The sequence below is a fragment of the Thalia democratica genome, chromosome 4 (assembly GCF_965202585.1).
Source record: "Thalia democratica chromosome 4, ktThaDemo2.hap1.1, whole genome shotgun sequence".
NCBI lineage: Eukaryota > Metazoa > Chordata > Thaliacea > Salpida > Salpidae > Thalia > Thalia democratica.
Window position 1 is genome coordinate 47617397 of NC_139168.1, and position 72089 is coordinate 47689485.

Consider the following 72089-nt stretch of genomic DNA (forward strand, 5'->3'; position numbering starts at 1 on the left):
GCAAAACAGAAGTGAACCAAAGAGCGACCTTTCAAATGTGAGACTTGCAGCAAGTTGTTCACAGAGATTCAAATAATACACAACAAAATAGTTGAAAATTAAATTTAATCGTGATAGATAAATTGTTATATATTACAAAACTTAATCAACAATATACAGAAAAACTTCTAAAGAATGCACAACATAATTTAATTATCAAATAAAAATATTTAAACTACGACATAAACAATTAGTACAAAAACTTACTTGTTGTAGAACAGTTAATACTTTCATTCATCGTCAATAATTCCGACCCTGACCGCTTGGGAACAATAACTTTGTTTGTATGTAAAAAGTTATTACCAAGTAACTAAATACTAAAACTAAACTGTTTTATCAACTCCTCTTAGAATAAAGTTAAAGGGATGTAAAATTATTAAAAGTTTACTATAATTATTTTGATTACCTTTTTTAATGCATTTCTGCAATTAAATGTAAAACAATCCCAAGAAGTAAATTAAATGCAAAATTAAAAGAAACATGAAAGTAAAACTAAATAAAAACAATGAAAATTAAGATACTAAAAAATCATAAACGATTTACTTTACACCAAATAGGATCATGTTTACACTTAATTTTGTTTTATTAAGCGTTAATTAGTAAAAAAGTGTATACTTTAAATTTTTTGCCATAACCTTACCTTTACTACTTTAAGCTTACTTTTTTCAAATCAATTTTAAAGTAAAATGGAATAAACTAACACTGTTAAATATAATTTAAACCTAAAAAAAAGTTACCTTATTTATCTATTTTTGATTTAAAACAAGTTTTCACTACTTTTACAATCAGGTAACTTCAAAAAGCTGATATAAAAATACAAACTTTACTTAATTAAAGTATTTTTAAGTTATAAACTAACTTTAAAAAAGAACTAAAATAAAAAAGACTTATTTGATGTAATAGCTAATTAAACCTCGAAAAAGAAATAATTAACTAATGTACTCACAAAAATAATTATATTAAACAATAGTAAATAGTAAAAGGTTTTTTTAAGTATTTTAACAATTAAGTTATATAAGCTTTATTATTAATTTACTAATTTGAGCTATTTTTAAACAATTATTTATATTGTAAATAGATTGTAAAATTTTGTTTTTACAATTACTACTTTATAAAAGATAAAAACTCACTTGCAAACATGTCGTCTTTAACTGAAGATTGGTCAAAAATATACCTTTCAAATAATTTAAATTTTTTTAATTACATTTAACTTATAACTCATTGATATTTCATAAATTTTTTAAGTAGACAGTCAGTTTTTGCGTTGAATAATATTATATTTAATAGAGAAAGTTATAAATTTATTCTCCTCCAGTAGTTGAGATCTCTCTATTTGTTTTCTTAAAACCAAAACATATAATAAGATAAAATTATAACTTAAAAATGTATAAAAACTTTTAAAATATAGTTTAATCAAAATATTTTCAAACTATATTTAATTATTAGATTCAAATAAGGATTTTTTGTCAATTGTTTTTATGATCTATTAGTTTTAATAGCTAAAATAGTTCATGACAACAAATATGACAACACTTTATTCATACTAAAAGCATTGCAAGTAATAATAGTATTATTTACTCGTGCTTTACTAGTAGAGTACATTTAAAATCTATATCTAAATTTTCACAAAATCTTTATAACCAAACTTAACTTTTACACTATGTGATACAAACATATTCTTGAAATTAATTAAAGTAAAATTCTATTATAACTAGCTTTAAAAAATAATTTTGACAGAATAAAATTAACTTTACTTGAATATCTTATGAATGTAAATTTAGTATTAGAATCTCTAGTAAAACTCAATAGTTACTTTTTTAAAATTTTATTACTAATACCTACATATTAAAGAAATATTCATCTTTAATTTTGAGTTCAACAGTAACAAAACTTACAATTCTGATGGGTTTGCTGGGTTTAGCATAATATCACTTGTTGCGACACTAAAATTTCGACCTGTTGTCGCATTTGTTTAATTTAACACCAACTTTTTAAAACTTGAATGAAATATTAAATAAAAGTAGAACATAAGCAACTTTTCTGCATGTAACCAGGAAAAAATATTACTAACAGTTAGAATTTGTCTAAACAGGCATATCATAGTAACTGATAAGTATTCATTATTTTTTGCAAACAAAGTGAACTAACTAAAAAAGCTACAAAACTTAAAAATATATAGTGAATTCTTAGAAGAATTTTAAATACCATATTGAAGGTCCTTTCAGAATTTTCTAAATTTGTTATACAAAAATCAGCTAAAAAAACTGAATGGTATTGGTAAAGATTTCATTTTTGGAACGAAATTCAATAATTTATCAACAAGCTTTATACTATTTTATAATTTTTTAAGGGACATATTAATGTGACCTAGTAGTATTTACTCAATAAAATGGTTCAATTAAACTTTTTACACTAAAAAAGTTAAGACTATTTCCATTCGGACTTCTAATTAAATTCTTGAAAAAAGTTTAAAGGAATACAACGAGAGCAATAAATTATTTTTTTTTAATAAAATAAAAAAGCGGTTGAAGGTCTAATTAATAACACACCTAGTTTTTTGCATAAAATGTTTATTGAGATATGGCTAAAATATGTTTTATAATATAGCGATGTAATTTTTAGTACTTAAAAAAAATCGTTTTATGAATATTTTTTTACAATTTATTTTTTACTAACATAATTTTATTAATTAGTCCTATAATAGCTTCTTTTTTTTTAATGTATTATTTTTTGAATTATGGCCCTATAACAATTTTTTATGCATTTTAATTGTCCTAGTTTGAAAAGTCGTGTAAGTAAAGCTAAATATTACCCATAATAAATAGTAAGAACTTTTTTTAATGTTTTTTTCGTACTTATACATAAACTAAAACAATTCTCTGATATAACAGCTAGATCTGATGCCAATCTATATAATACAAAGTAAAATAACTTAGAACAATTTACAGCTTAGATAAACATCAAATTTATTACATTAGTCATAAATAAATCAGTTTGAAAGATATATGTAGCTTACCTTGATCTTTAAGCCAACTTGAATCCGAGCTATAAACAAAATTACAGTGTTTTACTTTTACAGTATAATTTTAGTGACAAAAACAAGCGAAAAGTTAAAAACAACAAAAACTTATTTTTCAAAGCTCGTATTTTACAAACATAATTATTTTTATTAAAAAAACTGGACCAAACTGTAAACGGTTAATCGCAGAATTATGATCATGTGGTTTGACAACACATGGTATTTGCATAACCAACTTTTTGAATTAAGTAAACTTTAAGGTTGAGTTGGGTCCCCTACGTTTTTTTAAGTTAGTTTATTGTGAAAAACTTTATCTTTATTATCATATACTTTATATTATACAACTTTGAACCTACCAAAAATCAAAGTATTTTTAGAGATAATGATCAAACAAAATGCTAGTTTAAAAGCTTTTTAAACTATTATATTTAAAAAATCTAATCAAACACTTTCTACTTTTCTTCTCAAACCTTTTAGTTTAATTTCAACTAACTTTCAAATAGTTTAAAAATAACAAGTTTTTTATATAAAACAGCCAAATCTTTAGAACATGGCCATAAAGATATATTGTTGTTATATTTAAAAGTTTTATAGTTCTACTAGTATTTAGTAAAATGTTTGTGTTTTTAGCTTTAATAACTAAAGTAAAGTAAGTTCAAAAAAAAATTTAATCAAATTAAAAAGTTATCTAGTCATAAAAAATTTTACCAGAAGACTTATTTAATTAAAGCTGACTTTTTCTACATAATTCTTAAAACTTTTATATTCTTAAAAAATTATTTACAACCATGCTTTAAGTTTTTATATAAAAGCTAATATTTGTTGAGACAAAATTGCTTGAAAACCTAACCGGCTTCGTAAAACTTGAAAAAAAAATTATAAAAAATTACCTTATACTGGAATTACTGATCCTTCGATTATGTAACTTCCTAAATGTTGTCTGTTATAATCATGTAGTTTACTGTTATTCTACAAATTAGTGAGTTTCAACACTTTTTTTCAAATTTTAATGCTATTTGTAATGAAAATAAATATATAAAAATTATTAAAATATAAACCAGTAATACTCTATTTTAAAATTTCAACTGATAAACTTTTAATATTAAATATATTTATAACAACAACAACAACAATGATAATAATAATAATAATAATAATAATAATAATAACAAAAATGAATATTATAATAACTACTTACATCTTTTTTAGTAATTTCTTCTTTGTCGGTTCCATTTTCTCCTAGGTAAACATAAAACAAAATAAAAAGGAAAATATAAACTATGTACATTTTTAAAGTAAAATAAATCTTTAAAAGTTAATTGTCAATAAAACAAAATGTGTGGATAAGATATTTTCCACACGGAAACTTATTACTTTAAATACCACTTATGTTGTAGTTTTTGATATATATTGTATAAAGCTATAATTTTACTATTTTGATCAACAACTTGAGAATTCAAAAAATAAAACTTCGAAAACTGAAGAATATGAAATTTCCAAAGCTACGTGGAAGCATTATAAGTAAAATCATTATAAAAAATAAATCAGGCATTATCTATAACAACAACTCACTATCTAAACTACATCTTCTGGCTACTTCTTTTCTTTTTTTGTGATCCATAGTATGCATATGCAAATCAATTTTTTCAGCATCTTCGTCTAATAGAGTATAGCAGTATCTACAATGAATCTTTCTTCCAACTATACAGAGAAACTCATACTTTTCACAAAGCTCTGTTAGGATTTTCATATAAAAACACAACAATAAGTACTTAAAAGAAAGTAGTTTGAGAACTATATAAAACTTAAAAAAAATTGACTATGAAACTTGTATAATAGGTTTCTGTAAAAAAAATAAGTTAAGTTCATTTATTACAAATAATGTTATTTTATTGTTTTACGTTTCGTTAAAACTTTTTACCATTGGTTAACAAATTTGTAAGTGTGATAAGTTTTAGCTTAAAGATGTCAACATAAAAGTCTGAAAAACAAAACACAGTTTTTAGAACCGAACAAACACTTGATATCTCATTACTTTTTTTCTTTAAAAAGGAGTTATGAGATTAATAGAATTTACTTTTACAAACCTAACTGTGTAGTAGTTTGAATAGTTTTATGTTGTTTCGTAATCCATTTAGAAGGCTCAATATTATCCATTAATTGTTCAAAGCTGTATTGCTGTGGTTGAAATTTTTTCAATACCTTTCGAGGTATTACCTGTTAAGCATAAAACTTGTATTAACTTACCAAACACAATACCATTGATTCATATAATGATTTAGAGTTATTTAACACGCAGCTCATTATAGCGTTTTTTCTATATTCGTTTTTTTTCAAAATGTTCAACTTTAATAAATAATTAAATAACAAGGAGTAATTCTTAAAGAACAATCTTCAGTAAGAATATAATCTAACAGATATGATGAAGGATGTTCCATTTAATGTGGTACTTGATGATAAAACTAATTATTCATTTTTATAATAATTATTTAAATTTAGTCTAATTCAGGAGATTAAGAACTTGCATAACATCTGCAGTACATAAAACCTTGAGAAAATGGAGATAGCCATAGCTGGCAAAAAGGTATAACTTGAATAAGGTATGAACTATTTGCTACCTGTCCACTTTTCAAAAAGATTGAATTTAAAAATTATATTACTTTTAGCTGATATATTTTTAACTATATAGCTATAATTGTACTTCGAAATATATTATTTTATTTTAATTGTTAAAATATAAAAGTAGATTATGATATGTAAACAGTACCTCAAAACCTTATAATAAATACGACGCTGTAATTATATCTTTAACATTTTAATTGTCTTCTAGCTTATGCTGCAAAATAGTTACGTCACCATGAAAAAGCTAGTTTATTTTTTTTTGTATCATTTTATTAACACTTTATTCATTGAAAACAGCAGTCATTCTTCTACTTAACATTATTTTAATAATCCTTAAAATATTTTTACATTTTAGTTAGTTACAATAAATTTAAATGCATCAAAATTTTAATAGCTCAAATAAATATAGTCTGAATAGCCAAAGTTCAAGGTGCATTATTACTATTTCTGCCTTTAAAATATTTTAGTTTTTATAGTTCAAATATTTTTTGTAAAATCAAGGTTTAAGTTTCTGTGCTTTATTATTTTATAGTAACTAGCACTATCATAATAAAACTTACACTTAAAGTTAAAGATATTCAAATTTTAAATATCAGAAAAAAGGTTAGTATATTTTGTTTGATTTTTTTTACTTATTAAGATAACAACTTTATAGTTTCTTGTTTTTGTTTTCTTTTTTCATATGACATCTTCCATGTATTTGTTTGTATATTTTTTTCTGATTTATTAAAAAACTGAAGAACCCTACTACACAAAACATTGTATTTTGAATCAAAATCTGACAAATTAAAGTCTAAAGAATTCATTTTCTGCGTAGTTAAGAGCTGTTGTTGTTGTTGACTAAAAGTATAAATTTATACTGTTATATATATCAATACGTACAATTCTAATTTATTATACAAAGACAACAAAAAAATGTTCAAGAAATATCGGATACTTTTTTTTAACATCAAACATGTGTTAGATTTAAATAAGGGAACTTATACAAATAAAATCATTTCTAGTTTATAAGATTTTAACTAATTAAATATAATAATTAACTGCATACAAAAAATATTAATATTAAAGGTTAACTTATTTTAAATAATTTTAAACTATAAACAAATAACAAGCAACCTCTTCTTCTTCTTCAGACACAATATCCATTTTAGGTTGTATATTTGTTGGTTCACTCATAAACGTTTGCGTTTTAGTTGGCTGAAAAAATTTCAAAAATATTGTATAATAAAAAATATAACAGTATAAGTTATTACATAAAACTAAAAATAAAAAAATCTATTTTTTCCTTAACGGACAACTTACAATGTTTATAAAGTTCCACTTCACTATTCTTGCATTTTTTTTTTGAAATAAATAACTTACAACAATTACTGTCATAAAGAATATGTTAAGTTTTTTTAATCTGAATATTTTAGATTGTAAAAACTTTCAGTTAAATACTTCTTGTATTATTTATTATTTTTTGATCTATGAATATTTTGTTATTTAGTGCTTAATTTGGATATGTAACTAATAATTTATTAACGAAACTAAATAGAATTTATTTTCAAATTTAAGTACAGAGTTATCTCCTGTAGTTACATGTCCTGTCATTATTTCTTAAGTTTGTTTAATCCTTTTTTTTTTTAGTTTTTTATCAGTATGTACTACTAAACATATAAACGTTACAACTATTATAACTTTCCATAACATTATAGTACTGCTACATGACTAAGCCACTCTTTGTGTATAGATAAGATTTTAAAACAGAGTAAACTTAAAAGACTTAATATAACATTTTATAATTTCAATAACTGATGTGATAATTTAAATACTGCTTCAAGTTCAGCTCATAAAGAAGTGATCAGCAGCTTTTTATAAATAACAGACAAGTTTTCTTAGAAAAAAATGTTTGCAAGCTGCACTTTTTTGAAATAAAATCTTCCTCTGGCCAGAGTTAACTAAAATATTTGAAAGTAATAATTAAAAAATACTGCTATAAAACAAAAAATGATTGAGTGTGCAATAATAAAGTTTTAGTAGCTACTAATTATTAAATGAATAGTCTGATTGTAAGTTTCAAACAGAAAAAAATTTAGTTATTGATTAAAAAAATACGTTTTACCTCACATTGCTGGCATATTTTTTCTCAAAGGGTTGCAGTTTGTGGCTTATGACACAAAGTACATAGGGTGTACCCTTTTTAAAGGTTCATTTTATTTTTGTATAAACTAGAAACCATTTTTACAGCTTAAAAAATTCAAGTAATTACTAGTTATTTTATAGTAATTTAAGTTAGAGAAGTAGACAAAGTTTTACTAAAAGTGCTTCCTAAAAACATGAAAAAAATTAGAAAACAAAAATAAACTACTAACTAAAGATTTACTGGATCAACAAATTTGGTTCCAGCCAGAACTTTTGTATCCATAACTTAACAAAAAATTAGTATCCGCTGGATAAAATACATCGTTATTTAGTACCTAGTATTATGTTTTTGGCAGGGGTTGGCAAACTGCCACCAGTCCAGCTAATATTTAACTATTACAGTAGAATAAAGTTCTGATGTTTTATTATTAAAGTTACAGATAAGATTTTTGTGTATGCAAGTGAGCTGATGCCTAACTTATGTATATTTCATTAAATACTTGCTCTTTTTTATTTAATGCTTTTTTTAATACTGTTGTCTGCACAATATTTTCCTTTTGATGTTGCAGGGAAGAATTTCAAAGAATAAAAGGTAAAGCATAGAAAATTATGTGTTCACTACAAATTAAATACAAACATACAATGGTATGTGTTTGGAAATTAGTAGATAGTGATCTAGACAAAAAAAACCTAAAACACAACAGCAATTGTTCAATGAAAAAACATGAGATAGCAAATCTAATGTAACTACGTTAAAACTAGTGATGTACCGGACTCACTATCCGGGTCCGGCCGGATATTGCCATTTTTGTCTGATATCCGGATCCGGCCGGATTCTGATTTGAAAAAAAAGTCCGGGTTCGGTTCCGGCCGGATTCTAATTTGAAAAAAAAGTCCGGTTCCGGCCGGATCCTAACAGAGATCCGGCCGGACCCGGATCTAGTTAGTAAAAAAGAGCATACTGAATTTTTTTTTTCAAAAACAAACCCTGTGTAAATTAATAAGAGTCATTTTCGTCAGTTACAATAAAACACCTACCGTGATTGGCTCATTTTGTACACGTGACTAATTTACTTTTGTTTACATTTAAACTATGAAATAAACATTTCCGAAATGCAACTCTTTACATATGTTGTAAAATTGAAAACTTTGGAATGAATACTTGCATTATTTATTGTTTAAAGTTGATCTCAGAGAATATTTAGAGTTAATACGGTTGAATGTACGAGCCAATGAGAATCATATGACGAATTGTTTCAAACTAAATACTGATGCAACAAAACATCAGAACATGACAGGCAGTTTATATGTAAGCAGTTAGTTAGTTTGGTGTGCAGCTTGAAGCAACAAAATATCTTGAACTTTTTTATGAATGCTTATTGTAAGTAGTGTTTTGTTTTAAAAGTGAATATTTCAACTGGTTTTTAATTATTTAAATATTTAAGCCAGTTTTATAGTTTAATAGTTTATTAAAAATTTTACAGTTTCTTCTTTACTAAAAGTTCTATTTAATCTTTAGTTTATTGTTTCAAGTCTTTTGATATAGATTTAAATAGCTTCTAGTTTTTAAAGTGTTACCAAAGTAATTAATAATTTTGTATATGCTAATATTTCTTGTTGTGTTTTATATAAAAATTTCATCACTCAAAACTGTCGTGTCTGATTATAGAAAGTAGTCTCAGTTAGAATTTAGTATTTGTTAGATATTAATTAAATAAGGTAGGATTTAATTATGATGGGTAGTACTAATAAGTTAAGTGTACCACAATCAGTCCACAACTTTACTACCAAATTGTCAACCTTTGCTAGCTGTTCTACTGATTATTAGATTAAAGTAATTTTTTCAGTTTTTAAAAACCTCATTCTGACTCAGGCTTTTTTTTACTTACTCTAGCTAGTTTTATTGACTTAAACAGTGGCAACCCTGCTAGTTTGAAAATTTTTGGGAATTTTAGAAAATCTTGTACTGCCTCAGGTTGTTTAGTTGTTTATAAAAACTCAGGCTAGTTTTCTTTTAAATTTTGAATGAGTTTGAACTGATCCAGTTTTCAATATTTGGTAATTTTCTAGTGTATTTTGTTCAAGAACTTGATTTTAGACTTTTAATTGTAAATAACACTTAAGTTTGTAAACCTTGTGGCTAGCTGTTCTACTTATTATTAGATTAAAGTTCTTTTTTTTTAGTTTTTAAAAACCTCATTCTGACTCAGGCTAGTTTATACTAGTGATGTAGCGGACTCAGTATCTGGGTCGGGCCGGATATTGCCGTTTTTGTCTGATATCCGGATCCGGCCGGATTCTGATTTGAAAAAAAAGTCCGGGTCCGGTTCCGGCCGGATTCTAATTTGAAAAAAAAGTCCGGGTCCGGTTCCGGCCGGATTCTAACTTGAAAAAAAAGTCCGGGTCCGGTTCCGGCCGGATTCTAACTTGAAAAAAAAGTCTGGATCCGGGTCCGGCCGGACCCGAAATTGTGGGTCCGGTACATCACTAGTTAAAACCAACTTTTTAATGACGGAATAATGCTTAAAAATTTTAGTGCAGCATGTATATGTTTTGACCTATGTTTATGTTTTTATTTAGTAAAATTTACTTATGTGCTATCCTATAGAAAATATAGATAGAATGTCAGACGTATCAAAAAAATAACCATAGTGATTTATTTATAATATAATATATTAATTAGTTCTAATATTAAGAAAAAGTTAAAATAGAGAGGCTCTCTACAAGGAATTTTTTATGCCTGTATTTATTATTAAGGGCATAGGGGGAGGAGGTCCGACATTTTTTTTACTAAAAATAACATTGAATTTTATATGAAGACTTGAAGTACAAACTACAAGCCAGTTTTCATAGAAATAAAAAATCTTATTTGACTTTTGAGATATTGTAACTTTTGTAAAACGTTTCCGATAGAAACATATGAACTGCAAGTTTTTCGGGGTCAATTTTCTGGGAAATTAAAAAAATCACTAAGATATATCTTCTCCTTATTTTTTGAGCTAGAGACCTCAAACTTTCAGGAAACGTTCCTATTATACTTTAAAAGACTTTGAATGTTGGAATTTTAAATATTCAAAATTGAAAGTTTAAGTTTAAAAAACAATAAAAAATGGTGAGTTTTTTTTTTATAAAAATTTTATTTTTTAAAATTAAAAATATTTCTGCATTCAATCTTTTTTTTAATTTATAATACACTTTCAGTATAACTTGAACAAGACTGCTTAAAAAATGAATGAGGAGATAGCTTATTAAGAAAATGATCTTTTTTTGCGTTTTTAGTTTAAGCCTTCAATTAGGAACCTATTGAGGTCACTGACTTTGATTGCTCATATCTCAAAAATTACTTTGATTTTTTCAAGTGGTTAAAAATGTTTGAGAACTCAGATAAAACTCTATAAAATAAGATCAACTTGTAAAAATCAAGGGTACCCCCTATACCCTTAATAAAACAATGCGGCTCCTTTATTGGTTCCTTATTCAGTTATAAAGTCTAATTGGTAGTTATTTTGAAAAAAAACGTAGAAAAGATATTTAAAAAATTTAACAGATAATTTAATTAGAATCTAGTAAAAAACCTATAAAATTTAATAGAATACCTGATAAAAAATTGTTATTACTGTATGGTATTGTGTTAAACTTTATGGCTGGCTTTGTATTTCTTTTTAGAATTATTGCAAAAAATAATTAAACTAATCATTTATCAAGTAATCACAAATCATTTAACCTTATAAAAAATCATTATTAATCAGCACTCAAATCCGCCAAATACAAATTCAATCTAACATACCAAAAAGCAAATTATACAACAAAAAAACAAAGAAAAAGAAAAATTATCTATTTCAACCCACCTTTTTCCCTAACTATAGCCACTAAAATAGGCAAAGAATTTTAAAACTTGGTAAAAGAACACTTTGACACATACCACAAAATTTTCAACAGGAACACACTTAAAAGTTTTTATAGCTGCATGAAAAATTCCAAAACAAAAAGTTCTTAAACACAATAACAAAATATTAAACAACCTAAACCTCAAACAACAAGAAAAAACCTGCAACTGCAGGAAAGAAAAACGCCCTTTAAACAAAACTGCGTAGCAAAAAATATAACCCATCGAGCTACTATATACAAACAATATAACATAATTTTACGTGGGTTCAACAAGCAAAACATTTAAAAACAGATATAGCAACCATATGGCAAGCTATAACAACAAATTAAATAGACACAATACCGAATTATAGAACTGTATATGGGAGTTAAAAGACACAAACAAAGACTATAATTTAAAATAGGAAACATTCTGCATAACTAAAACAAAACCGAAAAACAACAAAACATGCCATTTATGTAGCGTAGAAAAGTACAAAATCGATAAAATTAAAAAGAGTTATCATTATAATTAAATACAAGCAAAGAAAGGCAGCAACCCTGTCTTCACAATCAAAATATGTATTTTTAAAGAACAAAAAACACTAATCAATAACTAAAAATAGGAACAAAATAAAATAAAAAACAAGAACAAACAAAGCAAAAAATAAATTAACTTGTACATAAGTTGTTTTTAAAGATAAGCTAACAAAAATTATTCAAATTCATATGAAACGTCATAATGTGTTTTTTTGTGATTCTTTAAAAAATTTGCTATGTGCTTTATATTATTTTGATGAAACGTGTTAAACATTGAAACTTAATAAACAATACAAAAACTAGTTGTTTTTTTGTATTATAAATATATCTATTTCTATATAGCTTGCCAGGAATCAGCAAAATGCAGCCCTCAAAACAAAAATTTGTGGCCCAAGAGGTACCTTTTAGCAAAAATCATGCATCTTTAAAACCATAAAACAAAAAAAAAAATTACTTACATTTAAGCTCATTTAATAATAACTCATTACTGGTGTTCTTTTACTGTTTATTTTATTACACTTTTACTATTTTTATACTTACTACTATAATTATTTTAAAATATCTGTCATACAAAGTGGCAGGTGAGCAACATTTCCTAAGAAAACTAGCCTGCAGCTAATAAAAGGCTGCCGACCCCTGAGCTAGACTGATACTTATTTTTTTAATACTTGGATTTTTGATTTAACGTTTTCTTTACTTTTAATAGCAACAAAAAAGTCTACAAATATTTATCAACGATTACAGTGTAGTTTACTGTTTGTTTAAATGTACAAAATGTTTGGAATTTTTCTGTTTAATTATTTGCTTAGCACCTTATGTCTATGCGTGGGGCTTCTTCTTATAAATAAATTTGATTATTGTTTAACTTATAGACTTTTTGTTTCGACAAATAAAAATTGACTCATGATTTTCCCAATTAATTGTATCCGTACCTAGTAGATCACTACTCTTTTTACAATTTTTAAGCAATCTTTTTCAAATATTTAAAGAATTTTTGAAAATGATGTCTACATCATTTAAGTTTAGCAAGTTTTTAAATACATTTTTTGACATTTTTTTGGTAGAAATAAATTAACTTCATAAGTAACAATTTATTAAAGTTGAAGTATTTAAGGTACTAAAATTGCAAAATTTTATGGAAACAAGGAAAATCCAGGAAACTGAGAACCCTGTATATATTTGTAAATTGGGTCCCATTACTAAAATCATAAACAAAAACAAAAATTTATTATCATTTTTAAGTACCAAAGGTATAATTTTCTTCAAAACGTTCAGATAACAAATTTTGAAGAACATTTACTTTACATACTAATTTAATTTTTTAGCTATTTCACAAATAATAAAATTTTGTTTTTTTCTATTAATATTTTTTTTTTTGCCTTTTATATTTGTATGCTTAAAATATCAAATTTCTATCAATAACTGTGTTATTATCTTAAGTAAACTCTAATATTTACCTGCAAGGCAGAAGTCACTAGTATTTTACAAGTAACGGATAACATTAACTGTAAAAAGCCTTTTGCAGGTCAAACTTTTTAAAAATCTTTAAGGCCACTGTAGTTTGAAAAATTATACACAATAAAAATAAAAAAAATTAACTCAAATTTGTAGTGAAATTTTTGGTAAGTTGTACTATCCACTCATAGTTCAATTAAAAACTCATTTTTAAATATATACTATAAAACTTTTAAATTTAATAGTTTTGCACATGATATTTTCAAGCTGTAAATAAGTATTTTGCAATAGTTTGCTTACTCCTGTTGTAAAGCTTAAGTTTTTCATCAGTCTTTACAATTAATTTTTTTAATTAATTTTGAGTGAATAAATAAGTAATGCTTAAATCACATATTCGAACTCTTTTTTACCCGCTGAAAACGGCAAGAGATTTAAAACTCTTACACCATATAACAATAACAAAAAAATAAGAAAAAAACATTAAAAAACAAACAAACCAGTTTAATAATAAGTTTTGGAACTTGATGTTGTTCTTTACTATTATTAAGTATTCTTTTATGTTTACTAGGCATTTTTACCTTCCCATTTATTTTTCTTGTTTCAAGAATATGTTTCTAAAATTTGAAGTATGTTAGTTTTCTGAACAGCACTTGAGTAAAAAATGTCTTAAATAGTTATAAATTTACAAAAAACTATGGTTAAAAATTTATCTTGAAAAATTCTATAACTGTTTCTAATTAATTAACCGATGCTTTAAATATGATTGTAAGAATAAAAACTGTAAAAATGTTTGATGCACAGTAAAAAAGGATTGAGGTTATAGAGAACAAGTACTTAATAAACATTGAATAAGCAATGACAGCAGTTTGTTAGGAGAATACATTCCAATTATTAGTCATAACTTTGTTTACAGAAACACCAGTTATGTTGTAGAAAGTGGAAAACAAAGAACTTTACAGTTTGCTGTGTGTTAGATATTTGTTTTTAAATACAGAGATATCATATGTTGTTAGATTCACATGAAAATGAGCTTAATAAAAATTAGGTTTGTAAAAGAAAAGAACTAGTTAGCAACAATAATGACAGAAAGTACTTTTTCTGCCTTCCTGCAGGACGTAAGCAGGATAACAAACCCAAATTTAAACATATTAGAAATTCTAAAGATGTCATAGGTAAAATGTATCAGAAGATGATTCATGCCAAAAAATAACAGGTTCAATTTAATGCTGGTGACAGAAAAACTCCACACAAATAAGAAAATATGAAATGTAGCGTAATTTAGTTGTAAAGGCTTTACACCTTGTTCGGCAAACTGCGGCAAACTGCGGCCCGCGGCCTTTGTAGACAATATCTGTGGCCCGGGAGGTACATTTCAGCCTAAAACATACTTTTTTAAAACAATAGAAGAAAAAGTTTTGGTGGTAAAAACTTGTAATTAGGGTTTAATTTAAGTAATTACGAATTACTAGTGCTTTTTTATAGTTTGATTTGTCACATTTTTTGGTTTAAAATAGTATCTTGTATTAATTATTACAATAGTTTTCTAAAAACTGCGGCCTGCCAATACTTTTTTTTGTATAGTGCGGCCTGCAAGCAAATTTTTGTAAAATAAATTAGCCCCCTACTTATATAAGGCTACCCACCCGTGCTATTGACAATTGCGCTCTCCACACTACAGACATTAAATACATCCCTGCAGAAACAACTACTCATCCTCATCCAGGAACATAACCCCAGTCAAAGACATTAAAGCAGAAGCAGATGATATTATGACCAACCTAGCAGAAAAAAATTAATACAGTAGAATCCCAAGTCTAAATAATACTGATTCACATGAACTCCATAGTAGTTATGGAGATCTTTCGAGCTATGAACTTTATAACTCCCTGAGAGATGTTGGCATCCAAACCAACGGTGCCACTACAAGTCTGGTAGAAGAAGAGCTTGTTTATGATTTAGTGGTTTTATAAAAATTTATGTACCACTAGCATAAGAGCAAATGCGCGATGGAACTTGTGAATAAAAGAGTGTAAAAAAGACATTGAGTATTCCCAATTGACCAGGAAGGAGTTAGCATAGACTTGTAGTAAATTTAACTATTTTGTGTGCATTTTCTTTGCTTTTTAATTAAGATTCTTAATTTCAATTTTTTGGGTTTAGCTATCATAAAAATATTTTTACGTTTCTGAGTCTAATTCTGTGTTAAAAACTGTCTCATTTTTTTAATTCCTTCCAGTTATAATTAATTTTTGTGGTATCATTTTAGGAGGTGCAGAGTTATGTAGCTTATTGTATTATATTTCATTAACTATTATTATATTTACAGATTGTTCACTATCTAAAACTAAATAACTTAATTAATTAAATAAAGAGTTGTTCTTCAATACCACAAAAAAAAAATTAATAACTATAGACAGATGTATATTTAAAAAATTAAGGAAGGTCAAAATGTCTAGATCTGTTTAGTCTAGATCTAACCTTTCTAATTATGATGGCTTGCTTTATAGGAGCAGAAAAAAAATCAATCCAAGTTTGAACCAAGCATTATTTTTGTTAAAAACATATTCAAGGTTAAATTATTCAAAATATTTAAAACAATTTAATTTAATGATTGTTTAACCTAATACACCTTAAAAAGAGGACTGATCAAAAATGCACAAATACACTTTTGCACGAAGAGCATTTTTGCACAAGAGTATTAAAAAATAATAAAACTATAAATAATAATTATTAAATTACTGACAAAGGGTTAAGGGTTAGGAATAACAATCACAGTAGAAAAAAAGACATTAATATAACAAAAAAATAAGTAAAAATAAATAAATAAAAATAACTGACCAAGGGTATGGTATGGGATAACAGTGATAGTAAAAATAAAAATGATAACAAGAACAACAACTACAATAATAATAAAAATAATTTTCAAAGAATCAATAACCGGATACCAAAATGCATTAATAACTCAAATTTCTTAAACTTAAATACTCAAATCACCAAAGCAATCAAACCAAAATGAAACCAGCACAAACAAGAAAAACAATCTTCTTCAACCCACCCTACTGCCAGTCAGTAAGAACCAATATAACCATCTTTTCTGCAAATAATAGACAAACATTTCAAAGAAGATTACAAGCTAAACAAAATAATAAATAGAAATAATTGTAAAACTTTATATAGCTGCATGATATAAAGAAACTAATACAAAAACATAACCGAAAATACTTTTAAAACAAAAAACATGAAGTAAACAAAACACTTTGTAACTGTCAAACAAAAAATAAATGTCTCCTCGATTACAAATGCATAGTTAAAAATGTCATACATAAAGCAACTATTAGATCAGAAAACAAAACTAAAAATCAATTGGGCTCAACGGGTGACACTTTCAAAAAAAGATGGTACAACAATACCAGTGATTTTAAGAACTACAAAGAAAACAATACAGAACTATCGAAATTTATTTGGAAACTTAAAAATAACAACATTAATTATAAAATAGACTGGGAAATAGTCCACCAAACTTGCAAAGGCAAAAACCAAAAAGGTATTTGCAGTACTTGCAAAATAGAAAAAGTAAAGATACGAGCTCTTCTACTCCTATCCTAATTTTTAAAAACTACACTTCAAAACTTAAGTTTTAAGTTGTCTGTAATATTGGTTTATGTATTGTTTAAAAAATGTTATGTAGCTACTATTTTCAGCAAACTACAAGTTTATATAAAATTCAAGCAAAATTTAAAACTTTCATAGCCCTTACAAGCATATGATTTTTTAATTATTCGATAGCTACGTCACAATTCAAATTAGCCACGTTTTAATGTATTTTAGCTTAAAGCTCTTTTACCACTAAAAACTACATTTTCATTTTAACAATGTTTATTTTTAAAACTCACAAAAATAAAAAAGAAGCCTATATCTAGGTTCTTTTTTTTTTCTTTTTTGATTTTGAAACTTAAGCAAAGTTTAAACTTTATCATACATTCAACCTTAAGATTAAAATTTAATTTGTTTTGTTTTTTAAGTAAAGATTTGTTTTTATTTATTTGTTAAGTACTATTTTACATGACTGTTTTATATAAATTTCTGACTATGCAAATTTTGTTTGTGTATTTTAGTAGATCTGTTTTCAAGAAACCAATAATACCTCAACCCTTTCCTTTTTTAAGAGGTCAATTTTTGCTCTTATTGTTCAATTTTACATTGAACTGAACAAAATAAACTTGCACACAAGAAGATCACAACTCTTTACTTTTCAAAAGGTGTATGCCATATATCTCCTAGAAGATAAACTTTAAATTACTTATTTTTTTGCTATTTTAGTTTTCTTCTTCCATAAGAAAATTACAAACTTTGATTGCTCATTTTGAAATAACTGTTAAAAGAAACTTGTAGCTTGTTTAATATTCTACAAAAAAACTTAAGTAAAAGAAAAATGACCTCTACCCCTGTTGAACTTATATAGAACCAATAAAAGGCAAAAATTTCTCAAATGATTAGCTCTAGTTAGCAAACATTAGGAAGCAATTTTTTGTGCTGTCTTTTTATATAACTTGCCACAAACAAAAATTTAATTAAGCTTAACTTTAATGTGGGGGCATTGAATGCACACTTATATACAAGTTTGTTGAATATGTGTGGCTTTTAGCCCATTTAGCACCTATGTTATAGAATAGATTTAAACTTCCTATTACAAATGTTTCATTTTGATAACTATTAGTTACTCTTCTTGGTAAGCTAAGAGTGTATAGTCTGTTTAGAAACAAAATCTAAAACATTGTGTAGTTATGTTTGAGCTTTGCAAAAAAGTTTAGCGATACCACTCTTAGAATCAAAAAAATATCCTGAGTAACTTTAAACTAGCCTGAGTCATCATAAGTTTTTTTTTTTTGGGCCTCCAGTAAAAATACTTATAGCTCATAATCCTTTTTCTTCTAAATAGTAAAAAAAAAAGTAATATGTTTCTCATCAGATGTTTACTTATGAGAAACACAGCTTTTAAAATTTTAACATTTAAAGTTTAAATCAGTTAACTTTTTTTTTTATGTATGTGAACAATCTAATGTAATCATGTGAGAATAAATGTTGCATATATAATATAAAATAGTTTGAACTTTTATTTTACAGCTGAATTGAATAATTTTAATTTTACCAAATAAGTACTCCAGGGTTGCTAAAGATTATTTGAAAAATTTTTCCAGGTTTTCTGAATTTCTTCCAGATTACTGATAACAAGTTGTTACTCCATTTTTAGTTTAAAACTAAATTTAAGGTAAAAAACTGACTTTAATGGTATGACGACATTGAAAATATACTGTAAATTGTAAATCTACTTTAAATATGCTTGTTTTTTAAATAACATTTTTAATGATATAAAAAATATTATATAACAACGTTGTAATATATCCAATACATCACATAATGATAGATTAATTAAAATTGGTTTCTAATCTCTAGAATATAGAAGTTGGGAATTTGATTTATTTACTCTTTATAAAATTATTAATTAAAAATGTCGGAACATAATTTTTTAAATATTGCAAGGAACATTTCCTGAAAATTTGAGGTAGTTATCTCAAAAAACGTAGGAGACAGATTTTTAGTTATTTCTAGTTATTTGCCGTTTTAGTTTACACCTCCCATAAGGATCCTATTGTTGCCTCCGACTTTGACCGGCTATATCTCAAAAAATATTTTGAATTTTTAAAATCTGTAAAAAGCAACTTGTAGCTTAGTAAAAACTATATAAAATAAGATCAAAAACCCAAAATGGGTGCTTACCCCCCCTATGTCGTTAATAATTGTTTTTGCTTTGATTATTTTTCTACTTTAGTTAATCTCATTATTGACTAATTACCATTAAGATACTATTTTGTTGCTTTTAGTGAAAAGCTATGAGTTAAACTTTGCTATTATGCAGTAAAGTTTTTGATGATATGCATTGAAAATATATTAAAACGTTAGACAAAAGCATCTGAGTTTTTTTTTTTTTTTTACGATTAAATTACAGTAGACTGATGTTTGTGTTCTTAAAAAATAAAAATGTTTTATATAATTTATCTCATCTACAGGGTTGTCAAATGATTTCGGCAAACTTTCTCCAGGTTTTAAAAGTACACATTGTTGGGTCTATTTTTAGTTTTAAGTTTAGTTAAGGTTTTAAATAGTATAAAAACATTGGAAAGATATTGTAAAGCTACTTCAATGTGTTTTTAATAAAAAAAAATTTTTGATGATGACAAAAATTTTATCTATACAGTAACCTCTCCCTTATTTACGCACATTGTGTCCACAGAAAAAGTGCGTAAAGATATGAGAGATCTAAAGATACGAGAGGTACCAAATATACTTACTATAATAGCTGTTTTTTGATATTGCTTCTAGTTAAAAGCAGACTAAAAACTTTCCCACTTTTAACAATTTGTTTACTTAATTTAAAATAAGAAAAGAAAAGATAAAACTATACATATAAAAAAAGGATTTAATTTTATATAAAATAATAATAGTTGTAGAAAAATTTCACTAATTTTAATAATAAGTAGATTTTATCTTTATCTTTACTATATCTGACTTATTTGATACTTAACATTTATATTCTAATATAGTTAGCAAATTTCTGTGCAAAGCAAGTGTTACAGAAGAAAAACTAAAACTAAAAAAACGTCAAATGAAAAGTAGTGATATGTTTAGTAAAAAAAACAATTGAGAGCTGTTTAAAGTGTGAGCTCTATATTAATTAAGTATCACTGCTACTTTTTTCTAGGAAGTTTCATTTAATTTCTTTTTTAGATGTTTATTCATATGTAGGGCAAGAGTACTGTATTATTTATTTGTGTTACAAACTCTAATTATTTCATTACACTTTTATTAGTTACACAGTCTTATTTCTTTCAGAATTTTAACTTAATCTCTAATTGCTAAAAAAATTTCTGATATACTGAGGTATAACTAAATGTTTATCAATTAGTTAAAGAACATTTTTTACAAGGTATAAAAATATAGAGAGGTGAGTTAGTATCTTAAAACATATTTTACATTAAAAATAAACAATAAACCTAATTTGTACAATATTAAAGAAAACAAAAACTTACAGTGTTTGAATTTTTTAGAATTCTAAAATGCTTAACTAAACAAGAGTGCGTAACGTCACGAGTGCATAAAGATGCAAGAGGTTACTGTATGGTATATATTTTTTATGTCAGATCAAAATATTTCTACTTAACATGTAAAAATGTCTAAAATTCCAGGTTAAAACCCTGTATCTAAATTTACTGATTCTTTCATTGTTAAGTGTATAATATTAACTATACTTATTTCCCAATGCTTCCCCTAAAAAATTTTTATTAATTTTGTAAAAATGTGTTATGTCTGATATACAATGCCTCTGGAAAATCATCTATTTGGTTGTACTTTTTAATGGATATGCATTAAGGTGATTATTTTTACAGCTACTTTTAAGTTTCTGGTTGGAAAAAAATTTATGTCTCAAAAATATCATAAAAACATCCTGTGCAGAATTTTAGATGATTTGAAGAAACTTTCACCTTGGCAATAACCAATTTTTTTTAAACTTTTGCTGATGAAAAAAATTTTTATCTATATGATAGATTTTTTTAAGTCAAATTGAATTTACTACCTGACATGTAAAACTTGTTTTAAATTTAAGATTATTCTAGTTTAATTCCTCAAATTCCAGGTGTTTTAGCTTAAATTGAAAAATTCCAGGTTATTCCACGTTTTTCCAGGTTTCAAGGTTTTTTGGCAACCATGATATGATTATAAATGTCTTATTATACACTAGGTCCATCCACCTTAGTCATAAAGTATGCCTTTTTGTTTTTATTTCATCCTTAAATAGTAATAAGGATGAATGGTATGTAGGTAATCTGCCTGACAGCTTTTAATAATTCTGTAAATAATAATAAAATAGAAATTTTATTTAAGTTTATTTTCAATGGCTTCAAATATAACTTTTATTTATCCTGGAATAGTAATGTTTAAAGTTTGAACAAAAAAATACCCTAAGATGTACTTAACTAACATAGAAGTGTTTTAAAGAAATTTTTAACAATTTTTTAACATGTTGTGATTTCAGAAACTTTATCAGAATGGAACTATTAAAAAAAATTATAATTTGTTAGATAAATCAATTTGTTATAGTTAAACTAAGTAAGAAAATTTATTTCATTTACATTTTTAAGTATTAACATTGCGGTGTACGAACAAATGACCGACGAGAGGTCTTTTCGTACACCAAGTGCTAAGACAAACTTTATTGAGCACTTTCCTTTTTGCTTTCGTTTATAATCAAAAAACTTATTATTAATACAATAATATGTCTTGTCCTGGAGAAGACATTAAACTGTATCCATGGTGTTTGACTCAAAAACCGAAAGGTTTTTTTGTACACAAGGTTATTGTACCAAACTTTTTGAGCGTTTTCTTTTTTTTGTTGTTCAATAAATAGTTGTGTAAAGTATTTTTGATCAAATACGTATAAAACTTGTTTCTTAATACTTTTTATCACTTTGCTGAATAACCCAGAGTTTGGCGATCTGTGGCTTGCAAAGTATTGGTCCTTGTTCAATGATGTTGTTTTAGCTTTTTTTTTTATCAATAAATTTTAAAGAAAAAACTTAGGACCAGGTTCTCATATTAATCATCCCAGTTAAAAGTGCTTTATTACTACGTACTTTTTAACATGATTAGCTCGAGTAATATCTTTTTTTGATCACTAGAATTGTTTTTAATAACTGTATTTTGTGGAATCAGGGGCGTGTTTTGACTGGTTTCCTGTTTGCTATGCGCACCCTCAAAAAAAGGAACTATTGTTTTAAAAATCTGTTGAGTTATTTTAGTTTTTATTTTTTTTAAATTGTTTCACTTAAAATTCATATTTACTTGTTAAATTTTTGAATTCAAGTTAAGTTTAGTTGATGTTTTTCAAATAACTACGCCAAAAATGACATAGTTTTATATTTTTTGTTGTAGAAAAAAAGTATAAACTATATAAAAATTTTATAATTATACTAAAGTTCCACAATTTAAAAAAGGAAACTTTTCATTCAAAATTAGCCAACCAAAGTGTTTTTAAAAACTATTTATGAATGATTTTACAACTCTAAGGTTTCATTTTTAACTAGAAAACTTTTTACCAAATCGTATATAGTTTTATTTTTACAACATAAGAAATACCGTAGTTTTTTAATTTTTTTTTTCCTTAAGTTATAAAATAATTGTTCACGTGTGCTATTAGTTTGTTTTTTAATTAATACCAGCTTGTTTTTGATTTAAATGTTATAATGAGGTAGATTAACTTAACTGTAACTGTTTAACTAAAAAAGTTTGTTTAATTATCATTGAAAATTTTTCTATTATAAAGACAAGTTAATTACTAACTTTGATTAGTACCTCGTTTTTAGTTTCTTATGTATAAAATGGTTTTTTATTCATGTTAGCTTCACAATTTAACGCAAAATTTTTATTTTGCCAATTAAAATAGGACTTAGGTTTATATTCAAAAAGTTTTAACTAGATTACATAAAAAGATTTATATTTTGTTTTACTGGTAACTCCAAATTGTTCAAAGTTTTTAAAATTTTATGTACCTGAGAAACTTTAGACAGTCATTATTTCTAAAATGTATTATTATAAGCTACTACACAAAATACTCTATTATTGAACAAAAAATTGTACAACTGAAAAAATTCTAGACACGCCCCTGCAACGAAGACTTCTCTCTATGTTGTGCAGCCCGCAAGTAACTTTTTTAGAAAACTTTCCCGCTACTTGGTATGGGTTGCCTAATTAACAATTTGATAAAATTAATAATTTAAATCTCACTGCAGAGAATTTTAAACGCTAATAAACACATTGGTTTTTACCAAGTCTGATGCCAAGTGCTGAGGAGTGACGACACCTTTAATCGGCTAGGAATAAGAATAATTTCTAAGATTAAAAAAAAAAAAATTTATTACAATAAAAATATTAATAAAGAAAGATCTCAGTTAAAACAAACATAAATGTAAAATATAATTTATAATGATAAATATAATTTTAGTCTTTTTACTTATATAGTAAACACTAATGACTAAAACTAAACCTCTCACTAAGAGTTAGAATTTGTCCCCAGATAGAATATTGATAGAAAATATAAGAATATAATATATTAGTAAATCAACTTATTTAATTACTCGAGCGTTAAGTTTTGATTTATTAAAACAAAAGCTTATTACGCTTCAGTGCTTAAATGGTATAATAAGATAAGCATTTTGACAACTCTGGCATGTTACATATCTCTCTAAAAAAATTATGATAATTATTATATAGTTTTATAAGTTTATTCAACAACAAAAAAGACGCTCAAATTGTTTGGTCCTGGGACCTGGTGCACGAAGAAATTTTTAGTTATGAAGTCGCACACCTTTTGGATACATATAAACGTCTTGTCCAAGACAGATTACATCTTGTTTCGTTTTTGATTTTATTTTTGCTTTTATTCGGTTATTTTAAATTGAAATTTTTGGAATGTAAATATTTTGTTTAGCTAACGGACGTTTCGTCGCCCATAACAAACAGCTTACAATACCAAGTCTGTGAAGAACAACGTACACTATAAAAAGAGAACATATTGAAATAGTGAATAGTATGTATTAAATTTTTTTTTATAAACATACAATTATAAGCAAGACATATTCTTAATGGTTTAACCAAATGTTTTAAACATTGTTAACTTAAAATTGAGTTTAGGAACAACAGTACAGTTTTATATTGTAAAGTTTACATTGATTAGTTTCTAAAATCTAGTAACTTCAAAACTAAAGTCCATTTAGTTAGAAAAAAGTAATTATCAGCAGTTATTTGACGTGAAAATTTTAAAACTTTCTCAAAACTGTAAGGTACGCGCCTTTGCATTGGTTCAAGGTGCGTACCTAATCGTTGTTCCTATTGTGCTGGATAATAAATAAACTATAAAACATAACAAAAAATTTACTTTCTTCATCAAGTTAATTTCTTAAACAAATTAAGTAGTTTGGGATATATGATAAATGCTACAGTACAATGCTAGGTGTATTTTCAATTTTTAATTAAGTTATAGTTTTTAAACTTCAATATAAACTCGTTTTCACTTCTAAATATATTAACAAATTTAATAAAAAAATTCGAATAGTTTCTAAACTTGAATTAAATTGACAATATGAAATAAGTAAGAAATCTAAAATAAAATCCTATTATACAATTGATACAACTTCATCATAACTAAACTCATTTGGTATAATTCTCTATAGGTTGATTAAAAATGTCATTTGTTTATTAAGTACAAGCTTAATTTAAAGTACAAGCTCATTTAAATACAAGCTTTTAAAACAAATTTGAAAGATAGTACATTGAAAAATAGGAAGGATATAAAATAACTATTACTTAGTATTCAATCAGATTTTTGTGTGTTACTGTAATTTATTTTGTTAAAACGTTAAACTTTGATAAATGTTACAATAACTTAAACCGATTTCAAGAATGTTTTTTTATTCTGATTATATTTCAGCTGGTGTGATGTTAGAGTATACCATGTAATATAAAATTAGTTAGTCTTCAGCTCTTCGCTATAATCAACTCTGCATGACAAATGTTTTTTTTATTTTACAAATGCTAAACAACGAGAAACTTGTATAAAATTTTACTTGAAAGAAATGTTATTCGTTGGCAGGTAGTAGCTTTCTACAAGTTATAATTGTAGCATTATATATTTTGAATTTTGAATTAATGATGAAAATATTAGTAGTATCTCAACTTAGTAATATCGGAAAAGATCAATTTTTCAGTTATTTTCAAATTTTTCGTCTCATCTTTTAATTAAGTAAAAGTAAACTTTGTTATAAAAGGATCCAAACTTCATTAAAAATATATTTTTATTTTAAGTTCGTTTTCTTTTAGACTACTTATGCTTTTTATTTCTAAATTTTTTTCTTAACTCATTTTGAATTTTATTATATATAGTATTATAATGTAACATGGCAATTTACAAGTTATCTATTAATAACTGAAGAACTTTTATATTTGTCATTTCAGATCAATTCCGTTGCAAACCGAATCATAAACAAACCAATATTTTAACAAAATGTATAACTATAAATTAGTTAGTCTAGTATTATAATAAGATCAATAAATTAATTAGACTCTGAAAATCTATATTAACTTCAAAACCGAAAGTAGAATATTAACAAAATATTGTTACAAACATAAACACAAAAATTTGTTAATATGCGGTTTAGAAAAAAATAGAGCAAAAGCTACGAACATAATGTACAGTTTACTTCATCTTCTAAGATGGTGGGCTATTCATTTGGTAAAGAGGTCCTGCTACTCTTACAAACATATCGTCAGTCCAAATATCGTAAAAGAACTCCCTCCGAGCTAACAATTCTTTATTGCTTCTTTCTGCTGTTTTACCCCAAATAAATAAAAACGTATCGTCGTTTGAAGGAGCATTTTCGCAAATATAGTGCAGTAGTTCAAAGTTCATCCGGTAATTTTTGGCAGAAGTCTCAAACCCAAAAGTTTTCAATATCATTTTGTAAATTCTTCTTGGCGTTGCATCATATCGGTCAACTTTTGACTGTTTTGTTATACTTGGACCTTCTAAGTTTTTTTGAGTTGTTAAACTATGATCAGAAATCAGATTACACTCGTTTTCATTAGAATCAGCAGCAACACGTTTTTTACCCATAAAAACTTGAACTTTTTGATTGTTTAAGTTTTCGGAAAACTCATAAGCTTCCACAGAATAATTATTTTCTTCTTTAATCAAACTACTTTTTGTTGTAATTTTTTCGCCGTGATCATGAGATTTACCATAAGTAATTTTTGAATCTATTGAATTATCTGTGCTTCTGTAGACATGTTGGAAACATTTTTGCTGAAACTGGAAACTCGTACTCACTTTTGTTTCATTAAGAAATCTATCAATTGAAGTATCATTTTTAGTCTGGTAATCTAAAATATGTTTTTCTTGGTCAAACAAATAGGTATTTTCGTTGATCTGCGATAAGCTGTAAAAGCTATTGTTTTTTGCCATAGCTGCCGTGCAAAACTGCTTTGATTCAAATTTTGGTAGCCATTTGTCTCGATTCATGTACTGAGTATTAACATACTTTGGATCAACTTTGCCAGTTTTTGGGTTAAAATGCGTGAAATCAACGTGTTGGCATCTAAAAATTAGCTCTCGCTGAGATTTAAGCTTTTGACCCCCATCAGGTGGAGTGAAATAGTATTCTATTCTTCCTTTGTGTTTTCCATAAGTTCTCTCTTTCAGCTCCAATTGCCAACCTGGTAAGATTTCAATGTCATATCTTCCAATAAGCTCTGGCTTTGTTTTCTGTTATCAAATTTTTATTATGATAATGTTTAGCATTTACATTTCACATTAGACATGTTTTAAATATGTTCAAGTATGGTTTTTTATTTCTATACAAAATATTTGGAATATTTACCTCAACTAAACTCATCTTTGAACTTTCAATAAGGTCTGAAGTTAAACAATTTTTAACAAGTCCTGTAGGAACAATTTAAAAGATATTAGTTTATATTTTTTTAGAATTTATTTAATTTAGTGAAGTTAAGTTTTTGTTCTTAAATTACAAGTCTTACTTTAATGTCTTTTGTAAATTCCCTAACAATATATATGAATTTTCATTAAAAAATAAAGTAATTTGATTTTGAATAATCAATTTTTATACTACAAACTGTGTTACTTAAAAAAAAGTATCAACTAAAAAAATTTATAGCTAAATGTGTTAATGTTTTAAAAACTACCTATGTTATAAATACTACCTATGAGCTAGTTTGCTGTAAACAACGCTTTGCATTGTCTCTATTCACAGCACTTACTAGTTAAAAATATTAATCATGCAGGCCAATTGATAGCTAGATCTGTAAAGCTGATTATCAAAACTATTTATAAGCTAGTTTTCTATAAACAAAACTTTGCATTGCCGTAGTTACATTATTTATGAGTTAAAAATATTAATCATTCAGGATAATTAAGCATTTTAACTGTCTTGGACAAGATGTTAAAATGTATCCGTGGTGTGCGACTCAATAGTCTAAAAGTTTTTTCGTGCACCAGGTCCTAAGATCAAAAATTTGGAGAGTATTTTTTGTCTTTCAATAACCTATATTAAAATAAAAAATTTCTGCTACATATAAAATAGAATTTAATAAAACAGGACTAATAACCGTTTTTCATTTTTTATTTAGCATTTTAATCATACAACTTAGGTTAGTTATATGTATAGTTATAACTGTCAACAGACTTTATATTAGACGTTTTTATAAAAAAGATTAGAGTCATGCATTGTAATTGTAAAAATAAAACTCTTTTACAGTAACACTGTAGTTAGTAAGTTATAGTTAGTTTTTATTAATTTTTAAATTTCAGTATGAAAACTAGTTAAGAAAGTTTTACTACAAAACTAAGTTCTATATGTTCAGTTATATCAAAAGACTTAACTAGTACTAATTTCTTTAAACTTCGAGGTTTTAAGTTATTTTAGTTAAACGCTTGTTTTTTTAGTTTTATTCTTTTATGAATTAATATTAATTAATTAAACTTACTTTGAGCTTTAAAAGTGTTTTTTAAAGTTTTGTTGAACACTAAAACGTCTAGAGTACTTCGTGTCGCTTACATGAAAATTAAAATTCTGATATTTCAAATTCTTAAAAAATGTATTGTATGTCTATATAATAAGATTATGATGGTAAAAAAGGCTGTAAAAGTTGTTTATAAAAATATAAAATAAACAATTACTATGTTTTAGTAAGCATTAAAACTTACCTTACGCATATCTAAAAAAATAGTTTAAATTTTTTGAAAATAGAAAATGCTCATGTAGGTCCAATTAGTAAAATTATGATGATAAAATATTATTGTTTTTTAACATTTGTTAAAAGAGATTTGAACATAAACGCATAAGTATCAGAATTTGAATTTTCCGAGTTTAAATATTCGTGCACCTCTTCGTGTCACTAGCAAAACAACCTTTTATGTTCAGGTATTTTTCATATTTATTTTATGATTATATTAAAAGAATACTTACTTCAACTAAACTCGTTTAGTATACTTGATAGTAAAAAAGTTCAATAAATAAAAACACTTGATTTTTACTTTATAGTTCAGCAGAAACTAAATACATTGTAAAGTATATAAAACATATTTTAAGTGCTTATAAGTACAATTCTATGTATTGGTTTATACATGGAAACTATAAAGACTTTTATTGATACAAAGTGAGTACCTTTTTTTTAATAACAATGTTTTTTATTTTTTTACAGTAATTACAAAAAAATTGCAATAAACTACCAGTTTTTATTTTCAAAATGTTTTTAATAACACATACTTTTAAGGTTAAAAATAATTGTTTGATGGTATTAAACAATCAATGGTAGTTTGAAACTCTAATGCAAGTCTACAGAATGTAAACTGAATTATGGTATTTAGTTTTTAAACGAGTAGCTATAAAACTATAACAATATTCTTCTTTGTTCGCAGATGGCCAAAAGATATATATTTATTTATCTAGAGTCTAACAAAACCAGTTATCATTAAGTACTAAAATAAATAAGTTTATCTAGTGTTTTTGTGTCTCTTGTAGATAACGGCCGTTTTTCAACAACTTTACACAAATAGATAGTTGATAAATACTTTTTTTACAAAGTTTAGGAGGAAAAATTTATAATCGCGGATAGCTTAAAATAAATTTGCAAACGGCTACATCAGACAATATCTTGCACATTTTATACAATTATAAGTTTTAAGTATTAAAAGTTATAAGTAGTTGTTTTTTATCAATATAACTTTTTTAACTGTTAAAAGATAAATCTAAATCAAAGCTAGTTTTTCAGTTTAGGAATTATTCTTTATTAAGTTATTTTATTAAAGTATAACGTTTGTATTAACTTTGTACACAACGTGTAAGAAACTACTTATTTAACTCTATACAGTTACTTAAAACAATAAAGTGCAATTGTTTTTGAGTATAGTTAATTAATATTATTTTTGGTTAAATAAGGTTAATGATAAAAGTAAATTTTTAAATACGAACTAATTAAAAAGTTATACAACCTAGCTAACCTTATTACAAAGTCCTTATAAAATAAAGAATATCTAAATAAGTCTATTAAGTTAAAAAAGAGGTATGCTTGCAGCTTGTTATATATCAAAATGTTAAACAACATTTCAGAATTTAAGCTTTGAATACTTTTTAAAACAATTGTACTACACTAAAAAGTTGTATTGATTTTTGTATCAAACTTATATTTAACAATGATTTTTCTCTTTTTTTATATTGATCTTACTGATTCCTAGCCATAAAAATTAGTAAAAAGGCTAAAGTTAGCTCACTTTTAGGTAGAACTTAGATAGCAAGAATTCTTTAAATCCCAAAGTAACGTTATATTTCGATGAAATTTTTTTTCTGAAATTACAAGCACAGCAGTTTATAGTCTTTAACGTCTACTAAAGTAATTTTTTAAACTTTAAACTAGTACAAAAATTTTCAAAAAAGTTCAGCAAGTACTTGGCTTTAAAACTAAAAAAATATGTTATAAATTATAATTTGGATTTATTTGAACTACTTTGGCTTTTTATAACATTTAAGATTTTTTTTCGTACAAATTATCCACTTAAATTTTTAAATTGTTGAAATTAAACTAAATTTTACTTTAAATTAGTATAATTTAACTTAAATAACAGTTTTTTTGTTTTTATTTTGCAAAAAATATTTTAAGCAGTGTTTAAAATTATTTAATCAGATTTGTTAAAAAGTCTGTTACATATACCAGTTTTTCAAGTATTACAATATAAAATAAACTTTAGCAATAGCTTACAAAAAATAAAGTTTTTTTTGTTTAAGTAAACGGAAAAAAGTCAAATCGAATAAAGTTTACTGTAATTTTTAGTTTATTTAAACTCCCTTGTATGTTTAGTCGTATTTCAATGTTAATTCATTCCTTTCCGTATAAAATTAAAAACAAATTACAATTTTTGTATTATTTGTACTTGAAATGTTTTTTCAAGTTAAGGCTTTATGTTACGTTATTTACTTTATCATTTAAAAGGGTGTACTTTTAAGTGTATTTATTTACTTTTAATTTTAAGTGTATAGTTTATGTAATAGTTTTTAAGCTTCTTTTTTTTATTTTTTTCTATTACTCAACAAAAGCTAAAATTAATGCAAAACATTAACAAACTTCTTAAACATCTTAATCTTCTTAACTTAATTGTATCACAATTTTTCGTTCAGTTAAGAGTGATATGCACTTTTTTCAAAAAAAAACTTAATGGTATTTTTTGTTTCATACAAAAGTAAAATAGACAAAGTTTAACGAATCTAACAACATTTTAGCATTAAAGAGTAAAACACACAAAAGTAGTTTCCTTTAGAATAATGTTTTAAAATGCTTTATTGAGTTATACATAGGAAAAAAAGCGTTTTTTGCTCGTTATGGAACGCGTGTATAGAAAACCTACGAGATACAATTGATATTTTTATGTATAACGCTTGAGTTTAGACAAAAGCGAATCCTTGACAACATGCTACGCACACAAGAAAAGGCTATACGTCTCCCATATGCACTAAAGGAGGAAGCTGCTTGATAGACCAAGACACTAAACACAATTGTTCTGTCTAGACGTGATCTGACAATTATCTTCCTCAACAACAACTGAAATTTCTAGGACATATATATTGTATGAAACAGGAAAGGACATTTCGTATGGAGAGTTCATTGCTAGTGAGCTCATCTCTAACACCACAAACCAAGCTATAAGGATTCAAATTACAGTTATAAAAGAACAAAACGATTAGCACTGTAGTATTTAATAGTTCTAAGTACCGGCTCAAGTTTTTAAAATATACTAGAAAAGTTTATTGATACAACCATTATTACCCTAAACTAAATTGTTAGCGAAAAAACCACACATTATGTAAAATAAAAACATTGTTGCTGTACTTTACATGATACATTTTGTGTAATAAAAAGTTCTGTATGTATTGAAATATGTCCTGGACGAGATGTTAAAAGGTATCCAAGTGGCGTACGACTCGATAACCGAAAGGTTCTTCGTGCAACAGGTCCTATGACTAATTATTTTGAGCTCTATTTTGTCGTCAATAAACAATAATAAAAACAGTAGTTTTACAGAAAGCATGTAATTTGAATCAGTGTACTTAATATAAATTTTGCTTGTTTTTTACAAACTGGTTCTAACTACGTTTTTCGCAGATAGATCTTCAGAGCAGTTTTTGAAATGTAAGTGTTCGAACTTTTAGTTAAGAAGGTTTCACATAGTAGTTTCAAATTAAAATCGGTTAAGTAAAAATTTTGGTATTATAACCATACTTATACTCCAAATCTTAGCCTACCGTCAAATTTTTACTTTACTAACTGGCTTTTGATTTACATCCAAAGTTATAACGCAGGGGTCGGCCAACTGCGACCCGCGAGGTGTAAATCTGCGGCCCGCGAGCATGTTTTTTATTTAAATGGAATGCGGCCCGCGAGCATGTTTTTTATTTAAATGGAATACGGCCCGCGAAAAAAAAAGCTGCAGCCCGCGTGCATGTACATTTGGCCCGCTAAACAAAAATTGATTTTTTTTAATGACTTTTCTTAAAAAAAAAATAGTATTTTAATTAGCTTAGTTTATATTTTCCTGGATATCATTTAAAAACCATTTATTATCTTCACCGCTTAAGCTTAAATATGTGAAAAAGGCAGATAATAGTTCTAGCAGTTTTTCTTTAAAGTTTAGATTTTGCTTTTCCTTTCAAAAAACTTTTAAATAGCCAATTTAACAGTTTTTGTATTTATTTATATATTTATATATTATTGTTTATTTACAATTTCAATGCATATTTATACACCTATTATACTTAATTAGTAAATATTTAATAACATAATAAAAAACATTTCTACTTAACTTATTTCACAAAAAATTTATATATCTAAAAATTTTATTTATTAGTACCATGTAATTGTAATTCTGTTTTGGATGTTTATAATATTAAGCATGAATCAAAAATTAAGGATTTAACACAAATTAAACTAGACTATATAATTAATAAATACAACTGGATAAAGACTATGAGTACTTACATTTATTTATCTACAACACAAGCAAAACATTTTCTAGGCAGTTGACTATCTGACTAAACGCCTAACAGCAAAAAAATATCCTGGTTCACTTTAAATTTAGTTTAATAATTCTCAGATTCGGGCAAGTACAAAATATTATTATTTAGGAGTATTATTAATTTATAAAAGACATCATGACCTTAATAAACAAATAAAGTTTTCTAAACCGAAAATATAAAAGTTCCAATAAAATAACAAGCGTATTGAGATAATCACTGAAGTAGCCATCGCATGTGCTTGGCTCTTAAAACAAGGATTATATCTATTTCAAATATTACAAAAAAAAGTCGACACAAGTTTCGAGAAAAAATCAAGGCCAGATGAGCAAACTTCTGTGTTCAAGTAAATAAATCAAAATCACAAAAACTTTTTAATCAATAATTTTATTAAAAAGCTCTATTTAATTGAATGACTTTACTTCTTCACAGTTTATTTAATAAAAGTATTCTTTTGTTGGTCATGGCCGTTTAAAGATTTCTTTAATAAATTTCAGAATACAACTGAAGAAAATTTAAACGAACAAAAAATGGAACGAATAAAAGAAAAACTAAATCATCAAGAATTATTCTTCATATAAATAAACAGCAAATTTTGTTCTTGTTGTTTTTTTTTCAGTACTTTAATTTGTAGGGAATAGTTTTAGTTAAACACAACAACTTTGTTACACATATGAAAACAACTAATTAATAAATCAAAAGAGCGATATAGATTAAACGGTTCAGTCTACTTTGTTGTGAACATAAAGTTCTTTGAGAGTTTTCAGCTCGTCTATAAGCTGCTTGTTTTGATTTTCTAGTACAGCAACCCGAGTTTCCAGGCATTTTACATATTCTTTTTTTCTCCTTCTACATTCTTTTGCTGCTTCACTATAATATTTTTAAACAAAGTTTACAAAATTTCCTTCAAACATTAATTACCAAAGAACTGACATACCAAGTTTTCTGTCAAAACAACTTAATAAATTTACATTACTTTACAATTTTTTGTACCATTAATCTTTTTTAAAATATCATCTAATATCCTAAAAATATATATTTGTTAAATCAATATTAGGACATTAACTTTGGTAGGAATGCTTAGTCAAAGTGCGATATTGGCTTGTTTAAAGACAGTTCTTAAAATTTAGACTTAATTATTTTTCTTTTAAATTAGTTGGTATTTAAAGATAAACAAGTATTCAAATGACCTTGTAGATTTTTTGTAACATTTTTTAGATAAGAATTTCAAATATGCATGCATACACAACATAGCAAATCTTATATTATTCTTAAAAGTACATGTTTCTAAATCATTATTGGATTTTTCAATTATTAAGAATTATCTTTAAAAGAGCAAATGTTGAGAATGGTGAATACTCGTTTATTTTTTTATGGTGTATTAATTTTTTTAATAACACTGAACAAACAACAGTAACAGTTCCAATCACTTAGGCAACTGTGCTAGCTTGATATCTAATAGAAACTTATGATATTTTGAGTATAATACTCAAAATATCTTATACCTTCACTAAAATCTCAAACTATGTTGAAAAATACTTTTATAAAAAACAAACAGTTTTCTTAAGTTTTATGACATAGTCAGTTTCATAAAATTTACAAATATAAATGTATAGAGAAGAAATCAATGTTGATTTTATTGGAATTAAAATATAACCAAAAAAATTTTCTCCATTTTTTATCAATTGGATTTAAACCGTGAGGAAATGTTTTTTTGAATAGTAAGAAAAATCCTTCAACAGAAAAAACTGTACAACATTATAAAAGAGTAACAAATTAATGTTATCTTTTTAAGGAATTTACATTTAAAAACTTGATTGGTTTTGTCTACTACAAGCCGAATCCGACTAGGATTTTTTTTACTCTTCCTGCATTCTCAAATTTTATGACATTTTTTACCTAACTTGATGTATTGCTTAAATATATGGACACTATACAAGTTTTTAACACAGTTTTAAGTTGTATAGGAGTTGAGAAATATAAATAGCCTGATTAATAAACAGAGTTGCTCAAGGTTTTTAGAATACTTATTTTTTTATTTTATGAACTTCTTCCGGTTTTTAAAAGTACAAGTTTATTGTCCATTTTTAGTACAAAAAGAAATTTAAGCTACAAAATTGTCTAAAATAGTATAATAATACTGAAAAGAAACTTTAATGCTACTTATAAAGTGTTTTATAGTAGATAAAATTCAAATTAACACAAAAAACTGTATATGATAGATATTTTGTATTTAACCAAAATTACATTATTTTTCATGTAAAAACTGGTTAAAATTCCAATTTTTTTAATGATTTCTGTTCGAAATTCTAGATTTTTTGGCAAACCTGAATAAACTAAAGTGTTTTTGATGAATGATAGCACCTCTTTTTTCATTGTATAAGTTAATGACTTTTCAAAAAAATTATGAGCTCGAGTAAATTAAAATCAACTAGAATATACCCAGAGTTTTCTTATACAAATTTAATTAAGCAGAGAAGAAAAAACTTAAAACTGGCAGTTATTTTTATCAAGATCGAGTGCATTTAGATTAAAACATAAGAAACATTAGACTTTATCAAATTTAACGGAAAAATTAAAAACCTACCGGTTTTTCATTAAACGGAGTTCTCTTTTCCTAGATGCTTCTTCAGCCATTTGTTGAGGAGATTGCATAGCAGCACCGCTCATAACTACACTCGATGTGTTCGGATTTCTTATTTGGTACATTTGATTTGAACCAGAATCTTTAAAAAATATTTTTTAAATAGTTTAATATTTAAGTACCAAGTAGTAAGAAAATATTATTTCTTAAACTGAAGAAAAACTTCCATCGTAAGTTTTACTGATTTATTTACTGTACTATGTTAATTTTAGAATTTTAAATTTCTAAATAACAAATATTTTACTTAAAACGTAGCTTTGCTGTTTGACATGTGATTTACTAAACTTCAGAATTTTGTTATTTAGTTAATATAACACCTAGAACTAATTTTTTTTAAAGTCTCAATTGCAGAAGAAGGAGAAGAACTGGATATTTTAGATATCTTATATAAAATAAATAGCTCTGAAACAAACGGATTTAAAACAGTAAATCACACTTAACCCACAGCAAAATCAGCAACATTTTTACATAGCAATTTTTACCACCCAACACATGTTTTTAGAGGGATAACTTTATCAGAAGCTAATAGACTAAAAAACTAAATGAAAAAACAGAAGATTATTAAAATGCACTAATAAACTTAAAAATCAAATGTGGTAGATCAAGTTTTGGTAAAAAATTAATAAATAATACATTTAATAAATTAGATGAAGTATGTAATAAAGATCCTAAAACAAACAATAAAAAACAATAAGAACAAAGTGAAAAAGTGACTTTGGCAACCAGCTTTAAACAATTTATAAACTTTAGCAAAAATGAACAATGTAATAATAGAGAATTATACTGATTAACTTATAAGAAACCAAAAACCCAGAGAAATATATTAATAAACAAAAATAATTTTACAAAAAAAGAAAACAACAAAACAGCTGAATGTGGAAAGTGTGTTTTATGAGGAAATTTTTGAAACTATAATAAAAGTATGATAAGTAATAATAAAACAATACAAATATGAAAATTAAATAACATTTAAATTGCAAAAATTATGGAATACATGCAGCTACATGCAAAACATAAGCAAAAACAACATATGCAGAAATTTATACATTAGACAAACTATGAACAGTTTTACTAAGAGGTGGAATGCCCACAGAAACATTTTCTTTTCACAAGATCTTTTCGAAGAGTTTGTAAAAGACTGAGACAGTGTTTTTTTTGATGGTTCTAAGCATTCTTTATTTTTGTTTAGAACTAATTTTTGTGTCACTTTTTTTAAATTTTTTTACAACAAAAACACCATTAAAAAATATTTATTCCACATTTAAAGGATAAAGATGAATAGTTAATTTACATGCATAACAATTGAAAACCACTCGTGATTAAACTGATAAATTTTGAAAAACACAGCAAAACATAAAAGGCTTACTTATAACAAAATAAACAAACAGGCTCTGTACGCAATATTATGCATTTTTAGCCTAAAATGCTCTAATTTAGACTAAGATCTTCGCTAAACATTGTATGCTCCTGGTTAGGCAGTGGTCTTCACGGCAATTGAATATTGTGAACACTAAACTAGAATAAAACAATTATGTGTAACCTAAGCTCAAAACTTTCCAAAAGTGTAGTATCTATTTACAAAATGTAATATCTAGTGTAAGTTTCGAAACATCCCTCAAATATACCTGAGACCTTTTTTGCTCTTGATTAGAAACTTAAGAATATCTATTGTAAGTTTAAAAGTAGATTTCGTGCACCCCTACATGAATTTGATGCAAGTTTTTTGTTTGTTACACCGTGAAGACCACAGATCTAGTGTAACTTTCAAAAATTTTCTAGAATATCTTTGTTAAGTGCAAAAACTACCCTCAATCACACCTATGACCTTTTTTTTTGCTCTTCATCATGAACTCCAAAATATCTCAAGTAAATTTTAAAAATTTTCTAGAGTATTTAGTGTAGTTGTAAGATTCAAAATAAACTTCGTGCACACTAGTGCGCAATGTGTATGGGTGCACCTTGTGAAGACCACTGCTATAAATAATAGGAATTTTTAATAACATATTTTTTTTTTGATGCGGCACTGATTTATTCTGACGCTTACGAACACATGTATTAGGATATTTGTAAAATGTCGACAAATCTTCTACCCTGATTTTCAACTGATTAATATATACATATGTATTAGTTTATATACCATAGAATATGTTACATTTTTTAAATATCACTAAGATAAGTTAGTAATTTTAAAATATCCCAAAAACTTATTTAATAATCTGTTTTATATGTTTACTGAAAATAATATTTGATGTTTCATACCATTTTCAAAATTACTATGTTCATTTTACAGGTAAACTAAAAAAAAGAATTATAACTTACACAGTTATACTTCGCATGCAACTCAAACAAAAAACTCAATAAAAACATTAGTATATGTTTGGTTAAAAAAGCTTGTATGATATGGAGATTAATTAGTAGAAATAGTTTTGTAAATTAAGCAAATAAAATTTTTGTTCAAAAAACATACTTAATAAAGAAAAAACAAAACAAATATTGCTTATATTTTACTTCTGCAGTAATAATATTATATTATTTTCAATATTTTTGTTTTTTATAACTTTCTAGTATATAAACTGTTCTTTGTGATTTTGTTATCTTTAATACTTAGTAAATATTAAAAAAACTATATGTAAGAAAATCTACAAAGCTTTAACTTTAACTAATTATTTTTACTTGAAGTACTTTTAAAACCATGCTCAGTAAGCAAGTAAAATAATCCGATTTTTTGACGTCTAACTTTTTTGTTTTTATTTATTTATAAGGCTACCTAAGGTTCTATTTTTAATTCCGGGTTTTCAAAATTTCTCCCTTAGTTTTTTTAAATACTTTTTTCGTTGTTTTTTTAGTATAAAATTGAATTTAAGGTAAAAAACTGTGTTAAATAGAATAAAAATATTTAAATACTTTTAAAATAAGACATAGGATTTCATTTTGTTTTTTATTGAAAGCTTAAGTTTAGATAATAAAAGGTTATATTATTTTAAATTAAAATATTATTATGTTTTTATATTTTCTTTCTAAATTAAGTTAAACATTGCCTTAATTATATCCATCAAAATATTAATTATTTTTGTGCTGTGTTTTTTACAGGGTGAAATAGTATTTCTTTAATTTATGAACTTTTAAGATCTCAAAATTTAAGGCCGTAGAGATGAGTACAATTTACTTTTTACAAGTTGATCTCATTTTAAAGTTAGCTAGCAGTTGCTTTTTACTGTTTTTTATTTTATTTAGATTTCGAGATACAAGGGTAAAAAGCGGGGGATTCAATAGGTTCTTTATAAAAGAATAAACTATAAGTCAAAAAAGACAATTTTCTTTGTTCTTTTTAACATTTTTTAACTAATTGTTCTCAAATTTTCATAACTAATATTCAGAAAATATAACCTAATAATATTAAATCATTTTGTAGATTTTTTTTACTTATTAGATTTTTTTATATGTTAATGCAAATAAATGTTTATTTTCTTATTTCATAAAATTCATTACAATACACTTCTTTGTATAATGCAACGAGCAATTCCTGAAAAAATGAGGCTTAAGAATTGAAGAGCATATACTTTTAGTGTTTTTTTAATTCAAATAAAATCAGGAATGAAAAATTTGTTTCTTTACATTTGTAGCGGAAACTCTTTGCTAAACTTACTATATCTCAAAAGTTAATTATTTTTTAATGTTCTTCGAAAACTATTCTATAGTATATAATTTGAGATTTCAAGTAGGGGTCAAAATGTTAATTTTTGTACGAAAAAATATTGAACCTTATATGGCCTTGATATTCTACTCTATAATGCTTTTCTCTAGAGACAACACCAAAAATAAAAAGTAAATCTCAACCTTTTGTATAAATAAACTCCAAAAATTTGCTATAAACAAACTATTAAGTACATAGTTTTTACAAGTTGATCTTATTTGATAGAATTCTATTTTAGCTATTAGTCACTTATAGCTGCTTAACAAAATTCACAGTATTTTTTGAGATATAGACAATCAAAGTAGATGAGTTCAATATATTCCTATGAAAGGTTTAAACTTAAAAATAAAAAATAGACCATAGCGCTAAAAATCTATCGTCTACTTTATTCTTTAACCGATCTTCTACAAAATTTTACAATAAGTGCATTACTAATAATTAAATAATTTCTTTTTTTTTTTTAGGAAAATACTTTTTAAAATACCTTTTTATGTTTATTTATCTTTTTTGTTTTCAATGATTTAAAGTTTCTTGAATACAAAATCTTTAAAACTATTTTAGGAATATATCTAGATAATTAAAGGTCAATTTCTTAAAGAATGAAGGAGAAAAAATATTTTCAGTGAAAGAGTTGTTTTTTTTTTGTCTTTTTAGTTTGGCCTTAGTTTAATTAAGAAACCTATCGGAATTACTATTTTTGATTCCTTTAAACCTTACTTTTAAAAACTACTCAAGAATTTTTTTAAGGTAAAAAGAAACTGTTAGCTTAACTACAAATCTGCAAAATAAAACCAGTTTTAAAAAAAAAACTGCTTCATCTCTCCTCTTGTATGTTCTAAAAAATTAGAAACTTTATACCCAGCTTTCTTATACTTATCTACGCTGTTTTTATTGAAAAACCATATATGCTTAATTATATTGTTATAGTATAATACAATAATAGCTTACCATGAAGAACGACTTGATTTCCAGGCAACCACATACTGCCTTCTTGAGGTACTAAAGTCGTTTGTCCTAATGCATTTGCCATTGAAAATGTTTGTAAACCAGCAACTGAAAACGTTGCTAATTTTTAGTATATTAGCGTTAAGAAAAAAAACTCAAAACTGAAAAACCAAAAAATATTTAAAAGTATTTTCTACCGGAACCAAACACGGGATACGGCCGTAAATTGCTAAGATCTGGATCAAACCAAAATTTTATTAAAAAAAAAAAACATTTTTATCTGATCCGGACTCGATCAATATTTGATAGAATTTTATAAACTATATTTCTGTCAATGAGCTCCTTAGTATATATATAAATTTTACTCAAAAAGAAAAAAAAAATATATTTGATTATGGTTTATTTATAATTTTTTAGTTTATTGAGTGAAATATGTTAATAAAACAAATTATATAAAATATATATATTAATATAGAAAACCTTATTACTAATTACGTCTTTATAAATGACAGTCATAATCTAAAGTAAAAAACTATAAACACATGTTTACCTGTTTATAAATCACTACGTTGAAATAGAAATTATTTTTTAAATATATTAAAGAACTTACTAGTGCCGCTTCCAGTCTGATAGCTGATAGCAGTAGGCGGCTGCATTGAAGTGATACCCTGGCTTGCTGATTCACTTTCAGAACTTTCACTTGATTTGCTTCCTCCACTCGGCTCATCTTTCACGCTCTCTGACCTCTGATCAGGTGGTCCAGAGAGTTCGTTAAGTATCTTCCTGTAAGCATTATCAAATGTAACTAGCTTCTAGTTGTTGTTCAGATATAACAGTTTTAAGTTATATACAAGTAACTTATACATAATAACTAGAACTTTTGTTTTATTACAAATATACTTTTTATTTTATCTGAACTGAGTAGCTTTAGAAATATATAAACTCAGCAAACAAGATAACTTAAGAAGAAAAAATTCGATTTTTTTTTAATGAACTTGTAACATAATTCAAGTCAAGCATAGTATTTCAAAAACGTAAATAATGACGATCTTGACGTCGCAATGCAAAAGCATGTGCATCACGTTTCTGTTGATTCTAAACAAGCAGCTCAAACTTAACTCAAAACAAAAATCTAAATCTTAATGATGTCTAACTTTACAAGTATTATATTAAAATAAAAGCTCACCATCTGTAACTTGGGTCGTGCTCGTGTGCAGTGTAATACGGATTGTGGCCGTACAATTCCATGTTAATTGCTAAAAACTTATGCTAAATACATAAAACTCTGTAAAAAACTGATTTGCTTTAAACTCGACTAATTTTGTTTTAAAGCAGTTTAAAAAAAAGTTTGAAAAATAAACAGTTTTAAGTAAAACTTTGATAAAGTTTATGCGTCATGCAAGAAATAAATACAAGCGTGACATAGCAGTTAGCCAATTAATACGCGTGTTTACATCATGTCAATTTGAGAAAGGAAATGACGTGTGAAAACAAAGCTTGGTAAAACTATTATTCACTTGTTAAAAGTTGCCATGTTTCTATTATTTTTTTTAAATATTAGACAATTTCAACTAACAACTATCATCCATATACTTAGCTAAAACAATTAATTCTATGTCTATTTACACTCATATTTACAGTCAAGTATTTCTAAAACCTTATCATTTTTTCTACAAAAATTTAGCTATATAAATTGTCTACTAAATAAACTAATTATGTCATAATTACTAGAGCTAGTGTACTATGACTAATAAGATAAAAAAATTCAGCTTTAAAAATATAATCGAATTAAGTAACTTGTTTGGTTTAAATTAAAAGTTTATGACAATATTTTATAATACTCAAAAAGGACGAAACTTCAATCAACTTAGACTAAACTATTAATATGTAATACCTTCATAAACATCAATCTTTACAAAACTAAATGATATTTTAAAAATTAACAAAAAGTCAGTTTAGTTTTTTAAATTTTGGCAGCAGCTATTTTAAATTAAAATTTTAAAAATAACTTGTATTAAAAATCTTCTAGGTAAAACCAAACACTTTTTTGACCTGTTATATTTTGTTACTTTTATAAACACAGTAAATAAAACTAATGATATCTTTACAAATTACTACACTCTTTTAATTGTCAACTTCTGCATGTAGTGTATAGTTTCAAAAGAATATCTGTAACTCAGGTACTCTAAATTTAATGTTTCCTATCAATCTGTTACTAGTTTCTTATCCTAAAATAAACAATTGATAGATTCTGACATTTTTAAAATATTTAACTAGAATCAAATTGGTAAAATACAAAAACAATACTTTTAGTATAACTTTAGTACAATCAATTAATACTTTTAATTAAACTGTACAAAAAAGCTTACAGTTTATATAACATTTAGAATATAAATAACTATGGTAAAAAAATTGCTTTTAATTAAAAAATCTTTTGACAGTATTTAAGATAAAAAGTTGAAAAAAGAACGAGCACAAAAACAAGTATTAAGAAATTATTTAATTTCATCAAATTTAAACTGTATCAAAATTTAAGAATAATAAACATCAAAAAGTTTATACAGACTCATAACTATTCTAAAACTTTGTCAAATAGCTGATAAAACTAAAAAGTACATTATAATATAAACAAATAACCTTTTATATCAAATAATCAGATATATACTTGTTTTATTTTTCTAACTTCAATTAACACTCATTATAACTAAAATTGCTTTTAAAAATAAAAAAGTCTTCAAACTATGCCAAGTATAAAAAGGCGTTTCCGTTTTACAAGGAAGTGCGTTATTTTTTAGTTAAAGCTTTACATATAATATTTTTTTAAATGAAACACACGCTTTATTTTACAGCTTAAAATAAACAAGTTTTTTTTACCTGTATGAAGGCCTCCGGGACAAAATTTCTCTTCGTTTAGCTGGATCCTAAAAAATATAAAAATCATAAAAATGTATTAAGTTAAACTATTAATTATATAAAAACCTGTGCGTTTGCAGGATTTTGTTGTTGCTGCTGGTTTTGATGTTGCTGCACGGGCTCATACATTTGACCTCGAACTGATTCCATTCCAGGATTTGAAGCTTGCTGTTTCATTCTATCAGTTTGATCCTGTTGACTTTGCTGCCTTTGCTGCTGATTGGTCGATATCAGTTGTGGGTTTTGTTGATTTTGCATTTGATTATTCATTGACATCGACATGCTGACCATCTGAGATTCTGTGCTGCCAGACTAAAAAAATAAAGTCAGTTATTTTATCTTATGAATAAAAAAATTTCAACTCACCCATTCTTCAATGTGTGGTAATATACTCATCATACTTATAAACTTAACTAGAAACTAACAAATATCTATTTAGATAAAACAAACTCTGAATTTGTTTTTATACACTTGTAAAATATACTACTTATAAATTAATGTTCTCCCTATAGAACATGAATAAAAACAAACTGCATATATTAAGGTATACTCTATTAAGTGAATAGCAACATGTAGTGGTTAAAATTTGTTGATAGCAATATCTTAATACAAGCTTAGAAATTCTCATTCAATTCAACTTAAGTAAGTTTACATTGAAACTGAACTGTTCTTTCTAAATTCAGTCTTAAACTAAAAACGTTGCAATTGTATTTACTTTAGAAAACTTATGTTAAACACATATTAATATCGTGTTTGTATCTATAGCTATATGGTTATAGAAAATAGGTACCCAAAGGAAGGCGCAAACCGAAAATTCAAAAAAAATCATTTTGTTAAAAATCTATTTTTTCCTTCATTTTTAACCAATATTCTTAAAAATTTCACAAAAAGTTTATTACTAAAATTGTATACAAATTTTGCACGCATTTTTTTTTTGATGTATCCACATTAATTTTTATAGAATCTGTAGAGCTGTTCAAATGTTATGGGTAGCGAAACACTGTCATTTTTATAAGACATTGAAGTACAAAAACAGTGGTTTTGATATTCCAACGAGTTTTGCTTGTTTGAATCTTAAGGATTTAAAGGATCTATAGAAAAAGTCTAAAAGTTTTTTTTACAAAAAAATAACATTGACTTTTATGTAAAACCTTTAAACTACAAGCAAGTTGTTAATGATACTCAAAATTTTATTTAATTTTTGAGATACTGTAATTTTTGTAAAAGTATGGACCGCAAAGTTTTTAAGGCCAAAATTCTTGAAAAATTAAAAATTAACCAAAAATTTATCTTCTCTTTCAATTTTTTGAACTATAGACCTCAAACTTTCAGAAAACATTCCTTTTATAGTTCAAAAGACTTTCAATGTTAAGATTTTTAAAATATTTAAAATAAAAAAAAGATGTTTTTTAATTATACTTTATTTTTTACAATTTAAAAAAAAAACTGCATAAAATCGGTTTAAATTTCAGATTAGTAATGGACTTTGTATGAAAATTTGAAGAAAATTGGTAAAAATGGAGAAGATAGATTTTTAGCAAAATAGTCTCTTTTTGCATTTTTGGCTTGGTACCTATTGAGCTCACTGACTTTGAAAGCTCATACCTCAAAAATACTTTGAATTTTTTTAAGCAGTTAAAAATGTCTGATAGCTCAAACAAAACTCCAAAAACAAGATAAAATTGTAAAAATCAAGGTGGACCCATCTATGGCCTTAACACAGTACAACGTTACATATATATATATATATATATATACAGATATTTATAATACAAAAAAAATAACTAATTTTCGTATTGTTTATTAAGTTTCAACGTGTAACACGTTTCATCAAACAGTATAAAAAAATTACAAACATTTTTAAGAATCACAAAAAAACACATTATGACGTTTTAAATAATCTTAGGCGGCCTGTACTGTATATGAAGGTAGAATAGTAGTTTCTGGTGGATACAATAATCTTGATCAATTATTATACACTGTTGAGGAAGATGATTATGTAGCTGATACTTGGACAAATATGCCTAGTAGGATTGAATGATATGATACGGTGATACGGTTTTCACAAAACAGTGATATATGATATAATGTAAATATATATATATGTATGAACTATATGAGTACTTGAGTAGTTATACTATTTCAAACTCTGTCAAACTATGTAAATAATTCAAGGCATAAGGAGTAAGAGGTTTTATTTTAAAAATTTCAATTGGCTCTTATATTAAAGCTTAAACTATAAGTCAGTTTTTATACAACACATATTATAATTATTTTTTGAAGAACAATCAAGTTTGTGAAAATTTTCTGATTCAAACGTATGGACCGCAATTTTTTCATTATTAATTTACTTAAAAACTTCTAAATTAACTAAAAATATATTTACTTGTTCATTTTACAAGCTACTGACGTCAAATTTTCAGAAAATATTTTTTGCATTACAAGAAAAAAATTATTGTAATAACTTGAAAATAATAAAAACTAAAAATTATGTGACTAAAAGAAGAAAAAAATCAATATTATTCTTATTTTTATTTTTCATACAACATGATTGCTTATTATTAAGTTAAGATTAAACTGAGAAAGTTTGAGAAAGATAACTAAAATTTGTAGGAGAACATATTTTAAATTAAATTGTCTTTTTTGTCTTATTAACTTTGCCCTTCCATAAGAAAACTATTTTACTCCTTATATTGTCATTTCATACCTCAACTACTAATCATCATTATTATAAGAAACAGTAAATGCAACTGTTAGCTAGCAAGTTTTTTTTTTTTAAATAAACAATTCAAAAAAAAGTTTCATCTAAAAACAATGCTTTTTTTTACTCTGATCTATTCTCTATCGCCTTAAAAACAATGAAAATTTCTAAACTGTAATTATATACAACTAAAATTAGTAGTAATTAAACATATACTGAAAATATTTTTTAAATACATAAATGTAAAGTTTTCCAAACCACATAATATCAATTAGCTGTAACATTATAAATTTATAACACAAAACTAAATTTTAAATATATGTATAAAACTATGTATTACTAAAGCTCTTATTAAATCCATTTATGTTTTTTAATATTTATTAAAAATCTTAGATACTTATAGTTCTACATGATTTATTTATTTACAATGAAATATAGCAACATAGTTATTATACTTAAACATTAGTTTAGTATAAAAATTAATAGAGTTCACATAATATTTAATAGTTGGGTTAAAGTGTGAGTTGTTAGAGAAACTGGTTTTTAATAAAAAACAAAGTTTAATGATATTAATAAACTTTTATTCTAATTTATTGTTATGTGTATAGTATCATAATAATTCATTTAAGGGCATAGGGGGGTTTACCTTGATTTTTACAAGTTGGTCTTACTTTATAGAGTTTTATCTGAGCTATCAGACATTTTTAACCGCTTGAAAAAACTCCAAGTATTTTTTGAGATATGAAAGATCAAGTCAGTGACCTCAATAGGTTCCTTATGGAAGGCGCAAACTAAAAACGCAAAAAAAAACCATTTCACTAAAAATCTATCTCCTCCTTCATTTTTGAACCAATCTTCTTCAAATTTTCACAGAAAGTGTATTATTAAATTTTAAAAAGATTGAATGCAGGAATTTTTTTAATTTTGAAAAATATAATTTTTATTAAAAAAAACAACCTTTTTTTTTTTATTTTTTTATCTAAAATTTTTATTTTTCTATATTTTTTAAATTCCAACACTCAAAGTCTTTTAAACTATAAAAGGAACGTTTCCTGAAAGTTTGAGGTCTCTAGCTCAAAAAATGAAGAAGATAGATTTTTAGTGATTTTTAAAATTTCTGAGAAAATTGACCCTGAAAAACTTTTGGTCCATACGTTTGTATCGGATTTTTTTTTTAATTACAATATTTCAAAAGTTAAATAAGATTTTTTAATTCTATAAAAACTGGCTTGTAGATTGTACTTCAAGCTTCATATAAGATCATATGTTATTTTTAGTGAAAAAAAAATGACGGACCCCCCCTATGCCCTTAATATAAGTTATATATATTATTAAAGGGTTGCTTCTCCTTGAGACAAAAAAAAAATCCCTAAGGCCAAAAACTATTTTGGGTGGCCTTATATTATGAGAAAATCTAAATATGTAACTGTTAATAAGAATTATAAGTCTATAAATACCAAAATGATAGCAAAAGGATTTAAAAAGTTAAAAACAAAAAATATTTAAAATCAAAAAAATTAGTTTGAGTTTATTTCAAAAAAAAAAAATTAGCCTGAGCTTTTGAAGAAAGTTCATACTAACCTGACTTATCCCGAGTAGTCTGAGTGTGTGTGGCAAACACTGTTTTTAGCATGAATAAAACTAATCAAATATGTATACCATGTAACATTTTGATTAAATTCTACCATAGTCAGTTCATTAAAACAGAAACTATTAAAGAAAACATTGGCAAAAGTCTACAAAGCTTAATGCCGTGAGACAAACTCAAGTAAAGGCCATATGAGGGGGGGTCCAACATTTTTTTTTACTAAAATTAACTTTGGCTTTTATATGAAAGCTTAAAGTACAAACTATAAGCCAGTTTTTATAGAATTCAAAAATATCATTTAACTTTTGAGATATTTAACTTTTTGTAAAAATTTTCAAATATAATTGTATTGACTGCAAATTTTTTGGGGTCAATTTTCTCGGAAATTTTAAAATTCACTAAAAACCTATCTCCTCCTTCATTTTTTGACCTAGAGACTTCAAATTTTCAGGAAATGTTCCTTTTAATATTTTGAAGAATCTGAATGTTGGAATTTATGAAATTTTGAAAAATAAAAATTTTATCCACAAAAAACTGAAAAAAGAGTAGTTTTTTGACAATATTTTTTTTTACTCAAAATTTAAAAAATTCCTACAATAGATCTCTTTGAAGTTTAATGATACACATTCTGTAAAAATTTGAGAAAGATTACTCAAAAAATGAAGGAGGAGATAGATTTTTAGTGAAATAGTCTTTTTTTGCATTTTTAGTTTTCGCCTTCCATAAGGAACCTATTGAACGCCCTTTCTTTGATCGCTTATATCTCAAAAGTTACTTTGAGTTTTTTTAAGCGGTTAAAAGTGTCTGATAGCTCAGATTAAATTCTACAAAATAAGATCAAGTTGTAAAAAACAAAGTGGACCCCCCCCCCTTATGGCCTTAATATGAAGGTTTGATCATACCAATTAGATCATCAGACCACAAGCCTTTGGTATATTGAGACCAAGGTTTTGGTTTTATTCAAACTTGTCAGTCAGCCGAATTTAGAAACTATTAAAAGAGCTTAATTTCTGATAATTTAAACATGATTTTTAAGTACAGCATAAGTCAAGATTTTGCAAAGTGGGCAATATTTTGGCTTATAGAATAAATATAGTGGCTATCAGGGACGTTCATTTATAAAGAGGTAAACAAGAAAACAAGTAATTAATCAGTATAAGGGCAATATCTAAAATTTGGGTGAAAATTATGAAAATGGGTTTATAAAAAAAAGTTTAGGAAACCTTTAGGTATAAGCTTTATAACTTTGTTTTAAGCCAGACTTAACAAAAGATTAAACAAATAAAAATGTTTTTAACAAGCTAATTTTCTAACCTTTTAGAAAAAAATAACTTGACATTTTGTCACAAAAAATGATTTTGATATTTTAAATTTATTAAGGGCTTAGAGGGGGTAAATCACTTTTTTCTTTGAAAATCAGTCTTTATTTTTACATCTACCAGTTACTTTTTACCACTTATTAAAATTTAAAGTAACTTTTGAGATATAAGCAATCAAAATTAGAGAGTACAATATGTTCTCATGTGAGGTGAAAACTAAAAAGGTAAAAATAGGCTACTTCAAAAAAATCTATCTCCTTCAATTTTTAAGCAATTGTTTTAAGACTAGTAATCTTTAGTAAATTTTGAAGAACTTAAAAGTAACAATTTATTTTAGTTTTTTTTTAAACAGATAAAAAATTATAGTAAACAATTTTTTTTGTGTTTATTTTCAAAAATGTTCTTCCTTCAAATTGTTTGTAATATTGAAAAGAACATTTCTTAAAAATTTGAAGTAAATTGCTTTAAAAACTAATGAGACATATTTTTAGTATTTTTTTTTAATTCAAAGAAAATTGGCATGGAAAATATTTGATTACATGTGGTTGTTTCGATTTTTTAAGAATACTGGTTATTTTTTGGAAGTTAATTGATTTATTTTATTCTATTAAATATATATACTCTAAGCTTCAAAATAATGGACAATGTCAATTTTTGTAAAAAAATGTTGCCCTCCCTTCCATGCCTTAATAATTACTTTTAAAATTTATAAAAAAACTCAATTACTTACTGATAGCATATGACATTTAAAATGTATTATACTAGAAAACTATTAATATTTTACTATTGCAGGGATTGGCAAACTGCTGCCCACGGGCCACATAAAGGGTAACAGTACATCCTGCAAGTATGTTTTATCATAAATAGGATGTAGCCCACAAAATATAAAATGCAACAAGTGAGTATGTAAATTTTAAAACATAAACAAAATATTCTAGGATCTGAAATGAAAAGCACAAAATGTACAATTTACAGGAGATTTGAAACTTAAATCAGATGTTCTGGGATTTGAAGTGAAAAAAGGTTTTAGTTATAGTTAAGGAGGATTTGAAAAATGGTGATGTTGTAACCAAAACTACCACCGTGGCCAGCAAACATTTTTATTTTCAAAATTTGACCTTCAACTTACAAATACCTGCCGACCCTATACTATTATAACTTTTTATTCTTATTCTAAATTTTAAGTTTTAATCTCAACGTCTTTTTCACTACTCTAATTTATTTATTTGTTAAAAACTTCAAACAATTTACAGTTTATCAACTATTTATTAATTTCAAGCTAAAACGTTATAATCTCAATAGTAAATAAAAATGCTCAAACAAATTAATCACTTAAGAAAAAATAATTATATGCAAATAAAGATATACTAAAAATAAAGTTTGCTTTCTTTAAATTAAAGATTATAAAAATATTTTTTTAAGAAAATAGCATGGAGCTAATAATTTATGACTAAATAAAAAGAAAACTAACAGTTTGCAGATGCATTTGGCTTGGTTGAACATTTCTATCATCAGCAACACTATTATCTGCTCTTATTGAATCCATATTTTGACTTAGAAATCTGTAGCTCCTTCCTGTTAAGTTTTTTTGAAAAATTAAAACTGATTAAACATTAGTCATTGAGTTTATAATTAATCTAAGCTATAAAATAAAATTTACTACACATGGATTACAAGACAATTAAAATTCTGAAATTTTAATTTTTTTATATTATGAACAAACTGTTCTTCAAAATGTACTTTATTCCAGGTTAAGAGAATAAACTTTGAATCTAACTTTAATGTTGACTTTGTTTAATAACTTAATGTTGTAATTTTTTAAACCCTCATTTTTGATAATGTTTTATATTAAATAAGTATATGTTTAAGTGTACATTTTAGAGTACAAATTTGTTTAACAATTAATAAGAAACACTTCACAATAACTCAGAACTATGAGAATTTGAATTGTAAGATTATGAAATAATATTTTTAAATGTTGAATAAAATCATCAGTTATTAAACAATATAGTTTATTAGAGGTAGGGGATATAAAAAATAAGTATAAACAGAATTTCTCAATGTAATTTTATCAAAAAATATTTGTAAGGCAAAAAAAATCATGTGTTATTTTTTAGGAGTAAATTAGTCAAAAAAAAAAATTAAGTAAACATTCTCTTTAATTTTACATTGCTTTCACATAAATAACTATTCAAAATATAAATTTAAGTGTTTGTTAACAAAAGATCCTAGTGAAACAAGTTCACTGGAATATATAATAAAAACAAATTATACAGTATCCTTCTTTTATTGTACCAACATATGTTACTGTATGTTAACGGATTAACACACTTCAACTGGGTTCTGTAAAAAAATAAACACTGTAAAGAAAAAGAATAGAAGCTAAGGTAGGTGTATACATGTGTTCATTAAAATAAAGATAATTTATAAAGATTTTTAGAGGTTAATTTTATAGAGTTTTTTCTAAGCTTCAAGATGCTTTTTATCATTTTTAAAAATTCGAATTATTTTTTGAGATATGACCAGTCAAGTCCGGCCGCATAATAGGTTCCCTATAGGAAGGGAAAACTAAAACAGCGGAAAAAGACTATTTGATTTAAAATCTATCTCCTCCTACATTTTTCAAGCAATCTTCTTCAAACTTTCACAGTCTAATCTTTATACAACAACAAAAAAACGTTACATTGGAATTTAAAAAAAATTTTGTAAAAATATATTTTTTGTGAAAACAAAAAAAAAATTTTTTATTTTTGTGATAAAAATTTTATTTTATCAAATTACTTAAATTCTAAAGTAACGTTTTTTCCTTTTATTATAAGGCACATTTCCTGAAAATTTGAAGAAGATTGCTTGAAAAATGAAGGAGGAGATAGATTTTTAGTGAATTTTTAAATTTCCAAGAAAATTGACCCCAAAAAATTTGCAGGCCATACGTTTATATTGGAAAATTTTTACAAAAAATTATCTCAAAAGTTAAATAATATTTTTCAATTCTATAAAAATTGGCTTGTAGTTTATACTTAAAGCTTTCATATAAAAGCCAAAATTAATTTTTATAAAAAAAAATGTTGGACCCCCTCCTATGGCCTTAATAATAGGTAAAATACTTAATGTTGAATCTGACTTAAACTTTACTTAATTTAGACTTAATAATTACAAATATTATATAGTTTTATAACAGTCGGATTTAACATTAAGTATTTTACCTATTATTAACCATTAACCTCTAAAAATCTGTATAAATTATTTTTATTTTAATGAACACATGTAAACACCTACCTCAGCTTCTATTCTTTTTCTTTAAGGTATTTATTTTTTTACAGAACCCATTTGAAGTGTGTTAATCTGTTAACACACAGAAACATATGTCGGTACAATAAAAGAAGGATAATGTATAATTTGTTTTTATTTCACCTGAATATTTAGTTTTATTTCTGATTAATTTACAAAACTAGGGCTTAAAACTATTTTATTAACTAACAACAACAACAACAACATTCATAGTTATTTAAAAAATGTCATACAACTGTTATTACTAATTTTCTTTCAATTAAAACCATTTTTATACTACTTTAATATTGTTGTTCTAAAATACTTGGTACAAAACTTAAACATAAAACTTATGTCTTAATCCTTAACTCACCTCACACAAAGTTTAACCAATCTAATATAAATACAAGGTTGCCAAAGGTTTTTTGATTTTTATTTCCAATATTTCTGAATTTCTTCCAGGCTTTTGCAAGTACAAGTTTATTAGTCAAATTTGAGTATAAAATTTATTTTAAGATAGAAAATTGTCTTAAATGGAATAGAAATATTAAAAACGAACTGTTATGCTACTTTAAATGTGTTTTAAGCAAAAAATTCTAAATAATACAAAAAAAATTGTGTTTGGTAGACTTTTTATTTTTATCTAAATTTCTTAATCTTACATGTAAAAATTGTTTAAAAATCTTAGATTTTTTAGTGATATATGCTCAAAATTCCAGGTTATTTTCAAAATTTCTCAAGTTACACATTTCTCCATATTTCTTTTTCCCTTAATTGTCAAATCTCCAAGTTTTCAGATTTCAAGCTTTTTTAATAAGTATTCTAAACTTAATAAAAATCAAGTTCTCTAATAAAAATTCTTATAAAACAACAAAATATTGCAACTTAATCAAATTATTCTCATTTAAAGTCTACAAAAAAACTGTCCTGAATTTTTTTTAATCTTAAAACTATCCTGAGATTATTATAAAAAACTATGCTGAGTCAGCCTGAGTTTAATCGAAAAAAAATTCAAAATATCCTGAGTCAACCTAAGATTTTCTATAAATTCAAATATCCTGAGTGTGTGGCAACCCTGTACTAAATATTTTTTCTAAAAGGTCTTAATTATGTTAATAATAGTTTTAATTTTTTTTTAATTAGTGTTAAAATGATTTAGTTTTTAAGACTCATGTATCAACATATTTACACAAACCAGATGTTTTTAAACGTCAAAAAAATTAATGTCTTACTTATGAAACTATCTATATTTTGTATAGGAAATTGACTACAATATATGGTGTACTATAAAATGTAATTTACAGTTAAAATTATAAATACTAAGACATCAGTTTCCATTATAAAAAACTACTTTAAGGTAATAAATAAATAATACATACCTGATTAGCATTTTTTAAGAACACAAGTTGAAATACAACAGTTCTTTTTTTAATTTACACTCTAAATGCTTTAAATATTTTTAGTTATTAGCTTTATTGTTTATAAAATTGTAATCAAAGCGGTAATTACTCATTATTTAATCTTAAATTAATAATAATTAAGTTAATAAAGATTTTTTATAGGTGAACTTTGATTTAGCTGCTTATTTTATTTTTCAAGACAAGTTAAACAACTAATAGAGTTTATTCAGAATCACAAAAATATTTTTTTTATACTAATTATAATTTTAAATTATACAAATGGCTTAAATTAATGTTGTAGAATAAAATTATTCAAATACTACTTCTAGTGGACTTCATAAAAAATTCTAAATGGTCAAAAATTTAAAAAATGGATTCTTTTTACATCATAGATAATTTTGATAAATTATCATTCAACTTTTAATTTAAAAAATTTAAAATTATACAGGTTTTTTAGATAAAGTCTTTAATCTATTATTCTATAATCATGAAAACCCTGAATTTATGAACAGCTTTATCTATATATCATAAAATCATGTCAAAAAAATTATATAATTTATCTTCAGTGCATCTCAATATTTTTTTTTTATTATTAGATGATTGGGACAACGAATATTTTTTAGAGATATCCTACTTAAGCAATATACTATTTAAGTTTATTAGAAGCTTAAAAATGAAACTAGTAGTTCAGATTTTGTTTTATGATTTTATTCCTATAGTATAAGCTTATAATAAATACTTGAAATAATAAAATAAACAACAGAATTGTGTAAAATTTATTTAATATGAATGAAGCAAAAGAAGATGAGTGTTTTATTTTTATTTTGATTAAATACAAAAGTTATTTTATTTTACTTTTTTTAAACAATAAAAGTAAATATAAAACTATTTTTCTTTCAAAATTTTAAAGTAAATGTATAACTATTAAAACTAGCAGCAGTTAAGTAAATAGCAGATTGCTATGAACTCAACCTTTGAAGATTAGAAAAACATATGTTATTATATTGAATTAAATTAGAGCTGAAGACTATTGTTTTTTTTTCCAAAAAAAAAATTACTACTAAAAAACTTTTAATGAAGTAAATTAAAACATGTCACAATTTAATTATTTCTTAATATTTTCCACAAATTTATTTTAGTAATAAAATTTAGTTAGGGATCATAAACTTACTTTATTAAGTTTAATTGTATTTGTTTTATAAACTAATGATTTAATAATCACAAGTCAATAACTTTATTACCTATGAAACACTTATTTTTAAGATTCTAAAATTTCAGATGGGCAACATATAGTTATAGAACAATATAAACTGAACATATTTATATATGGTGGATCAATGGGTTCTTAACTTAATTTAAAGAAGGTACTTTAGAAATGACTAATATGTTAGAAAATTATACATTTATTATATTTAATCAAGGTTTTTAAATTAATTATGCTAACAAAGCTAGTATTTAATACTGCAGATATAGACAAATAACAGTTGTATGTGCACATGAGTTTTATATAAAACTAATCTATCTTTTTTCTTTTTAAGTTTAAAAGTTTGTTCAAACTAATACCTTCAGGGTTGCCAAGTTTTTTTTTGAGAAATTTCTTCTAGGTTTTCTGATTCTTTTCCAGGTTTTTGAAAGTACATGTTTTTGGGTCTATCTTTAGTTTAAAGATAAGTTTAAAGTTAAAAACTTTGCTAAAAAGTATAAAAATTGAAAAAATACTGTAAAGCTACTTAAAATGTGTTTTTTAATAATAAAGTTTTGGATGATGACAATAAATTTTTAACTATATGGTAGATTTTTTGAGTCAAATTAAAATTTTACTATATAACATGTAATAACTGTTTAAATTTCAAGGTTTTTCAATGATTTTTGTTCAAAATTCCAGATCTTTTTTTTAATTTTTCAATTTTAGGTTTTTCCAGGATTCCAGGATTTTGGCAACCCTGTACCTAGCAATTTAAAAATTAACTTGTTTGAACCTAGGTGGTTTAATAATTCTTATTGCTTAACATATATAAAAAACAATCATAATATGAAATATTATTAACATAATAAACTTGTGTAATTTAAGTTTGTAACATTGATAATAAAATGACATTGCTTATATTAGAGACTAATGCATTGTTTAGATGCCATACTTACCTTGTTTTGAAGTGTAGCTTCCAATGGACACGAAATTGCTACGTAAGAGCGCGTCAAATGACACAAATCACGTCACCACAGAAAAAAACAAAAGTCGTCATGCACTATGACTTTAAGGAACTTTTTTCTTTTTTTTTTTTTTTAAACCATAAAACTTATTTTAATTTTAAAAAACTTACTTTAATATCATAAGGCAAATTATTTGGTACATTTTATAATTAGAAATTACTATTTAATTATAATAAACGTATAATTAAAACTAACCATATATTCATCCGCGCATATAATTTTTAGCTCTTGAGTTCTACTGTTATTTAAATATAGGTGCCTAATGTCGTAAAATCCATTATGTACACATCGAATTTTTCAGAGATTAACCAGTAAAAATTGTTATATATAAATATCCTTTTAAAATTAAAACTTTCTTAAATGAAAATTTAAACTTAGTTACTAAAATTATATCATTAATTTCGTTAAAAATTGTAACAAATAAGCTAACTGTAAAACATTTTAAATTTAAATTATACTATCATAGAACTTTTTAAGCTTTATTGTTTTTTTTTAAGTTTTGATTAAAAATTATATCTGAGACAAATCTAAAAGAAATCTAAACTTCTGGCTTATCAAACTAGAAAAAAATTAAATGATTGTATACTTAATATTGATTAATATTTTAATTTTATTTGAAATTGGTATTAATTTTTGTGTAGATTAGATTTATCATAGTTTACAAATTTTAAGTACTTAATATTGCTTTTTTTATTGAGCAGAGACTACTTATCGACTACTTTTTACACTAATCAATTTTTTAAGTATCTCTTTTGTTTTGTTTGAGTTATTGCGAAAAGTACAAATGATATAAATGCGATATAAATTTAAAGTATAAAAAATTAGTATAGTAATATGTTGTAAATTTTTCCTGTATCTTAAAAAAAAATAAATGTTTTAAATATTCTAATAATTCATTTTTAAGTTTGTTATGTTTGTTATGTTTTTGTAATATTACCATTAGTGTTCTATTTGTAGTTTGTTCACTATTAACATTACTAATTGTTTTAAATACTTCTTTTTTGTTTAAAGTTAGTATAAAAACAAATATTGCTTTGTACAGCTGTTTCAAAGCTCTAAATGCTTCTTTCAGCAAAGTATTTCATCCGAATAAAAAAAAGCAATCTAAGAACTATAAAATCAAATGTAGATAAAACAAAGTATCGCATAACAATAATGATAGTATATTTTAAACAACATTGAGAACACAGTTTTTTTTTTTTTTTAATTATTGGTAATGTAATATTAACTCTTTAAATTGCTCCTTTAGTTGACAATTCCTATTGTTTTATATTTAAGACTTATAATTTTTCTGCGTTTCATAATTTACACCAAACTTTTAAGCTATAATTGCTTTCATGTGTACTGCAATAGAGCTGTAACGTTGTCATGTTTTAATGTTTGAAGCTATACTTTATTTTGTGTAGCGATTTTTGAATGATAATCTAGTTGAGCCATTGTAAAACTTTGTATCTTTATCAGATTTTAGTTCGCCAAATAAATTAAATTTTCTGTTAAAAAATTGCTTTTAACCGTACAGTCTTGTTTTTCATATTTGCTTCTTTATATCTAGCATGTCTAACAGCTAACGATTAGGTGCCATGCCATTAATAATTGCCACATATTCTTCCTGTTTAAAACTTTAGTGTATGAAAAGTCTACACTTTTCAGTAAAGTTTTTATCTACAATCTCTAGAAACCATTCCCCAACCCGCGTCGCTACGCTTTTGCAGAATGGTGCATTGAAATATAGTATATTTCTTCTCCTACTTTCCTTGTTCTTACTTTGCTCGTATTTTTGACTATAGGGTAACTCGTCATCGTACCCAATTTCAGGTGTTTTAACACATGTTCTGGATGGTTTGACCTAAAAGTATTGGATTTAATGTTACTATAAAGCCAAATCGTTTGTAACAGACTTCCTAGATGTAACTTTAGATCTACAAAGCGAAAGCTACAAATATTTTCAAGGTGTTTTTTAACAGTAGATGGTTGGGAATTGTGCAAGTTGGAACTATGCTGGGGTGGGAATTGTTAGCATACCGGTTTTTTATGTAAATAGCAAATAAAACCATCCAGAGTAGGTGTTAAAACATATCGTGTATGCACTTTTTGTTATTAAAACTAGTTTATTTCTAAAAAATAAACTAAAAATAGTCAAAAACTATACAAAAGGTTTATAAATCAAACTGATATCTATGCATGCTTATTTTTAAGTAACTTACTATTAATCTGAGTTTTTATGTGTTTTATAAAATATCTGTATCTGTATATACAATTTTGAGAAACACGGTTGTAGATAGTATTACACTTTGTCGTCAATTTATCACTATTTTACAATAACTTCATAATACAATAAAAATTATTTAGTTGTATGTAATAATACCATACTTTATCAACTGGTTGTTATAACTCACAAATATGTAGTACAAAAAGTGTAAGGATTGTATAATGCCATCTCTAAGTTGTATTTAATTAGATAAAAAGTACTTTGCATGTAATGTATACTGTAAAAAAATGTTGCAAACTTTTTCCATTTATTTTATAATCTTCATAGATTCTGAAGAAATGATTATGTTTTATGGAAAGTAATATTTGTTAATTAAGTAGAAAATTTGCATACTAAAACAATTGTTTAAATTTTTTTTTTTGTTTTGAAACATGTTTCTTATATGTTTTCTTTCTAAATGTGGAAAGGGTGTTTCGGTGTTTTTTGTGGTTCATTGAAAATTAATTCTTGTTAAAAAATGTTCTACTTGTGTAAATTTTAAAATATTTTACATTGTCAAGTCTAACTCAGCATTCTACAAAATATAATTTTTGGTAGTAGTAATAACGTTAGGCTGTTTTAATGTATTTTTTTTAAATTAAAAAAAAAAAACGATTTTAAATTTTAAACATTTAAGTTGGTCTCTAACAATATTTAAATGTTTTAACTAGTGATCTACCGGATGCTAAATTCGGATTAGGATCCGGCCAGATCCTAATTTCAAAATAAGATTCAGATTTAGATCCAGCTAAATCCTAAATTTTTGGATCCGGTAAATTTCTAAAAGCTTTTTGAATTATACTTAACTTTAAAAATTAAATGAAATGTAAAACAGTTTGGAAGAACATTAGAATTTAAATTGAATAGGACGTAAAACATACAAGGTTACAAAAAAGCAAGCAGTTTAATGTTTGAAACGAATGTAACTTAATATAATTTAAATAACTCCATTTGCGGCTACTTGTGTGTTTAACTTCGGTTTTTCTTTTTTGATTAGTATAGATTTTAAACTATGAAGCTCACTTCGAACACACCTCTAGAAATTTCAAGTTATTCTCAATGTTTGAGTTTTAACAGGGTATAAATTCATGCAAGTGATGGAAAATGGCACTAAAAACAGCAACTCTTCGAAACATATATCCAGATGTCTTTCTTATGTAGAAGCTACTCTGCCCTACAGAGCAGGTATGCTTGTATAATTGTGCCATTAAAGTCTAATATTTTTTATATATTAGTATTCGAACACTTTTTTAGTAATAATGCTCGTATTATTTTTACTTTTTGTTTTTTAAAAACATGTATGATTCGTTTTAAGGATCCTAGCGAATAATTTTCTAGTTGATAGTTGTAAAATACGAAAATTTTTGGATTTCAGAGTTTTGACCAGTATCTTTTTTTGTTATTGTTTGAAAGTTAAATTATCGACATTATGGGTTTTAACAAAATTCTTTAATTTAGTTCGTTTTTTAAAATATTTTTGGCTTTTAATACCTAAGCTTTTTTTTTTATGGCATGTAAAACTTTAATGTGTAAAAGTATTTTCCGCTCTTTAGGGTCTTATTACTTGAAAGAATACTTTGGTTGTTATGCCTTACAGTTTAAAAGTTGTATAAGTTTGTAATCATGTCTTGAACAGACTAATGCATATACGATATGAAAACAAACTTCACAGCTGTGCGTGTGAAAGCGTGTGAAATGCCAAAAACCTCCAGATAGGTTTCGGCCCGCACTAAAAAAAGCGTTTCTTCTTATCTAAGGTGTGGATATAAAGTTGAACTCAACTTACCTTATGCTAAAGAAGCTGGAACAGCTAAAACTAAGTATTCAGCATTATGTGGCTAACTATAAATTCGATTATGGTTTGATTATTACAGCTGAAGAATGGCAACTGGTAAATCACATTTATTATTCTACGACTTGAATATTTTTTCATTGTAACAAAGAAGTGTATTAAAAACAATGCATTGCTCTCAAGTGTGATTCCGCATGTACGATCACTGACGAGTTTTGTTAATTTTATGAAAGTTCAGAAGAAGTATTATATGTTTGTAGAACTTTAGCCAAAATATAGAAGATGCTTGCGAAAGTAGGTTCTAAAACAATTACAACAATTTACTGTTAGTCACGACCGCTGTTAATCCACTTTCCGATCTCCCCTCTTATTGAATAAATAATGTTAAACATTTAAGCATATTTGTAGTGAGGCTGATAAAAGTGTTGATTCTTTTATATTGCTATCAGATAAACCAAAACCATAACCCTTTGCAAATTTTGATCCAAAGAAGTTTTAAACTTACTATTCTTTGATTAAAACAGAATCATTCACAGCTGCTATACAGGAGAACGAGCGACAGGATTCTATTGATGAAGAAATTAAAGCAGAAACTAAAGGCTTTTTTACTTCAGAAACTGAAGAGGCTAATGTCTTAAATTGGTTGAACTTGAACAAAACAAAATACCAATATCTTGCCATCTTTGCAAGGAAATATCTTTCTGCACCATTATCTTCTGTGTATTCTGAAATATTCTTTTCTGAAGCTGGTAATTTGTACGAGAAAAAGCGTAATCGATTGCTTTTTAATACCGGCGAAAGGCTTTTATTTTTCCACCACAACTAGAACATTTTTTTTAGTAGTATAAAAGTGTAGAGAAATCTTTTGCATCTATAGTTCGTTTTATATTTTTAAACAGTTGCTCAAGTCAATTTATATTTCTTTTTTGAAATGGTACAAGCGTAATCCTACGTCAAATTTTATAACCTTTTAAAAAAAATTGTGATTCCTTCTTTTTTTTAGGCTTTTATATTTGATACTCTATTTCAATTTGTTACGGCTCGATAGTATTTTCACTTGTACTTTGTTTTATAATTATAAACACTTGCGAAAGTAAATGTTCTAATTTGTTTGTGGTGACAGTACAAATTTAATCTTAAGTTAAACTTAAAATATTTAAAGTTTGTTTGTGATTTGTATTCTGTTTTAAACATTTAATAAAGTCGATAATTTATTAGTTTTACATAGCACAAATAACAAAAGTACAAGTCAATTGTTAATGTTCCTTGCATGCGTATCAAAATATTTAAAATAAGGTTTGTGTATGTAGCTTGAATTTTTTATTCTTTTTAGCAAGACGCTTGTTTATTTATTCGAATATAAAATAATTACTGTTACATTAAAAATGGATTTCTTCATTAACACGTTAAAAATGTTGTTAAATTTTTTTTACTAAATAAGTAATAATAAACTACATAATTATTGTTTGTAAACTTGTACTGTATTTACATTACAAGCAACTAAAATTTTTAGGATTATAAATGTAAAATATTTGGACTCGAATCCGGATTCGGTCAGATCCTAATTTCAAAATGAGATTTGGATCCGGATCCGGCCGTTTATTTATTTTAAACAATTATTTTTTTTCATCTTATTATGAGCTTAATCTTATATAAGATTCATATCTTTTAAGTGATAAAGTTTAAGCTTATTAATAAACTTGTTTTAAAAGCTTGTATGAAAGTACTTTTATAACAGAGTTTATAACAAACTCATTTTGATAAATTTAAAAAGTAATCACTCCTTTTTATTAGATTTTTTTCTCCTTACTAGTTAATTTTACATTTCCAATTTCACCCCTTACTAGTTATTCTCCATTATTTCTCAAAATTGCACACGTTAGGAAACCCTGCTATAAGCGCTAATAATATTTTATGATCATCTCAATACTTACTCTATTGTAGTTTTTATCAACTGGACAAAGAAATTGTCAGTCAAAACTTTAATCAAAATACATGATATATATATAGCCTTTTAAGTCGTCATCGAGCTACACAACACGTTACTTTGTTTAAAGTTTTTCACTAAAAGTTGGTTAAAAAAAATTCTTTGAGTATTCAAATTATATACACTTTCATTACTTTTACTCTTTTTTAGTTTTTCAAAAAAATTAATTTAGTACTATGTTAAACCGTAAAATTTAACAGAGCCAATGTTGTAAAACTTTTGTTATTTATACTTAAACTTATTTAAATTTTAAATATCAATAAATAAACTAGTATAAGACTGCACCGCACGGTCAACAACATTAAGCTACCATTATTTTTGATGTTAAAAATAGTTTTGACTATTGGTAGCCATGCAAATAGTTTAGTGCTACTTTACGATGATTAAAAGTATTTTAATTATGATGGCGATAATTGAAATAAAAAGGCTAGCTGTTTAAGAAAAACATGTTTTATTAAAATTTTTAACAGAATACATTTCATTTTCTTTAAATTTATTTAAGTACTTTCAAGTAGGACTCGTCAGAAATAGTTTTCTACTGAATTGGAATGAATACAAATTGAAATAAAATTATACTGCAGTTTAAAGTTTTAAGATATAAAATGACGTAATAATCAAATGTTAAAAACTAAATAAGTGCTAATGCTAAACAAATTTGGTATACTAATAAAACTCGGTAGAATTAAAACAATCTAAATAAAGAAGCGATAAAAATTTTAAATTAAAACTATGCTTAAAAATAAAGTTTAACAAGAAACTAATTACTTTAAAATTACTAATATAAGGATTTAAAAAGTCTAGTTTGGTAAACGAACTTTTTCTGCTTACATAAACTGGGCCTTAAAGATTGAATACATAAAGCTTCTAGAATATGCAATTGTAAAGAGTTCTACGCTCTCACTAAGACTGAAAAATTGTCCTTTTTATAATTTTTAACACACTCAGGATTGTCCAACAAATGTTGCCCAGTCGCCGAGAAGTATTTTTTAGTTGGTTTCTCAGAACGGCCATCAAACCACTTTTTCAAGACTTTCGGAACATGTTGATCGATTCTTACATGAAACCTTTGAGATGTTTTTCCCACGTAGTCACTACCACAGTGACAACTAAATTTATAGATGATGTTACTTTTTTCATGGGTGGGAGAAAAATCTTTGTAAATTCCACTTAGAGGTCGATCATTATACAAAACTGTTCTTAAATGAACAGAGCTGAAAACTTGGCTTATTTCCTCTGAAATTTTCTTAGAAAACCTCTCAGAAATATTTCCAAGGTAAGGAAGTTTTAAGTATACTGGACACTTCTGAGGGCCAATCATTTTTAAAGCTGTTGAACTTCTAGCTCTTGTTATAAGTTTCGAAACTAAGTTACCTGGATAACGAAGCGAAAGGAAAGTGTTTTGAAGTGTTTTCAACTCGCCTTAGTTTCGAAAGTTATAACAAGAGCTAGAAGTTCAACAGCTTTAAAAATTTTACAGATGCCTGATTCAGAATTTATGCTTCTTACGAGTCAAAAAAAAAAAAAAAGTTAGTTAACTATTTTCTGAGCATAGTTTAAAATAAAAAGTTAAACATATTTAAAAGGAGTTAATTTGCTGAAATACATTAAAAAAGTTTCTAAAATACATAAACAACTGTATAATTAAAACTTGAAATAGCTGAACAAAAAGCTTTAAAAAACTAGAGTTTTTTTTTGTTTAATTTGGTAACAATTTTTCTAATTTGTTTTATAATATAACTAGTTTTACGAAGTTATCTAAAAAACTCTATTGCTTTTTTAGTATAGTTATTTGAGTTTGTTTTACTCAAAGGATTTTTTATTGTTTGATCAGATTTTTCAAAATTTAGTTTGTTTACTAATCCCTCTCAAAAGCTTATATAATAAAATACTAAGTGTTTCTACATAAAATTTAAAAAACAAAAAAATAGAGACAACCTTATATATTTTAAAACTATTTGATTCAACAGAAATATACAAGTGTTTCGTTTTTCCATATAAATCCCTAAATTTTTTAGATCTTGTGTGCTCAAATAAGGTTTTAGTTTATTGTAATCTTGAAAACAGAATAAGTAACGTCTTTTTATGAGCAAAAAAAAAGTAAGTGTGTATATTATGGGCTACACTTTTAAAAGCTTTTAAAATGTATTACTAGTTCAATGCCTGTTAGCTAGAATTGTGCAAAATAACAAAAGTTGAAAAACTTGATCTAAAAAGCTGTACTATTAAAGTAAATGGATAAAAAAACTTTTTTAAGTCTGCGTATATTTTAATTTTCTGTTCAATAAAAGACAAAGTATATAATTAAAATTACTAAAGCTGAATAAAAGCTTTTATTTCATGTTATATTAAAAGTGAAAAAATAAAAAATAAATTGGTTTGTAAATACGAAACAACTAAAGTAAATTAATAACTAAAAAAATACTTGTTATGAATGTGATTAGTATTTAATAAAAAGTTCAGTTATTATATTAAAATACAAAAAATTAACAGACTGCATAAAACTTTTTTTATATCAATTTGAAAAACATACTCAGTAAAAGTCTTAAGTAAAATGTTTAGAAAAAGGTTCATAAAATCAAAGGATGAGAAGTAGTAATTATAACATATAAATTATATTTTGGTTGTTTATATAGTAAACAACTATTTATCTGGCAAGAATAAGGAAAAAACTTTGTGTGTTTCGTCTAGTTAAAAAAAAAATAGTTATAAAAAATTTATTTTATATTAAAAGTTAAAACACTGTGATAAAGACAATAAACGAGAAACTTAAAAAAGTAAAGTAAGTTCAGTTTTTTGAATCTTCGTCTAAAAGCCGATCTATTTCTTTGCTAATGTTTTGTACTAGCTTAGGATATTCACTATTTTTCTGTGAAAGTAATTATTATGTAGATTTTATATGAATGATAATAGAGAAGTCTCAGCTAATATATAAAATGAAAAAAAGTTATACAAACTTCATAAAATAAATAAAAATGAATAAAAAGTTTATATCAGTTTCAACTTATTAAAAGAAAATCTCTTTAAAGTTACTTATTTTGTACTGTTCTTTGTCAAAATGAATTTTTAAAATTAATTCACAAAAAAAAAAAGATCAAAAAAGACGTGCTCTGTCGTTAAATTTTTTTTTAATAATGCTTACTAGTAAAAAAATCGATCAATAAAGATAAAATGTACTTTTATTACGATATGTCTTTAGTAATAATTATTTTTAAGTAAATATGAACTATAGTTCTGCGTTTACTTTTATCAACAAAAAATAATTTTTAAAACTAACTTTTACCTTATTCTAATGTTAAGTTTGTTAGAATTACAATTATTCTGAGCATATTTAGTAACAAAGGATATATATTTTAAAGATTGATTTTGATTTTTAAACGTGTTTTACATAGTAAACCATTTGTTTATAGAAGTTTTTCTACAATTAAAAAGTTGATTCTATATAGTAACCAGATAACTATAGTCATTATGAATTAAAATTATACAACATTAAAGAAAAAACTTTTCTAATATTATAACAGTTCAATTTAAAAAAAAAAATAAAATGGTTTTATATTTTATAAAATACTGAAAATGTTTAGTTTGTGTAAACAGACAAAAATTTCTTTAAAAGTATAAATATTGAAATTATTTGAAAATACTCTTTATACTGTATATTTCTATATTATATCTTTATCATAATATACAATATTATATTTATTTTTATATCTATATTTTCTGAGCGCTTTTTTTATCGTTCAATAAACAATATAACCGAAAAGTTTTATTGTGCACCAGGTCCTACGACCAAGTATTTCAAGCGTTTTTTTGTCGTTCAATAAATTATAATAAATGATTTAAAACCAGTTGAGGCATAAAAATATTAAGCAGGACTTAAATATTTGATAAATATATCAGGTTTGGGTTTTCTTATACTATACCAACTCTCTTTGATTTTAAAATTGTTGAAGTAAAATCATACTTGAGATTGTAAAAAAAAAACTTTTACCTCAATACTTTTGTAAATTGTCATTTCGTCAAATATTTTTATTTTTCCTCCCCCTGTTATATTTTAAGAATGTTTACTTTAAAAAATAAAAAAGTAGTTGCTTACCAAATCGTCATTCAGATAGCTTGTTATAGAACGAAGAATTAAAGAAAATTATGTTTAGATTACCCAGTTAGATAAACGTATAAGTCACCTGCTTTATGTTTTCTATTGTCAAGGGAGCCACATTTTGATTTGACCATACTGTAGTCAATCTTTTTGTTTATAATTTTGATCTAAAACACAAAGGATGACATTAAATTTTCACTTAATGTATCTGAATTGAAAAAAACAAAGCTTAGAAAAACAGAAGATAAATATTAAATTTTGAACAGTAAAATAAAATGATTTACTACTTTTGAGTATGAATAATCGAATTAATAATCTCAGTAAAGAATAAACAAAAATAAAACTATAAACGATATTATTACCGAAAAAAAAGGAGTGTTGGTGGTGCTGATGATAAAAAGAAATCTAAATAATGAAGTCAAAATTAAAAAAGATATATATTAAAAACCTTTCTACAACCGGGAGTGTGAGCTATATTTATTTTGCTACCAATTTTCGATTGAACATTGGACAGATCTAGTGCTTTGTTTTCTATTTTTATCTAAAATTTTTAATAAATTAATGAAATATTTTTACGGATCTTAACAAAAAAAAGTAAAACTAATAAACAAAACTTAAACTAACATTACCACCTTTAGGAGTATGATTTTTATTGTCCATAGAACCACATTTAGACACAACATGGGTAAGATTTAGTTTTTTATTGGTTACTTTAACCTGGTTTTTGTATTTTATCAATAAGTATAATAAAAAAAAACTATTAAAAATTAGATTAGATACACATATATTAAAAATACGTGAACACGTTTATATATTTTTGAATTAAACAAGTCTGTACAAATAAGATTTGTAAAAAAAATATTTTGATTGTCTATTAATAAAGTAAGGCTTTTAATTTTTTTTTACAAAAAATAATAAGTTACTTAGAGTATAAAAGAAATATCAGAAAAAATCCTCTGATTTGATCGAATATGAATGCGGAAATTAAAGCAGTTTGATAAAAGGCTTAATTTTTTTAACTCAAGTCAAGTTACATTATTTACTTTTGTTTTTTTAACTCTAATATTAATATATGTTGGTCACTTAGATAACTAGATTTTGTTATATAATTATTTATTTATTTTTGTTTTTTTTTTAATGTTGCCGATTTTTTCTTAGCTTGTCGATTTAAAAAAATTACAAATTGCGATTGAAATTGGTATAATAACAAATAGAAACACTTAAAAATAATATGTACTACAGATTTGTATATTACTATTTTATAATTTTTGAAGTACGTTATGAAAAACGCTATATTATCATGCAGTTTTAGATTGAAAAAATATATTAAAAGCTTATACAAACATTACCACCACCAGGCTTGTGTTTTAAATTGTTCATAGAGCCGACTTTGCTGCTAACGTATTTAACTTTGCATGTCTTGGTCTTCTGATCAGTTGATTCAACTCGTGTAGTTGTTGTTAATGACTGTTTTCTAGGTCTCGTTGTTGTTGAAAGAGTTTTTGTTTGTCTTTCGTTTTTTGTATACTTTTTAGATTGCAGCTGCTTAAGCTATATAAAGTAAAGCTATTGATAGTTTAATTAAAAATTAACATTTTAAAAATAAAAAGATCTTCCGTTTGTGACCTCGTCGCATTATTTCTGAACATTATATTTTGTTACTAAAACATGATTGGCTCCATTATTAAATTTTTTTTGTTTTAGTTTATTATTTTGCCTTTAGAAACAATTTACAAAGATCTGATTATCAAAACAGCAAAGAATTTCTTTGAAAAAATAATAGCCACTAAGTAATCACGGGGAACAGGACAGATATGAACGAAGCGTCACATTTGCACGAGGGGTCACTTTTACAAGAAGATAATTTTGCATGAAAGGTCATTTTTTCACGAGAGTAAAAAAGAACAAAAAATAAAACAAGAAAAAACAAATTAAAAGGTAAGATAGTTTTGAAAAAGTAAAAAAAGAAAAAAAAAAGTTACCGACTAAGGGTAAGGGTTAGGGGTAATAGTGATAGAGAATGAATAAAAACCTAATAAAAGCTACAAAAAAAAAAGAGAAAACTAAAAGATCAATAAAAACAACTATAAAAATACAAAAAAGAAGAAAAAAAAATTACCGACCGAGGGTAGGTCAGGGTAGGTTAGGGGTAATAGTGATAGTAAAAAAATACTTAAAGCTAATAAAAAAATGATAACTTAAAAAATTTTTGACCCGTGCAAAAGTGTTTTTGTGCAAAAGTGACCCTTCGTACAAAAGTGTCTTTGTGCAAAACCGAGCCCTCGTGCAAAATTGACGCCGTGCAAAAATATCCCTTTGTGCAAAAGTGACCCTTCGTGCATTTTAGACTCTTACCCATAATCACGACTAGTTACAAAAATGTTTGCTTTTACCATATTAGACTTATTTACACTTGGCGTATAAGCTTTAGCAAGTTTAATTTAATCTACCTCAATCTTTGCCCGTGGAAAAAAAAATCCCAGTTGATTACTGTTAAGAAAAATCAGTACATACAATACTATTTAGGATAATTGTGTTTTAAATTTTAATATTTTGATACAAATTTTTTAAATCGACATAAACTTTCGATAATATAATGAAAAAAAAAGTTTACAAATGGTGCAAATTAAGTTCAAGGTTCGCTAGCTTTTAACAAGTCGCGGGCTAACTTTTCAGAAAATGTTACACGTAGGCCACACTGTATAAAAAAGTTTTCCGCGGGCTGCAATTATTTTGAAATATTTTAGTGATCAACGTTAAAGCACTATTTTAAGCCGAAATGGTGATAAAATAGGCCATAGTAGAGCACTAGTGATGAGAAAATTGAATAATTTCAATGTCCTAATTTTAAGCGTTAACCATAAAAATTTTCTTATTAGTGTTTTTAAAATAGTATGTTTTGAGCAAAAAGTAACCCGCGGGCCGCAGTTCACCGACCCTGCTCTAATTTAGAGAAAAATACTTTATGATATTTTGGAAACAGAAAACTTAATAAAATTTTTAGATTTAAAATATTAACAGAATATGATTTTTTGATTTGGTAATTGTTAGTTTTAACAATTTAACATTTTTTCACATTTGAGACACTGATGTAGAAAGTTTTTATAAGTTGTTGAAATATCATAAAGTTTTTTCTTTTTTTTTTGTAGTTGCTTAAAAAGTTTAAAACTTTATAAAGTTTGATGGTTTAGGCTTCAAAAGCTTAGTTATGACAATAAAGTTTGTATAAGTTTACTTTATAATGCGGTAATAACTATTGACCACTTTATTTAGAAATAAGTTTAATTCAGAAGTTGTTTTTGAAATTGATGACAATAAAGTTTTAATAAACTCCATAATAAACTAGAAATTAATTTTAATAAGTGTTTTTTTAAATATGCCAAGAAAATTTACTAAAATAAGAAGTAAATTTAATAAAAGCAAAAATAAGAAGTTGTTGGTGTGATATAATATTCATTAAATATTACATAATACAATCTAAAATTTATTTTTTGTTGAAAAATGTATGTGGTAACGTATTACTTAAAAAATATATCTTAAGTTTTTCTAGGTTAACAATACTTAGTTTTAAATACATGTAAAATAGCCATAATTTTTACTCACAAATAATATTCAACATGTAGTTTGGAGCTACAGAATAAATGGGTATAATCATACATTTTGAATTATTAACTTAACAGTTTTAATTAATAAAGATTAAGTGCATACCTTAGCATTAGATCTTTCAATTTGGTCATTTGCAAACGTAATATAGGTGAACTTTTCACACTTGCTAGGTTGCGTACCTCTTATATTTTCAAACACTTCCTTTGTAGGTGTTTCTTTCTGTTTTGTAAATATCAAAGATATTTAATACCCGTTAAATAAAACTTACTTAAAACAATTTAAAAAATATATGTTAAGTTCTTTATAAAAAGCTTACCATTTATCCAATAAAAATTAAGCTTAAAATTTTTTCTAATTTCGGTAAGCTTTAGATAATGTTTTTACTTAAACTACTTAGTTAATTTCAAATTAATATATTAAGATATTTAGTATTACTAAAAAAATAATTTACTATGTCTTGTACTTTCGCGTTGTTCATCAGTAGTATCCTTGAAAATAAGGCAAAGCTAAACTTGCTAAACTCTTTAACAGTAGAATTTAAAGTAAAACCTATAGAATAATTTTAAAACTTTTAATAGGTACAAACACTCAAGATTGATGTACCAACAAAAGATAATCTTATTCACTCTACACTCAATAGATACATTATAATTTGATGCTAAATACTAGTATTATTTTAGAATAGAAGTTTCTAATATCAATATAAATCTTTTAAGTAAAAAGTTTTAAAATATCTTACGTTTTTATTGATTTACAATCAAAGTGCTTGTTTAGCTAATATTTTAGTCTAAACCAATTTTTTCATTTAGTTGCTTTAGTTTAAAATATACAAGATTTTCTAATTCTTAAATAAAAAATGGATTTTGCACTTAAACTACTATACAAGTATTCTAATTAATATCTACGTGTTGTCTTTCTACAATAAAAAAAATAATTTATGACTTTAAGTCTAAAAATTTTAATCTTTGCTTTATCAATATACTTAGATAAATAAACATGAACTAAGCTTTTATTTCTTGTTTTGTTAACTGGTAAAACTAGTTTGCTTGTTTGCACTTATAAACCGATACTCAAACTTCTTATAAACTTTGTTTTTCAATTGTTACAAGTGACGTAATGAAATACTGCTATTCTGAACTGTGTGGCGGATTTTAGTTTAATGTGTATTATACAATGCACTAAATAAATAAGATAGTAAAGGTTTATTACAGCTAAGTGAGAAAAACTAATCATTGAATTTTATGAAAACCTAAAACCTTATTTGAAATGAGTTTTTCTAATTACAAGTTTTTCGTACGCTTACAGCAAACTAAAATAATGTTTTTCTACTAAATTTTGAAAAAAAAAATATTTTCAGTAAGTTTTAAGATTCTATTATGAGTTTTATAGTACAAAATAACTTGTGGTTTTATTTCAAAATAATTTTTAATCGTAACTAAAGCTTAGTATGCCTAAAAATTAAAAAGAAAAAAAGCTCATGAGATTCATGAAAACTATAACTAAAAAAATAACGTTAAGTTTAATAAAAAATATAATCTAAAAGTATTTGAAAAATATCTTATCATGAACTTGTTTTTTTTTTGTATATTTACAGTAGTTAACTCTTGTTGAAAATTAATTAAACAATTTCCAACTGTTATTCTTATAATGTATACTTAATTTTTTCTACTTTTATTTTTAAAATTAAAAATTTAAATTGTTAATAATTTCCCGTATTTTAAACGAACATAAAAACTTTACAGGTAACACTAAGATTTAGAAACCTTGAAAAACTTCTCTTAGTTTCAATAATTAATAGTTTTATATAAAAAAAAACTAAGCAAGATTATATATAAGCTAAATTAAAAATAGTTTTTATCAAAAAATTTTACATGTTGAGTTAATATAGATGTTTCTGTATTTAAAGCTTTAAAGATCGTCAATTAACAATTCAATCTTAAGTTTTAGAATGTTATTACTTGAAATAGTAAGATAAATTTGAAAAAATTTGATACAATTATTGCCATAGTTTAAAATTCTGCAAATGAAAAAGTTTTATTGTTAACTTTATATACTTTATAAGAGCTGAAAGTCAGTAACAAAAAGTGTTTAAGCTGTGAAGGGTGCTTAACTGGCATATTATAAGTACAAACGACTTAGGTAAAAAACTCAAAATTTACTTTGAATTTGTCTACTTATTCTATTCTTATAAATATACTTTTATTAACATCAAAAGAGCATCCAAGTAAATTCTATGTTGTAGCTTTTTAAATGTATTGTTTAAAACTATAAAATAAAATGTTATATTAAACATATTTTTTGTTAGTTGTTTTTGTATAAATTACATTTTTTGTTTTAACAAAGTGTTTAGACTTTTATAAGTTTCAAAATGATATTCACAATGGACTAATAATACTGCTATATAATCTTGCTTGTTTAATTCTTTGATGATCGTAAACAAATTATGACCTTTTTAACTTTTCATACGCTTTCTTAAAAAGTTTTATATGTAACAACAGTATTATGTAATTTATTTTTTTTAATTTAGTTAACAAAATATAACATAATAAAATTTTAGTGTCCTCTTGTAAAAAAGTATTAAAATTACTAAACTAGTGTTCAAACTTTAATTAGTTAATATACAAATGTTTTTTAACTGTTACCTCTAAATAGTGCAAAAATTTTTACTGATTAAAAATATTAGAAATAAAGAAAAATAAATTGTAAAAATATAAACTTTGTAATGAATGTTATTGAAAAAAATAAATTCTGTAAAAGTATAGTGTAAGATTTTTCTTAAAAGCTTATAGTTTTTTGGTTGAACCAACAATTTAAACATAATAAAT

General features: G+C 25.1%; 3 protein-coding genes across 3 annotated transcripts in view; all 3 read right to left on the reverse strand.

Annotated features, from left to right (window-relative positions):
• The window catches only part of LOC145834181 (uncharacterized), a 19230-nt gene extending 4955 nt beyond the window's left edge, over positions 1-14275 (reverse strand). Inside the window, exons 1-10 of the mRNA XM_082941553.1 lie at positions 14164-14275; positions 6797-6877; positions 5146-5275; positions 4631-4792; positions 4257-4297; positions 3949-3998; positions 3056-3084; positions 1935-1995; positions 1170-1213; positions 247-315 (exon numbers count right to left, since the gene is read on the reverse strand). Of these exons, the coding sequence (XP_082797679.1) occupies positions 247-315; positions 1170-1213; positions 1935-1995; positions 3056-3084; positions 3949-3998; positions 4257-4297; positions 4631-4792; positions 5146-5275; positions 6797-6877; positions 14164-14238 (742 nt within the window). The 5' untranslated portion in view covers positions 14239-14275. The remainder of the gene's footprint in view (positions 1-246; positions 316-1169; positions 1214-1934; positions 1996-3055; positions 3085-3948; positions 3999-4256; positions 4298-4630; positions 4793-5145; positions 5276-6796; positions 6878-14163) is intronic.
• An 18441-nt stretch (positions 14276-32716) lies between these two features.
• Positions 32717-55606, reverse strand: LOC145834184 (cyclic AMP-responsive element-binding protein-like). Its single transcript, XM_082941557.1, has 8 exons — positions 55470-55606; positions 50129-50232; positions 43116-43361; positions 43011-43057; positions 40747-40919; positions 40140-40244; positions 35441-35579; positions 32717-33723 (listed from the first exon to the last, which is right to left on the reverse strand). The coding sequence occupies exons 2-8, from the start codon at positions 50201-50203 to the stop codon at positions 33576-33578; spliced, it is 933 nt and encodes a 310-aa protein (XP_082797683.1). The 5' UTR covers positions 50204-50232; positions 55470-55606; the 3' UTR covers positions 32717-33575.
• An 8304-nt stretch (positions 55607-63910) lies between these two features.
• LOC145834186 (uncharacterized) lies at positions 63911-69808 on the reverse strand. Its single transcript, XM_082941560.1, has 8 exons — positions 69716-69808; positions 69367-69483; positions 67003-67209; positions 66283-66375; positions 66107-66199; positions 65744-65825; positions 65551-65603; positions 63911-64431 (listed from the first exon to the last, which is right to left on the reverse strand). The coding sequence occupies exons 1-8, from the start codon at positions 69740-69742 to the stop codon at positions 64351-64353; spliced, it is 753 nt and encodes a 250-aa protein (XP_082797686.1). The 5' UTR covers positions 69743-69808; the 3' UTR covers positions 63911-64350.
• Between the last annotated feature and the right edge of the window lie 2281 nt (positions 69809-72089).

Excerpts from the sequence above, each read along its gene's own strand:
- LOC145834184 (XM_082941557.1), bottom strand. The coding sequence starts at position 50,203 with ATGGATTCAATAAGAGCAGATAATAGTGTTGCTGATGATAGAAATGTT. Across the intron at positions 43,362-50,128 it reads GCCAAATGCATCTGCAAACT|TCTGGCAGCACAGAATCTCA; the intron begins GTTAGTTTTCTT and ends TTATTTTTTTAG. Across the intron at positions 40,245-40,746 it reads TCAGACTGGAAGCGGCACTA|TTGCTGGTTTACAAACATTT; the intron begins GTAAGTTCTTTA and ends CAACGTTTTCAG.
- LOC145834186 (XM_082941560.1), bottom strand. The coding sequence starts at position 69,742 with ATGAACAACGCGAAAGTACAAGACATA. Across the intron at positions 66,200-66,282 it reads ATACTCCTAAAGGTGGTAAT|ATAAAAATAGAAAACAAAGC; the intron begins GTTAGTTTAAGT and ends TAAAAATTTTAG. Across the intron at positions 65,826-66,106 it reads ACACTCCCGGTTGTAGAAAG|ATCAAAATTATAAACAAAAA; the intron begins GTTTTTAATATA and ends TTTGTGTTTTAG.